Source organism: Pipistrellus hanaki (genome assembly GCF_964339955.1).
Source record: "Pipistrellus hanaki genome assembly, chromosome: 2".
In the NCBI taxonomy this organism is placed as follows: Eukaryota; Metazoa; Chordata; class Mammalia; order Chiroptera; family Vespertilionidae; genus Pipistrellus; species Pipistrellus hanaki.
The window spans coordinates 119958386-120019333 of NC_140504.1; the positions used below are offsets into that span (position 1 = coordinate 119958386).

Below are 60948 nucleotides of genomic sequence, written 5' to 3' on the forward strand. Positions count from 1 at the left end.
AAGAAGGAAAGAATTCTAGGTCTTTGATGGTCTTGTGCAGCTGCTGAATTAACTGACCCTGTGGCTGTTCTGCCTCAGGACTTAATATGTGAATAAAAGACATTTAACTTAGTTGGAACCAAATCATTCTAGCCGATACACTGATAATTCTAACAAAGCACACATTTTAAATTGGGTTCCTCAAACTACGTTCATAGGAACTCTAGAATCCCATGGGGTTTTGCTAGTATTCTCTAGGGACATGTGATAAGTAGGATTTTGAATAGATGTGTACATATTTACATAGTAAAATGTGTGAAGATATAACTCTATAATATTTTGTCATTTCTGTCTTACAAAGTAAAGCAGCTCATTCATTTGCAAATATGAAACAAGAACTGGAGCAGAGATAACTAGAAGGGAAAATGTCTTATTTGACCTGGATAAGATTAAATCTACAAAGAAAACCTTACAATTCATATTAATTTAATCCCTACACTGTCATAATATGTACAACTGTTATTTTTTACTACCATTATCTTTTGTGTCATTATTAGTGATATAAACTTTACTGCCACTTGCCTTGAATATGTAAATCATTAAAATTTTTACCATCAGATAAGATTTTTGATTGTTTAACAGTTGTTTAGCTGTGGAGATTGTGACTAAAATGTTTGAAAACCCCTGGACTCAAAATATATTATTCTTTTGCCCTGGCTGGTGTGGCTCAGTTGGGTGAGTATCCTCCCATGCACCAAAAGGTCTCTGGTTCAATTCCTGATCAGAGCACAAGCCCAGGTGCATACTCAATCACCAGTAGGGGGCGTGCAGGAATCAACTGATTGATGGCTCTCTCCCTGTTTCTTCCTCCCTCTCGAAAATAAATAAAAACACATATTAAAAATATTTTTAAAGAGGTGTTTTTGAGGTTCTCCTTTTTTACTTTTAGCTTTTGTTATCATTTTCATCATTAATGTACACTTCACCACTTGAGGTACTGTAAAACCCTTGAACTCTTTTCCTTTGTGTCTCATTTGTTGCACACCTAAGACATTAACACAATAGTTATGCACCTAATGCACAGGATTCTAAGTCATACTCAGATTTATGAATCCTACTTTGGATATCATGTCTTAGTGTTAGAACTTTCATATGCTAGCATATTATGCTTGATAAGTGAATGTGCTATCTGTTGCTTGGATGAACTGGATTCTAGTCTGGCATTCTTGTATGTAATTCTACTAAATATACCAGTGTGCTAGTACGTGCATCTTGTTATGTGAATTGTATGCATGTGTACCCTAAAACGTGTGCATAGGTATAAGAGAGGTATTACTTTTAGCTTGATCACCCTCTATTACAACATCATAAAATTTAAAAACTCAAAGCCCCAAAGGCAGGAAATGCAACATTTCAGATTAATTTGGGTGAGTTTTCAAACGATTTTCTCAATTACCAGATGGCCTACTCTATAACTGAATAGAAAACAGGCTTATGGTGTAAAACATTTATGCATCCTTATTTAAATGAGGATTCTGTTATTCAACTTCTTTCTCTGTACAAGAGACCAATGAAATGCATGGGCATTATTACCAGCTATAATTAGAGTAGCCACAGATGTGATATGTGTCCTCAGAGCCAGGTGCAGAGCGTCAGAGCTGCAGTTCGGTTTGGCGCCGGGGAGAATGGCAGTCCACTCCTCATTACTAGGGTTTTATCATTGCCACAGTGATTCCCAAACACCAGTCCCCATGCACAGGCTGTTCCCCTCCTCTCCTAAAGCCCTGCAGTCTGCTCTGATACAATACATACCCTTCCGAAAACTGCCGCCATCACAGGCAGGGCAAAGCTCAATTTGCAGTGTTTTGGGAGATTCACAGGTTTTCTGAGCATGGGAAAAAAGAACGAGACCGGCTGGAATCAGAAAAACCGGATTCTAGTGTCGGTCTGGCCACAAGCTACTCTATGTCACTGGGCAAGTTGCTTCATGTCTCCAGGGCGCATTTGCTGGTGTCCCTGAGGCCCCTTCCAGTTCTAAAAACCCCTGGAGTCAGATTCATACATCTGTCAGTTGAGTTCTGAAACCACATTGTTTTCAGAAAATGATTCTAGAAATGAAACCCACAACTAAAAACACCTCAAGCCACAAGATACCATCAAATGTATTTTGTCACCTTCAGATGGAACTTACATACAATATTTGGTACATATGATAATCAATCTAATTTTAGGTGTATTGTTATTAGGCAAAGTATTTTCACATATTTGTATTTCGCTCTATACCCTAACTTATAAAATCCAGATAAGTTGTGTTGCCTGATGTGGAAATAACATGCTACTAAATCACATTATTGACTTCTTTGAAGAGAGCTATATAAACACGGGTTAATAATATTCAGGGATATCATAAAAATTGTGACATTTCCTGAAGGGGAGGGATTCAGACAAGCCTATGAATGGATTATATACAATAATCTTTATAGGCAAGTCTGCTGTTTGTTTTTTTTAAAAAATTACAAACAACAGGATTAGCTTTACAATGCTCTTTGTTGTCTACAAAATCCTCTAAGCATGGAACAATGCTACATTTGGATATTTAAATGCACAAAAATTAGATAAAAAATACGCTTATTTCAGCTGTAGATTCCGGGGCCTGGAAGACCACTTGAAGCCATCCAATCCCTTTGTCTTCACACACAATGAAGGCAAATAGCATCAACATATTTAGAAACTGTCCTATTTTCCAATGTGTCCAGAGATTTGCTAGTTTTCCTTCATAAGCTTATTGCAATACTTAAGAATCCTCAATGTCTGATAATTTTTTTATTCTATCTAATCTTTCATATATTGATTTATATGTAATTTTGTTTTGTTTTGTTTTCTCTGTGTGAGATGTAGGGAGCTTTGGGAATTCTTCTTTGCACAATAATCCTTCATATATATTGTGTATATATATATATATATATATATATATATATATATATATATATATTTAAAATATATTTTATTGATTTTTTACAGAGAGGAAGGGAGAGAGATAGAGAGCTAGAAACGTCGATGAGAGAGAAACATCGATCAGCTGCCTCCAGCACACTCCCCACCGGGAATGTGTCTGCAACCAATGTACATGCCCCTCACCAGAATCAAACCTGGGACCTTTCAGTCCGCAGACCGACTCTCTACCACTGAGCCAAACCGGTTTCGGCCTTCTTATATTTTTTTAAACATATTTTTATTTTTGTTTTTATTGATTTCAAAGAGGAAGGCAGAGGGAGAGAGATAGAAACATCAATGATGAGCTAGAATCATTGTTTGGCTGCCTTCTGCATTCCCCACACTGGGAATCAAGCCCTCAACCCAGGCATGTGCCCTTGACTGGAATCAAACTCAGGACCCTTCAGTCTGCAGGCCGGCGCTCTATCCACTGAGCCAAACCAGCTAGGCCCTAGGGCAATGCTTCTTATTCTTAATCATTATCTCTAGGTTCTTTCAGTTATTGACTATCTTCCATGTGCCATGCACTGCTCTAGATTAGGAGACTAGAACAGTGGAAAACAAACAAACAAGGACAACCATCCCTGCCCCTGGGGAATTTATAATCTAGAGGGGAGGAAGCAGGCAATAAACAAGGTAAGTAAAGTCTTTAGTGTGTTAGGTAACTGTAAGAGGAGGGAAAGGGAAACAAAAATGAAGAAGGGGGGTAAGAAGTACTGGGAGTGTGAGATTTGCAATTTAGACAGGCGTGCCCCAAGGACACGATGCCATCTGCATCACCAGGGAAATATTCCAGGCAGAAACATCAGCAAGTGCAAAGGCCCTGAGGCACAAACATGGCTGGTTTAGGTGGTTGGAGTGAGTGAGCAGAGGAAAGAGTAGTAATGGATCAGGCCGGAGAGAAATTTAGAAATAGCAGGGGTCTGGGGGCTAGCGGTGCTCACGGTGCAAGTCCCCGAGCCATTTCCTTTTTCTCTGAGACAGAGGAGAGCCTTTGCAGGGATTTGAGCCAAAAAACGATATGATCTAACGTGATTTTAACAGGGACACTGAAACAGGAATTTTAGGGGTAAAATAGAACAGGTTTAGGAAATTTTGGAAATTAAGGGGACCATGGAGGAAGCTCAGGACTGCAGAGCAGCAGAAGGTATATTTCCATAGATTAGGCAAGCTGAAAAGCTGCAACAGGTACCTTTCCATAGAATGAGGGAGCTGGGAACAGCAAAAAGTCTATGTTTACAACATAAAGGGAAGGAAGCCCTCCATCCAGAAGGAGAGGAAGAAAGCCTAAAGGGAATGGAAAACAGTAAGGAAGGAGGGGGTCCCATGTGAGGTTTGACCTCTGAGACCAGGAGTTACTACAGTAACCAGTCTAAGGGAATAGTGACTATTAGAGGGCATATCAAGGCACCAGGATCTGCAGTCTTTATAAGCCATAGGGGAAAGGAACTCAGTTGGACCCTCTACCCCCTCCCTACATGGGAGTCCATTCTGTGGGACTCTTGCCTCTCCCCATGTGGGAGTCTGTACTTGTTCTTCAATAAATCTCCATTTTTGTTATGCCATCCTACTGTCCATGGAATCATCCCTTCATTCTGGTGGACAAAGAATCCAGGCTCCAGTCCAAAAATTCCGTTTCAACACCTAGGCTGCTGTCACTGTAGGGGGACAAGTATGGAAGCAGGAAAACCAGTTTGGAGGCTGTAGCAATTACCATGAGACTCGTTCAGATCATGGGGGAATGCTAAACAAGAAGCCCAGGCCAGGTTTAGAATCAAGGACATGCAGGGACACCAACAAAGCTCACCTGAGAAGAATGACCAAAGAAGTAGGAAGAACACCAGTGAGCATGGGCTCTGGAAGCCAAGTTTCCAGAGAGGGAGTAAAAACCTGTGTGGAACAGTGCTGATAGGCTGAGCTCAATGAAGACAGAAAGTAGACCCCTGGCTGTAGCCACATAGAGGTCGTTGTCTGTGGTGGAACCAGCCAGAGATACCACAATCAGGGAACCTACAGGGAATGGTTTAGACAAAGTCACTACATATCCCCCTCAGTGTTCTCAGTACAACAGATACAGTAATTTCCACCTCAGGGTGGTGAGAACTTAAATATATAATGTTAGGAAAGTCTGTTACTGGCCTCGGACAGCCATACAGAATACCGCAGACTGGATGGTTTAATAACATGAACTTATTTTCTCACGTTTCTGGAAGCTAGAAGTCCAAGGTCAAGATGTCATCATTATTGTTTTCTAGGGAGGACTGTCCTCCTGGCTTGTAGACTTCTGCCTTCTTGCTGTGTCCTCGTGTGGCCTTTCCTCTTCGTGTCCACAGAGAGAAGGGTGTCTGGGTCGCTTCCTCTTCTCACAGGGACACCAGTCTTAGTGGATTACAGCCCCACCTTTATGACCTTATTTAAACTTAATTATCTCCTGAAGACCCTGTATACAGAGGCAGAGTGTGGGTAAGGGCTTCAACATGAATGTTGAGAGCTCCATAATAAAGTCCTTAGCACTTGTTAGCACTCAATGTTAGTTTAATCACTTAATTACTCTATTGTTGTTGTTTCACATTGCCACTTGAAGATTTTCCTTATTTTTTACCATTCAGAGTGCAATATATAATTTAAAAACACATTCAATTCTTATTTAGAAGTTTAAAAAACACATTTAACTTACCCAACATTTAGTTAGCATCTTGAACTTTATTTTTTTTTTAAGGAAAAAGTTAGCTAATACTGCCATCTACTGGAGTTTTGTTAAAAGTTTATTTGTTGGGCAACATTCTTTATCAATACCATGCTTTATATGCTGACAGGCTTAATTTTCCCTTTCTAATGGGTGTATATGGACTTGAATGGTTTTTTAAAAATTGAATCCCTCTAAGAAATTCACGAACAAAGAGGGTAGTTTCGGCAGCCTGCTAGCGGACAATGAGGTTTCATACCTTAAGCTGATAATTGTTCACCTGCTGATTCTGAGGACCAAGTTTGATCATGCATAGGTGGTTTAAGAGGCCGTGTGGGAGCCCTGGCAAGGTAGCTCTGTTGGTTAGTGCATTCCCCCAAAATTTCAAGGTTGCACATACAAGAATCAACCAATGAATACATAAATAAGTGTAACAATAAGTGGATGTTTCTCAAAATCAATAAATTATTATGATTGTTTTTTTGTTTTGTTTTGTTTTGTTTTTAAAAACGGCTGTGTGGGAGGATACTAGAAGATGGCTGCTAAGTAGCTAGATGTTACACTCACCACCTCCCAGGGCCAAACTGGAATTACAGCTAAAATGTAGAGCACTCTACCTGAGTAACCAACAGGGACCAGCTGATGAAGTCTTAGAGCCAGGGATTTATAGGAGCCACACTGAGACAGGTAGAAAGGAGGAGAGGTGAACAGGACTGGCCCTGCTCCCACTGGTGGCCGCTGAGGTTCCTGAGGAATATCTCAGCTGCCAAGGCTCCCCCTGAGGAGTGTGGAGTTTCAGCCCCACACAGGGATCCCCGGCTCAGAGCACCAGAGCCTGGAAGAAGAACTCACATAACATCTGGCTGTGAAAATCAGCAGGTACTCTGCCCACCAGGGAGAGACATGGGCTGCTTCTTAAAGTGCCAACACACAAAATCTCGTTCACAGCCACTCACCCTGGGCTCTGGCGGAGGGAGAGAGTCACATGAGAAGAGGCTCTGGGGAGAGAGCTGAAGGGACAGCCACCAGTATTCCTGGCTGAGTCCTTCTCCCACACCACAGGTACCATCTTTCTTGGGTGGTACATGCCCATCCCAAGGGCATCAGCCTGGAGGAATGCAATAGCCCCACCCTCTGTACTCCCTCTCACGCCACCCTGCAGAGCTGGCATCTAGCTGAGGAGTCAGCTGCTGGGCCGGGGTGTAGATGTCCGAGCAGATTCAGGCAGTGTCAGCAACTGAGTTGTGTGGTTTGGGGTGGGGGCCATTCCCCCCACTTTCTCGTGAAGCTGACTGGTACCCCCCCCCCTTATAGGCGATCCTCTAGCTCCACTCACTGGGGTCCCAGAAGCCCCCACCCTCCACACTCTGGGTGGCTCCTCCTTGCCGATGTCTAAGAAGATTCTGGGACAGAATGAGTGGTGTGGCTCTGTAGCATCCATCTTATATAAAAACTGCTGTCTAAAAATTTTAACCCTGCTATTTTGGTTTCTGTAAATGCTTGCTTGCTTAAAGGATAAGGAAAATAAGACTACTCCCATTTCAGAGAAGCCATTAAGCCTTCCGCAGATGAAGTTATCAGTGCTGGCACCAGGCCAAGCCTTTGGTTGAGGTCTCAAAGCCCCAGCACATGGGGGCTCTTTAAGAACTTGCAAAGGGGACTGGAAAACCCCATGTTTGGGGGACAAAGAGGGTAAAAAGGTATAAATACAGGAAACTGCTGTCCCCTCCTAACTCCTCCCAGCAGCCCTGCCCTGCGGAGATGGGGCTCCCAGCAGAAGGTGGGACAGAATGAGTTGTGTGGCTCGAGGATGCGAGACATTTTCCCCTTGCACGCCCAGCGGATAGAGGCCTCCTTTCACACAACCAGATCGTGGTCTACTTGGGCCTGATCAACTCTGCTGGTCTATCCTGATGACTCCCTGAGATCCTGCCCCACACAAAGGTGTGCAAGCACCCAGCGGGTGGCAGCTGGGTTTGGTCTACCCTGGGGCATTTGCTGAGTGGCCTCAGATCCAGCACTGGCACTGTGTGATCTGGCGAACACCACTCACCCCTACCTGATGACTCACTGAGAACCTACCTCATGTCACTCAAGTACCACTGGAGGCTCTTTCAGTGACTGACCTAGCAGATAGCTGGCAGGAAGAGGCAGATCTTGGGGGGCCGTAGACTTTTTGTGGACCCGCCCCCAGGCCTGGCGCTGGTAAAAGCCAGCTTTGGGGCACTACTTCCCACACACATCCAGGCCAAGCAGAAGCAGGCACAAACTGTGATTTGCTCTGTATCTCCAAACACATTGCTCTAGGCCAGTCACAGGCAGCACCTAAACAGCGATGAGCAGCCCCTAAAAGTTTGGGGTGATGTTTTAGGAAGAGTGGGAGGATGGCTGCTGGCGGTCTCCACCATGGTCTGCTCATATGTACGTGGTGGCGAGAGGGCATCACTAATATATATGTCTTATAACAATATTGTCTTTGCAAAGACCTGGATGGCTGAGAGAAAAGCGAGGAACAGAGACCCGCTGCTGGCGTCTGGCACTGGTCCCAATCGCTCAGTGCTGGCAGTGGGTGCAAGAGTAGCTGCCAGCCCCAATTGCCCCTGAAGGCTTCTCCACCTCCCGCTGTTCCTGAGGGGCAATTGGGGCAGCAGCTGCCACTCACACCCACTGAGGGTACTGGCCCCACTTGTACCTGCTGCAGGCACCAGCCCCAATCTCTCCACACCTTTAGTGGGTGTGGGCGGGGCTGGCACTGTCAGCCTGTGGGAGCGGTGGCTGCAGGAGAGGGGCTGCTGGCAGACAGAGACCAGGGCTGCAGTGGGAGGGGCTTGGTGGGGGCATGGAGGATGGCCCAAGACCTGCCCCTATGCCCACCACAGCCTCATGGCCCACAGTTCCTTTCAAGGTGCACAAATTCATGCACTGAGCCCCTAGTGTGTATATATTATAAAAATTGATTATCTGTCTTCTTTTTAGCAAACCAAGATCAGTCTTTCAGTTGACCTGTCTTCCTGGTGGGTGGGGGCAGGCCTGGGATGGGGAAGCTCCTTTTCTTTCTGCCCCCTCTGGGGGTGGCCCCAAGATCTTTGTGGGTGATGGTGATGTCCCAACACCTCCCTGAGGTTGTCTGGCAGCCTCTCCCCCTGGTACTCAAAATCTGGCGTGCCCCTTGATTCCAGAACCCCTTCTTGGGCCTCAGGTCCATTGGGCACACAGCCCCCAGTGCTTCGAATCCTAAAGCGCCTGTGGTTCTAGAATTCCTCCCTCAGCTGCTGGGGTGATGGCCCCCTCCTTTCCACCCCACCCCCCCCACTACCAAGGAGGGAGGGAAGAGAGAAAGAGGGAGGACTGGGTCTCCCCTCCGAATCTCAAGGAGGGAAGGAATGGGAGGCAGGAGCCAAGAGGGGCTCAGACCATGGTGAGGCCAAAGCCACACGGAGACTTGTTCTTTCGTGATTCAGAAAGGCCCGGAGGGCCAGCCTCCGCGGCAGGGGCGGGAGCGTCTTCTCCAGCGGGGCACCCACGATCCAGTTGCTGTCCTCGGAGCCTTTGAAGAGGAGGTTGGCCCTGGGCAAGTCCAGCTGGTACCCGAAGGAGACACTTGTGTCTTGCATCCTTGTGCTGGCCTCAGACTCCTCGCCTACCTGCAGCTGGTCACCGGCTTTGTGGTAGTTTGTCGTGTGCATGCCCACCTAGCCCAACGTTACTGTTGCCAACCAGTTGTTCAATGTGTGTTTCCAGCTAGAGACAGGACAGTACCCTCCTCCCCAGGCCGCCGGGGGGGACCAGTGCCAGACATGGCGTGATGCTCTGGAGGAAGTGGGCCTCGAGGATTCCTGAACCCACCAGGACGATTGGGTTCCCGAGCGGGACAGCTGCTAAGTCAGAACCCGGGTCCTCCCGTCCACCTGCCAGTTCACAAACTTGGACTGCGGGGTCTGGATGGCCATCTTGGACCTGAGGCCGGGGCCCAGCTGGGGAGTGGCCTGAGCACTGAGGCCGCCACTATGGTCCATGTCACCCACCCACACGGGGGATGCCTCTGTGGGACTCAGCTGCTTTGTCCCCACGTGCGTGACCCCGAAGTGGTAGCTGGACGCCCCGATTGTGCTGAGGGCTGCTGTGTGGTTCTCCTGGAAATGGCTCCGCAACCCTTTGTTGACTGTGAGCTTGGCACCTTCCACCTGGAGAGGAAACAGCTCCTGGCACTTGCGGTGGCGCTCGGCAGGCGGCCCAGGGTGGGAAGCTGCCACAGGCCCCATCGTCCCTGGTCCCTGCTGCGCTGGTGCCTACAGTCCCGGTCCGTTCTGAACCTCGACCCTCCCCGGCCCAGGCGATCAGGCTGCAGCAAAGTGAAGCTGGAGGAGAAGGTGGAGACAGCAGCGGTCCCAGGAGGGCAGGCGGTGGCAGCGGTGCCCTGCGGGCGGGGAGCTAGCGGCCCACACTTCCCAATGGTCGCTGGCTGCACCGCCTGTTCCCGCCCCGCTGCGTGCCCAGCCCGGGCCCCACACGCAACAGAACGCACAGCTGCCCCTGCTGCCTTTCTGACAAACAAAGGAACACAGGCCCTGACCGGTTTGGCTCAGTGGATAGAGTATCAGCCTGCGGACTCAAGGTCCCGGGTTCAATTCCGGTCAAGGGCATGTACTTTGGTTGCGGGCACATCCCCTGTGGGGGGTGTGGAGGAGGCAGCTGATCGATGTTTCTAACTCTATCCCTTTCCCTTCCTCTCTGTAAAAAAAATCAATAAAATATGTATTTTGAAAAAGAAACATAAGTTTAAAAGTTATTTGCTAGGACGGATGTGTGTCGGGCACTTGTGATATATCAGAAAACAAGACAGACACCCTTTCTTCTCTGTCCTCACACCCAATCAAGACCATGTCTTTCCCTCCTAACTTTTATTTTTATTTATTTATTTTCAATGAGGATTTTTATTTATTTGTTTATATTTTTTTTGTTAATCCTCACTCGAGGATATCTTTCCATTGACTTTTAGGGGGAGTGGAAGAGAGAGGGAAAGACAGAGAGAAACATTGATGTGAGAGAAACCCATCGATTGGTTGCCTCCTGCAGGAGCCCTGACCAGGGTCCAGGCCGGGAGGAGCCTGCAACCAATCTATGTGCCCTTAACTGGAATTGAATCTGGGACCCTTTGGTCTGCAGGCCGCCGCTTTATCCACTGAGCCAAACCAGGTAGGGGGCCCCTAACTTTTAAAAGAAGTAAACCAAAGCAACCAGAAAATCTAGAAGAATAGTATACAAACACACTGATATCCTCCACCTAGATTTAACAATTGTTATTATTTTGACACTTTTGTTTGTATCTTGACAGATAGATGATATAGAATAGATATAGATGATAGATGATATGATATGATGAGAGAGAAATAGAAAAAGAAAGAAAGACAGAGGATGAGGAAGAGGAGGAGGAAAAGAAGGAAGAGAAGGAGAAAAAGAGTGGGGAACATTTTCTTCTAAGCCATTTATTTATTTATTTTAAATATATATTTTTATTGATTTCAGAGAGGAAGGAGGCAGGGGTTAGTGGGGGAGAGAAATATCAATGATGAGAGAAGATCATTGATCAGCTGCCTTCTGCACACTACACACTAGGGATTGAGCCTGCAGGTACCATTATGATAAATTTTAATTTATAAATTAGGCACAGTAAGAGATTAACAACAATCACCAATAATAAATAGAACAATTATAACAATATACTGCAATAAAAGTTATGTGAGTGTGATCTCTTGTACTGTACTCACTTTTTCATTTAAGGGGAGGACTGTATGGCTTCTCTTTGGCATATCGGAATTGCCAGCATCACGAGTCTTGTTCTTTGGGGCCAGTATTAAGTAAAATAAGTGTGGCTGGAACACCAGCACTGATACCGAGACAGTGGACCTGGTAGTTGAGATAGATGGTTACTGAGTGACTAGCAGGTGGAGAGAGAATACAGCGTGGAGGTGCTGGACAAAGGGTGACTCACATTCCAGATAGGGTGGTGCAAAAGTTCACCACATCATTCAGAACATAACACAATTTAAAACTTATGCACTGCTTATTTCTGCAATTTTCCATTTAATATTTCAGACCATGGTTGACCACAGATAACTGAAACTGCATAAAGTGAAACTGCTGATAAGGGGGGATTACTATACTTCAGAATGCATCTCCTCAAGATAATATATCAGGGCTGGAAGAGAAAAAGTAATGCATTTTTTTTTTAAGCTATTCTGGGTCATTAAGGGAGACTCTGTGTTCTGGCCACAGAATTGCAAGGACAAGATAGATTGGAAGTCAGGTAGTCATGGAATCGGCAGTTTTAACCTGGACCTGATTTTATAACTTGCCCAACAAAATGCCACCCACATTCCTAAGGCCCAGAAGTATCGTTCAGCTCATTTCTGACTAAAGCATGTTAGGCTTGAGAGTTTCTTATCAAGCTAGATTTGGTGGATAAAAAAAAAAATGTCCAACTAGCTACATCTATGTAGCTTGTACTCCCTGCCCCTTTAAATTCTTATCCTGGATTAAGAATAATTTTTCACACCAGGCAACTGGCTGATCATGTGCTACATATATCTGATCCCTTTGAGTATCTAAAGCACCATATTATTGTCACAATAGGAAGAAAACATCCTTGCTCTCCCCCTCTGCCGCCATCATGTCTCTGGGTAGCAGGAGAAATTAGCAATATATTTACGATCACTCTGTGGATGTAGGCTCATTTCAGGGCATTGATTTGATACAAATTCTACATCTGTCCTCAATTCAATTGGTTTCCAGTGTAGCTTTTCTATAATTACATCACGGATTTTGTCAAATATTGCCTATATTTGTATTTAGTGTACAGTATTGTGTTTTCAAAATTGATTCTAGATTTAGCCCAACATTTTGGAATATATTTTTCTGTATAAAAATTGGTTCAGAAAAAATAACATTTTGAGATTTAAAAAAACATCTTATAGTTATTCTAATATAGATTTTAGTCACATTTATATTCTGTAGTGTTCAATGATTCCCCTACATTACAAACTCAAGGAACAGGTAAAATTGCTTTGCCCACTGCCACCTAAGCAATGTGGAACATTACAAATAATAGGTATTCACAAACAAGAGTCTGGTGGTATGGCTCCAAAATTAGGAAGGACATTACGACCAGCCTGTATAGGAAGAGCCTGACTGATTTTTTCCAAGCAATGCATTTTCATCAAAGCTCATACATATTCAGTGAAATAAATAGAAGGCCAATGAATTCAATGAACTGCCACTGAAACCTAAACATAGCTTTCCTAGCATCTGTTTGTGGGAATTATGCAAAATACTTAGCGAAATGTGTTTTCACTGCAATCCTATGTTTGTTTCCCAACCAGTGAATTTTCACTTAAACCAATATGTTTACCTCAGACCCATGTGCGTGCATTTATTGGAACTGAAATACAGTTACAGACACAGGCAATGTGTCGACAGAGGCCAAACCAATGCATTTTGATTCAACTCAGCCAATTTCCCACCACATGTATTCTGATTCTCTGGGGACATGAAGCCCCTCTAATGATAAATGCATGAGGCCGAGAGCGAAGGCAGGAGAAATGATGTCCTGGATTGCAGGGAAATGGCACGGAGCAGCAGCTCTCTTAAAACCTTGTTGCCCAAGTGTTCCCTGTGGACCAGGGAGCTGGTGAGAAAGGCAGGCTCTCAGGCCCACCCGAGACCCACTGTTTCAGTAACTGCTCTTAAGATCTCCACGTAACTCATTTGAACACTATCATTTGAGAAGCTCTGTGTTACAACAAACTCTTAAATGTCCTTAGGTTGATACTCAAATTTTTCTGAGACAAGCAATTTTTCCAGTGGATGGACAATCTGGTAAAACAGAGTTTAAAACCAGCTTGCTTGCTTTTTATTGCACACCATACATGAATACATGTTCTTCTTTAAGACTCAAACAATTAAAAGTCTGTAGAGCAGTGTCTCAAGTGAGAAACAAAGGGCCAAGACGAAACTCTGTTTAAGAATGCAAATTCAGCCCTAGCCACGAACTGAAGGGTCCTGGGCACATACCTTAGTTGCAGATTCCCTTCCCTGGTCAGGGTGTATGTAGGAGGCAATCAACCAATGTGACTCTCTCACATCGATGTTTCTCTTTGTCTCTTCCTCTCCCTTCTACTCTCTAAAAATAAAAGAGAAAAAAAAGAGAAAAATACAGCACATACAATAATGCACAATATATAATACTTGGTCATAATAAATGCATATGTTACAGTTTGTTAAAAAAACACACAAATTCACAAGTTAAGATATTTCAGGTTGCATAAATGAGTCTCCAATCTTCTTTGGGTGGTAGTCTATATTGCAGAATGTACAAAAAGTAGAGTCAAGAACAGCTGAATACAGTGCAGGTCTATGGAGGACAACTTTTTTGCCTCCTCACAACATGCTCCCCAGGTGGTGACCCAAGCAGGCTTTCTGCTTCCGGGTCGAGTTATTTTAGTCATCCACCTTCAGTCTGGCAGACTTAACTTTTAAACTCAGCCACAAAGGTTACCTTATGAATGTTGAAATGATTCAGAACAGAAGTTCTTTTCTGGATCTTAAAACCCATTACATAAACTTTCATTTGACCTTTTAATGATAACCAATGCAATAAATTATTAAATGTCATTAAGCTTGGAAATGATAAATTAAAATCAATTTACTGAGGATTCTGAGTCAATATTCCAGCAAGAAGTCTTGGTCTCCTACTTTCCAATTCTGTTGTGCACATTGCCACAGAGATATTTTGAATTTCAGCAAAGAGAAAGGACGCTTTTGAAAAGGTGACATACCAGAGTTATCTTGAATTCTTGTGGTTCTCAATAATTGCTACTTTGTTGTTTAAATTTTGTTCAAAATTGTTTATTAAAAGGATCTTGCTGGGGAGGAGCCTGCAACCAAACAAAATTATTTATTAAAGGAACACAGTTTGGTATCTGTTGGTTTGTGCTAGTTGATCAGGCTGATGTCTTTAGCATGATATGATACACATCCACATGTAAATTTTTAAAAATATCTTTTTAGAGATAGAAGAAGGGAGAGAGAAGGAGTGATAGAAATATTGATGAGAGAGGAACATAATCAATCTGCTGCCTCCTGCACATCCCCCACTGGGGATCAAGCCCACAAGCTGGACATGTGCCCTGACCGGGAATGGAACTGTGACCCCCTGGTTCATCATACACCTGTAATTTTTAAAAACTAAGTGAGGTAAAAGCCTAGCATTAGCACTTTTTTTAGGTTAAGAAATACAGTTTATTCCTGAAACGAATGTATCTTCAAATGGAAGGGTTTTTTTTTTTAATGTGAGTTTTAAATAATTTTCAGTGCCCAAGAATGTTCTCTATAAAACATAACAAAATGCATAACAATAATGGTTCAATTGAAAATAGTTATCTTGAGATAGGATTTGATTTGCAATTCTAAATACCCTATGACTTGGGTAACAAAATTTACTGAGATTTGGTCAACTATAACTTGTCATGTGGCTTGAATATAGTATAATTTAGAAAGTGTTTATACTCACTACATGTTTCACTTATTACATCTTCCCATATCTATATTATTTAAAATAAACACTCTTAATTTTATTAAAAGTGACACTCACAGGAAATGGAAATTATGTCATATAACTATAATTGACAGGAAGGTTAAAGGTGATATTAAAGGTGATGTTATGTTTTTAAAGGAGTTCTTAGTAAAACAATAACTAAATAACCTGTTCATATTGTTTATGCTAGTATTTCTTTTAAATATATTTTATTGATTTTTTACATAGAGGAAGAGAGAGGGATAGAGAGCTAGAAACATCGATGAGAGAGAAACATCGACCAGCTGCCTCCTGCACACCTCCTACCGGGGATGTGCCCGCAACTGAGGTACATGCCCTTGACTGGAATCAAACCTGGGACCCTTCAGTCCGCAAGCCGACACTCTATCCACTGAGCCAAACCGGTTTCGGCTATGCTAGTATTTCCAGAATTTATTTTTCCATGTAACTTTCCCCCCCGCCCCCCCCTCCCCCCCACAAAAAAATTCTCACTAATGCTCCAAGAATGGCTGAATTAGGGACTGTGTGGTCAAAGAACACACCGCCTTAGGGAAAGACAGTCCAGGACAACAATGGGTCATGGTTAAATATTTGATGTGAGCCTGAGGCACATACTGTTCTTGTGATGTGGGCTAACCATGTGAATAAATCACATGGGATATTATAGCCACTCCATGTTCTGTGTAAGGACTGAAGAGCAAGGCGTCAGATTTCTATGTTCATAGCAGCAGTTTAGAAGAACTAAAAGAGCCTGGATCTTGAAGTTCAACTCCTGACCTTGAGGTTGTTTGAGATGAACTTAATTAAATTTTCTGAGCCTGGTTCCTCCCTCATGTCCTGGGGATAATTTTATCCTTCCTTTAAGCATTGTTGTGAGAACACGGTGAAATAAGGCATTCAGTAGATGGTAGCTGTTATTAATATTACAATAATGTTTCATAATAGGTAGGCTATAAGGTATTTTGCAAATATATCTCAAATCTAAATTAGAACCAATTAATTCTCTTTGCCTTGTTTTTTATTCCTTGTAGCATTTACTACTATCTAGCATGCTACATATTTATTGTTTATTATTCATCATCTGTCTCCCTAACTAGAATGTAGGCTTCTTGAAGGTGGCAGTATTGCACATAGTAAGCACTCAATATATATTTGCTGAATTAAATGATCACTACTAAAAGCCCTCATGTATTGAGTGTTATTATGTGCCATGCTTTTTACTAGGTATTTAGCATATACATTTATATTGTATCATTTAATATTTATATTAACCCTAAAAGATGGCTATTATCCCCATTTTAAAAAGTGAGAACTGAAAGTGAAATTAAATAACTTGCCTCAAATTACACTCTAGAAAGTGACAGAATCAAAATCTCAATTTACATTTTAAGTATTCACTTACTGTATTAGTTTCCTAGCACTGCTGTAACAAATCACCACACTCTTGGTGGCTTAAATTAGCAATTTCTTATCTCACAGTTCTGGAGACCAGAAGTCTGACATAAGTATCCCTGGGCTGAGATCATGGTGTTGGCAGAGCAAAGCCTCCGCCTGAGGCTCCGGGTCCTTCCAGCTTCTGGTGACTGCCAGCATTCCTTGGCTTGTGGCTGCACCATCTAATCTCTACCCTGGTGATCACATTGCCACTTTCTTTTATATGTAAAATCTCCGTCTTACAAGGGCATTTTGATTATATTTTAAGGTCCATATGGATAATCCAGGATAATCTTTCCACTGAAAAATTTTTAATCACATCTGCAAACTCCTTTTGTGCATGTAAGGTCACATTCACAGGTTTCAGAGGTTGGGATGTGGTTGTCTTTTTAAGAGCCATCAGTCTACCATTCTTGTATCCTTAAAAAATGACTTTGCATTAAAGTCCCAGTCCCAGGTCCAAGACAAAGACTGCTCACTAGGACAGGAATGCCAGTTACAACACTCAGGCCCAAGAGGTGAGGGGAAACTTTACAAGATGCAATCATTTCCCCTCTGGGTCTAGGGGAATATAGTCTAGGCCTAAGTACAGGAAAAACTGGACAGGTCAGATGCCAGGAAGGTACAAAAATAAATGCTCATTTGTCACAGAGACAGCGATTTGTCTCTGTGATCCCCTGAAAACAGAAAAAAGAGAGAAGGAGACAGCCTGAGAATTTGCTTTCATTAAGTAATCAAGCCTAGAATCACCAATAATAGGAAAACCTATGCAGTATCCTTAACAAAAAAAATATTAGTAAATCATGTAGAAACCATCAGAGAAATCCAGATTATGGGACTTCATATCTTGGACTCTTCAAAATATTTCAGTGCCATGAAAAAAAAAAAAAAATCTGACACTGTTCTAGATTAAAAGACACAGCAGCTAAGTGTATTATTTGATCCTTAACTGGGCCCTGGATTGTGCTATTTTGTTTTTTTAAAAAGATATTACAGTCTGGCCAGTGTGGCTCAGTGGTTGAGCATCAAACTGTGAAGCAGGAGGCCACAGTTCAATTCCTGATCAGGGCATATGCCCACGTTTTGTGAGATGTGCGGGAGGCAGCCAATCCCCAGTGTGAGATGTGCGGGAGGCAGCCAATCAGTCATTCTCTCTCACCATTGATGCTTCTATCTCTATCCCTCACCTTTCCTCTCTGAAATCAATAAAAATATATTTTTAAAAATTAAAAAGCTATCAAAGTACTTAGGGGTGGAGCATCCAGGTGCTCACCAGTAAATTTAAATGAAGGGCATGTGGATGTTAAGTGTACTATTCTCCAACTTTTCTGTAGGTTCTGAAGTTTCTTCCAAATTGAAATGAAAGAGAGAGAGAGAGAGAGAGAGAGAGAGAGAGAGAGAGAGAGAGAGAGAGAGAGAGAAACACAAAATTGCTTTATGGTGACCTTGTGCCTTGGTGGTGCTGATCATGCCTGGGGGGTGAGGAGACTACTGCACAGACTTGCACAAAAGGTGACAAGAACGTGTATTGCTGCGTTCTGTCTTCGGACTGCCCTCGTTTCAGTGATAATCAGGAAACAAACAGCGTGCGAGACTCACTGGGTCTCCAGGGCTGCCATTCTTATTATACCAGTCTCCAAAACGTAGCCATGATGTGGACCAATATAAATAATTTGTGGTTCTCTATTATCTGTGGTTGTTCTCCTCTATTGAGGTGGATAATAAAGCACTAATTATCGGTTTAACTGCTTTTGTGAGCATTTATTCATTTAATACATTTGCAGTGAGCGCCTACAAATGGCCTGTTATAGACACAGGGGTTATAGACACAGACAAGATATCGTACTTACCATCATGGAGATAATGTTCTAGGTAATCTAGATAACATTAAAACACTTGAAAATTCTAGAAAGAGTGAATCTACTTACTCCTGCTCTTCAATTTACTCTCATCATGTCTAGCTGAACATGTTTAGAACACTATATCCACACTCTTGTTTAAATCCCTTTCACTAATAAGTTGCTCAGTAACTGTCAGTTTATTTGTGGAACTCTAAGTCATCTGAATGGACCAGATGGCCAATGGAATAAGTATAGCTAGAAGAGAGAAAACTTCTCAAATCCGAGTCTTGGGTACTCCAGGGATATAAGGAGGAATCAACAAAAGAAACTACACTGAGCCCCCATGCCGAAACCAGTTTGGCTCAGTGGATAGAGCGTCGGTCTTCGGACTGAATGGTCCTGGGTTCGATTCCGGTCAAGGGCATGTACCTTGGTTGGGGGCACATCCCTAGCGGGGTGTGTGCAGGGGGCAGCTGATCGATGTTTCTCTCTCATGGATGTTTCTAGCTCTCTATTCTTCTCTCTTCCTCTCTGTAAAAACTCAATAAAATATATTTAAAAAAAATTTTTTTAAAAGAGCCCCCAGAGCAGTAGGAGAAATTTCAGGTAAATGTGGTGTCCTGGAAACCAAGCAAAGTACATTTTTAAAGGAAGATAGATAGATCAATAGATAGAATGGATCAATGGTAGCCTTATCACAAATTTTCTCTGTTGCTCAAGCTGGTGGATGAGAGTTTATTAATTGCAAGCAAAAGAGTTGTGATTATAGAATGAAGTAGTTCTAGAACATAGCAGTTGATTAAGAAATAATAGCAGCCATTTCTAGCTCTGGGAAAGGTTTTGTTTTTGTGTGTGTTTGTTGTTGTTTTAGTTAATTGACCAGAATTGAATCATATGTCAGCTGGATGAAGAACAATGTCAGAAGGGGTATTATAGAGAGAGCAAATCTGGGCCGAGCTTTGAATTGGGTGGTCAGAGGCGCTTGAGGGCCCTGTCTGCTTTGGTTGTGTGTGTGTGTGTGTGTGTGTGTGTGTGTGTGTTTGTTGGTGGAAGGAAGTGCCAGAAGATTGCATTTACTTGCCTTTGGCTCCACCTGGTGGGACTCACCCTTGCAGGATCCAGGTACAAAACCAAGGAGAAAAGATTTAATACACAAAATACTGCAGGTAATACTTATTAGTATTTAAAGGAAAAACATTTTAGGACTGACCCTTTTTTGTAAACTGTCTTTAAACCAAGAAAAGGCCTGCCAACTCAAAAGCAGTTTTCAATGTAGTGTTGTTATTGTATTATTTGTCTTCTGAAAGTATGGGTTTACACCCCCTGCTCATTCTTACAGCAAGTTTTGCTGAATAAACTTCTCTTCAGACACTTCCTGAGTCCCCTTTGTTCCAGTCATGGATGCAGCATATTTGTGACCTCAGCACTGCTCATCTATCTGTCCAGTAACCTCTTTACCCACATCCTGCAACCCTCCACAAACACACACATACCTGACGTCTGACCTTTACCTGTCAGCCCCAAACCCACCTTCTCATTGCACTGTGATGCTGGGATTTGGAACTTCACAAGCTAGTTCTCCTTTGCCAGCTGGTTTTAGCTTACATTCTGAGCATAGAAGACCATGGGGGAAGACTGAAGGCAGGAGGAGGGTGGGGGAGAAAAGCCTTTTTGTTTGTTTGTTTGTGTGTTGTCCAAAAAGTGGTACTTCACCCATAGCAGCAGCATTCCATTTTCTTCAGCATTCCCAGACTGGCCTCCTCTAAAATGTACCCGCAGCCAGGCAGGGCTATGCTCCCTCTGAAGGCTCTAGGGGAGAATCCTTCCCCGCCTCTTCCCAGCTTCTGGTGTCAGCAAATCCTTGGCATTCCTTGGCTTGTGGAAGCATCACTCCTATTTCTGCCTGTGTCTTCACATGGCATTCATGTGTCTTGTGTCTTCACCTGGCCTTCTCATCTGGACAGCAGTCATTGTAATTAAGGGCCCACTCTAATTCACTTAGACTTCATCTTAACTTGATGACATCTGCAAAGATCCTATTCCCAAATAAGGTCACATTCACAGATTCTAGGTGGATATGAATTTTGGGAGGAACACTATTCTTCCACCAAGCTTCTTGTGTTTATTTTCTGGTTTTGGGTAAACTTGTTTCCTTTCTTCCTTCCTTCCTTCCTTCCTTCCTTCCTTCCTTCCTTCCTTCCTTCCTTCCTTCCTTCCTTCCTTCCTTCCTCTTTCAGTCCTCCAATGCCTGTGGTATCATTTCCCTTTCTTGAATTCTTTCTGTTGAAATATATTACGTATTATGTTGTTTCTTCTTTCCTGATTTGACCCTGAATGATAGAGTACTTACTACCAGGAGTGGTTCCAGAAAACACAATAAAAAATGAGGTTCTTGGCTCTATCTGGTTTGGCTCAGTGGATAGAGTGCTGGTCTGCAGGCTGAAGGGTTCCAGGTTCAATTCTGGTTAAGGGCATATGCTTTGGTTATAGGCTTTCAATCCCCAGTAGGTGGTGTGCAGGAGGTAGCCAGTCAATGATTCTCTTTCACCATTGATGTTTCTCTCTCTCTATCCCTCTCTCTTCCTCTCTGAAGTCAATCCTATATAATTAAGATGTAATATGGAAATGGTCATTACACCATGAAGTGTAAAGACCGACAGTGTAATGACTGGATCACAGATCAGCAGGAAGGTGGGGCAGTGAGCTACAAATGGACAGTGGAGAGCTACAGGAGGGGGAAGGGCAGCAAGCTAGGAGGTGGTGGGACAAGGGATGGCGGGGGGAGTTACAGGAGGGCAGGGGAGCATGTGAAGAGCTACTGGAGGTTGGCAGTGAGCTACTGGCAAGCTACTGATGCATGGATTCATGAGCAGGGCTACTAGTATATATATATATAAACTAGAGGCCTGTTGCACGATATTCGTGCAGGAATAGTCCTTCCTTCCCCTGGCTTCACTCCTGGCCTCCAGGGAGCCTGCAAATATTCTCTCCTGGTGGAGCACTGCTCCTGTATCTCCCTCTCCTACCCTCTCCCCCTCATAGCAGGCATCCCACCCCTCCTGGCTGCTCCATGTCTGCATATGCAAATTAACCGGCCAACTTTATTGGGTTGATTTACATACTCACACCTGATTGGCTGTGGGTATAGTGGAGGTACAGTCAATTTTCATGTTTGTTTATTATTAGGTAAGATGAGATTCTCGGATTAGCTTGGAAACCTCCCTTGCCTTGAACACAGTGCTAAGTTCCTTGCAAATCAGAATGCCAGTAATCCACGCTATGCTATGGCTTCATAATTAGTTATATTATCACCTCTTGTGATTGTGATACAATGCCTAATGAAACAAGTGTGGGAGACCAAGTAGCTGCTGCACTGGATAGATTATTAGCCATGATCTCTAAAAGGACTATATGCTGGCCAAAACCAGTTTGGCTCAGTGGATAGAGCGTCTGCCTGCGGACTGAAAGGTCCCAGGTTCAATTCCAGACAAGGGCATGTACCTTGGTTGTGGGCACATCCCCAGTGAAGGGTGCAGGAGACAGCTGATTGATGTTTCTCTCTCATTGATGTTTTTAACTCTCTATCCCTCTCCCTTCCTCTGTAAAAATCAATAAAAATATATATTAAAAAAAAGACTATATGCTGATGTCTTAGTTTTCTTCTGCTAAATAACAAAGAACCACATACTTAGCAGTTTAAAACAAGACTCATTTATTTGCTCCGGATTCTGTAGGTCAGAAGTTCTGACATGGCATAGTTGGAATCTCTGATCACAAGATTAAAAATAAAGATGTAAACTAGGAGCCATCTTCAGCTCTTGTAGTCCACCCACATTCCTTACCACATGGCCCCTTCTGGCTTTAAACCAGGAATTGAGAATCTCCTTTACATCGAATTCTTCTCATGCTTCAAATCTCTGGCTCCCTCTTTCTCTGACTTCTAGACCCAGATTTAGAAGGCTGATACAATTAGGCCAGGCCCACTTAGATGATGTTCTTTTGGATAAGCTGAGTGTTAACTGATTAGTATCCTTAATTACATCTGTAACATTCTTTTGGCATCAGGATACTGATATCCCATCATATTCTCAGGTTCCACCCACATTCAAGGGGAGGAAATTACATAAAGAACATACAAAAAGGGGTGGGGATCTTAGGGGCTATGTTAGAATTTTGCCAACCACAGATGGAGTGACTATTTCTGACATCCCTAAAGAGCTTTCAGGGGTTAAAAAAGACAGCCTCAGACCACTGACCACTGACCACTCAGCTCAAGTCAGAATGAGAGAACCAGAGTATATCTAAGGCAACTCCTCCAAAAATATCTCCTCTCTCTTTGCAGCTATAAGTAGACATCAATGAAAATAAGATTAATTGTGTGAATGGTGGAATTACAATGTAAATTGACTTCAGAGATTGCCAGATCTCTTGTATAAAAGAGCATTGATTGACAGCTGAGCACTTTGAATCCTCAAGTCTTTTTGCCAGCAGAAGCAACACTTCCTCGTATGTGTGGAGATAAGTTATTACAAGGTTCCCTGGCTTGGAAACCTTGTAATAACTTTACCCGAGGCCGTTACTTTTTGCAAGAAGATGCTCATTCTCTCCAGTATCCACTTCTTCACTCCTTTGTGCATTTAGACCTCTAATTGGAGTTAGAGCTCAGCATGTTTTATGGAGGAAAGCCCAAAGTGCACCCTGGAAAGAAATGGCTTAAACTTCCACCAAATCCAAGGCTTCACTATGTACATTGGTAGAAACATGGGAAATATGTTTGGAACTGGATTCTAAGAATGTTAGAGTAAACTATGGCATGCCCTTAGTCAACTTATGAAATGGGCGCACTTAGTGGGGTTTCTGGATTCAGCATGTTAGCTTGAGCATCTGAGAGTGGTTTTAACAATTTAATTGATTAGTTGTGTAAATTTTGGATTTAATGGTAGTCTATATTCAATAAATCAAGATGCCAAAATATTCCTATGTATTACAGAAGAAAGAATTTAAACAAAGGCTAAGAGAGAAAGAAATGTTGGAATGATCAGGAGGTTGATCATGTGCCACCACATCCCCTTCCCTAAGCACACACCCCGGAGGGCCCAGAGAACACTCCCTTCACTGTGTGCTTTACTACAGACTGTGGAAGGTCTCAGTGTCACTTCACCTACACAGTTACCTACTTTACTTATGTGACTACGCAGGAACATGTGGCTCCTGAACCAGGAAAAACAGCCCTTTGTTGATAAATAGTCAGGGCAACATTACAGCATCAGTGCCCACTCCTCCGTCCTGCAATGAGAGCTGATGGAAACGTCCTGTGTGCTCACAGGTTATACCCTCCTTACAAAGATTGGAGGTCAACAGAGTTTCTCTTTGTAGAGAGAGGAGAGTCAGTCTTCTCCCCTCCCCAAAGGAGAGAAAAAACCTTTTACTCCTTTGAGACTCGACAAAAAGAGCCTGGAGTTCTCACCCTCACCTTTTGGAATGGAATATGTTTTTCCAAGGACCTTATCTATCATCTATCTATCATCTATCTATCTATCTATCTATCTATCTATCTATCTATCTATCATATATCTATCTATCTACCTATCATCTATCATCTATCGATCATCTATTTATTTGGGTGAATCTTGTTGTAATTACCCAGAAATGGGTCCAAATTTTAGGCTTCACCCCTTTTGACATACAAATCCCTAAGGAAGTAGTGTTTCAGTTTTGCTATCATCTTGGGGCTTAGCCAAGGGCAGAGTCTGGGCTGTAAACACATGGCCCTCTAGGGGAGATAAGAATTTTACAATCCTTTCAGATCTGGACAGTTAACTGGATAAATGGCTTATGGAATGTGAAGAGTAAAATATTTCTGAAGGAGGTGAAAAAATTTTATCTTTAGCCATACAGGTTTCAGTGTTTCAATAGGGTAGGGTTTTTGCAGAAGCAACAATAAATTCAAGGACATTTTATTTCTCAAATTATGGCATTAAGAAATGTGAGTGGAAATGTCAGCATTATTGAAAAGCAGAATGAAAAGATGAATGTTCTCCACAAAGAAATGACAGTGGAAGATGTTGCCATTGAGATGTGCTTTCACTGGAATATGGGATTTGAGAGCCAACTTTACTTCCAGAGTCAAAGCAGGTACAAATGTCATAATAGACAATGGGGATGAAATTTTAATCAGAATGTTTTGACCTAATAGGGATCTTTGGTGATGGCTAAATGTTCACATTGTCTCTAGGAATTAAAAAAAAAGAGATGATGGCTTACTTAAATATAATTTAATCTATATTACAAGAAAAACTTCAGATCTGGTGACCAGAAACCTGGTTTGGGTTGCCGCAATGGAGTTGACACGGTCTGTCATCCAGTTTCTAGAACCAGTTATTAGACCTGGAGAAGGAGCCAGACACACTGTCATAGTAGGTGTATTTCTTCCTTCAAACCTGCCCCAGGAATAGATCTGTGATCACTACGAGGGCTATTGTGTATGTAGAAAGAGAAATACCCAGCTGCATTACCTGGATCTTTTGTAGATTACTAGGTAGATACTAATTCTGGCCTGCTGCTAAGTCTGGGAGATAGAATATACCACTCCACTCCACAGTTCAAATTGGGGCTTAGTAGTAAATGGGGTTTGTAGCCAGCTCCATCTCACTGGGGGTACAGAGGGTCTATGGACCACCTCATCTATAAACTATAGTTTTTGAATGTATAATTCGGGGGTTGGAAAGCCTTCTATAAATGCTTAGAGAGAAAATATTTTAGGCTTTCCAGGCCATATGGTCTCTGTGACAATTATTCAGCTTGTGATTTTATGATGAAAGCAGCCACAGACAGTATGTACATGAATGAACATGTCTACGTGTTAATAAAACTACATCTACAGACGCATCTAGGAGGGCCAGATTTGAATCACAATCATAATTTGCCCACCCCTAGTAAACTTGATATAGCAGTATCTGGAAGAATCTGCACTATAGCTGTGATCCATTAAATGAGAGCTGCTACAATAAGAACCAAAAGGAAGACCCTGGATTTTTTCTTTCCTGCTAGAATGATAAATTTTAAAAATTGTAAACAGTTGCTGCATTCATGGCAGAATAGCAGAGATTAATGACAACATCAAAGATTCAAAAAATGCAAAACTGATGCTTCCTAACACAATTCCATTTAACTTGTTTAACTGGCCTACACGGAGGCAGATAGCCCTGGGAGAATGATTGCTGTTCATTAGAAATGTGACCAGATGACAACTCCTGTGGCAGCTGCTATTCTAGACGTGGCATCTTTACTGGACAGCTCAGCATGTGACACTGAGTAGGCAGCAATTGATCTAGAAAATGCTATTTTCTGATTCCCGAATTGCAAGGCCCTCCAGAAGCAGTCTGCTTTCACCTAGCAGGCACAATAGTGTGTTTTCTCATTTTGTGGTACCAAGGTAATGTTAATTCCCTTACCTGACATAATCTAATTTGCAGAGAGCTTGACTGTCTTTATATCTCAAAACATCACACTGTTCCGACTACATGGCTGGAACATGCTAACTGAACCTGATGAGCACATACATGACAGGATCTTGGATGTCTTAAAGACCTGAGTACCACAAGGTGGGATGTAAACACTATAAAATTCAAAGCCCAACAACTTGAAGTTTCTGGAGACACGGTATTTTTGTCATGTTAATATTTTCCTCCACATTGGCAGAGACCTACCACTTAAAAAAAAAAAAAAAAAAAAAAGATATCACTTGGTGACATCACTAGGGTAAATATTATGGAGGCTGCAGGGATTTCTCCTCATGAGAAGAGATATCCAGTTGGGATACAAATTTGCCTTTCCTATATGCAGTGCTTCTTATAACGTTGCTATCCTTGGACTTAAAGAATGCTTTACGTGTCATCATGGTATTCTTTACAGTTTTGCCTCTGATCAAGAAATTAATTTAATGGCAAAAAAGCAGCAATAGGTTTATGCAATATGGAATTCATTGGCTTTACCATCAGATAACTGATAAAATGGTAGAATTACCTACTGAAGACCCAGCTATGATGTCCATCAGGAGGCCACACAAAAAAACACCACATGAAAAAACCCCACAATGACACACACAAAATAGAGTAATGGAACATACACATGAAATTTACTGCTTTCATCTTACTCAGAAGACAAACCCAATAAAATGATGGAATGGCCTACTGCATACCCAATTGTGATGCCAATTGGGAGACAACACACCAAAAAGATAGATTCTCTCTTACAAGATATAGTTTATACTTTAACAGTCAATTTACATACTGTGTCTCCCATAATCAGTATATACAAGCTCAGGTATCAAGAGGTGTAAGAGAAAGATACTTTCTCTATGTCTATGGTACATCATAGCCCACTCACAGAATTTCTGCTTTCAACCTCCCCCGCCCCCGCCACTTTAGATTCTGCTTATTTGGAGGTCTTAGCTCCCAGAGAAGAAATTTTCCCACCATGGGACATATAAAGCTCCATTTAATTGGAAACTGAGACTGTCATCAGCCATTTGGGACTCCTTGTGCCACTAAACATTAGAGAAAGTAAAAGTTATTGTACTGACTGGGGAGATTTATCCTGGACACCAAAAAGAATTGGGCATCCATTATAATAAAACCCTAATATACAAATTGACCAAACTGCAGAATGGCTGGCAGAATGACTGGTTGCTATGACATGCACTGACCACCAGGGGGCAGACACAGAAGCTGCCCCCAGCCTGCAGGCCCCAACCAGCAGTAGCAGTAGGGGGAGGGAGGCAGGGCAGGAGAGTGAGCAGCACCAGGCTAGCCAAGGCACCCGCAGGTGCCAGAAGGACTCCTCCCTCCCCCGGTCGCCCTGCAGATCAGCCCTTGTTGTCACAATGGAGTGACATGTCTATGTGGAGATAGTAAATTGACCAGAATTGAATCATGAGTACTGGGCCTCTAGTTCTCACATGATAAAAGCAGACAGAATATTCTGGTTATTTCCAACTATACTCAAACTGCCTCAAACAGAGTGGTATAAGGTAACCACTTATTATGCTCACAGATTCTGTGGATTAGGAAGTCAGAGGAGGAAGAATATAGATGCTTTGTCTCCGTTTCACGAAGTCTGGGGCCTCCACTGGGAAGTCTTGAATGACTAAGGATGAGTTGAATGACTGGGCTTGGAATCATCTGTGAGCTTCTTTACTCAGTGCCTGGTAACTGGACTGGAATGACTCAAAGACTGAACTCAGCTGGGATGGTCAACCAGAGCATGTATATGTGTCTTCAGTGTGGCTGGGGCTTCTCACAGAATGGTGGCAAGTTTTGAAAGGGAGCATCTGAGAAACTAAGGCAGAAGCTATAAAACTACTTCTATCTTAAGCACAGAAGTCACACAGCGTTACTTCTGCCTATGCTATTGATTATAAGTGAGTCACTAAGGCCAACCCAGATTCAGTGAGAGGGAAATTAGACTTCACCTCTTGATGGAAGAGCGACAAGGTCACACTGAGGAAGAGCATGTGAGATAAGTGATATTGTTGTAAGCATATTTGGAAAATACAGACAACTATGTCTAGTATCTAAGAGATTCTCTGGGATGCTTCTTAATAATTCCTGTCCAGTAGAAAAAGTTAATGAAAAACTATAGCAATCATAAAAAGGCTAGACCATCAAAGGTTCAAGAATAAATGTTTGCGTTACCCCACTAGGTAAATAACTTCAACCAGCTGAGGTGCTGGCTGAAGACAAAGGAGACAGTGAATGCCAATGGAAAAAGGAGATTAAAACTATTAACTACAATCTCATTACCAGTTGCTAAGATGGGGGCTGCAACTATGTATTTTCTTTTTAACCCTGATCCTCATCCTTGTGGAGTTTGAACTCTGGTCACTATGCCCTTTTCAAAAGGATTGCTGCACTTGTTCATTTATTATCACAACTGAGCAAGAAAGTCCCACGAGTTGCCCAAGTGGATCACAGGTGTCACCTATCTCCTTTCCTGTCCACGGTATAACTGCAGTCTTCCTTCCTCCTGATGATCAGGGCCACAATTACCCCTGCAAGATGATAACTCCTCTTTTATTGCTGGTTCCTGGTTACAGGAAACCCCAAGCACCCAGGCAGTTGGCATAGCTTGTAATCAGTGGGACTCTTGCTGTGTCTCCAGTTTGGCTCAGTGGCTAGAGCATTGGCCTGCAGACTGAAGGGTTTCAGATTCTGGTCAAGGGCACATACCTCGGTTGCAGGCTCTTGGTCTTAGTCTAGGGGCATGCGGGAGGCAACCAATCAATATGTCTCTTTCACATCAGTGTTTCTCTCTGTTTCTCATTCCACTCTAAAAATCAATGGAACTTCTCATGTTCATGGATTGGAATATAGTTAAGATGTTGATACTATCCAAAGCCATCTACAGATTTGGTGCAGTTTTTATTTAAATCTCAATAGTATATTTTTTGCAGAAATAGGAAAAAATTTATCCTACAGTTTATATGGACACTCTCAAGGAACCCCAAAGTAGCCAAAACAAGCTTGAAAAAAGACAAAGTTAGAGGTATCACACTTCCTGATTCCAAAATTTTTTTACAAAGCTACTATAGTCAAAACAGGATTGTACTGACATAAAGATGGACATAAAAAAAAAAATGGACATCAAAGCAGTTGGAATAACATAGAGGGCCAAGAAATCAATCCTGAGTATATAGTCAAATGTGTCTATCATCAACAAATCAACAAAAGACAAGTGCTGGTGAGGATGTGGAAAAAATGGAACCCTAGTGCACTGCTAGTGGGAATGCAGACTGGTGCACCAATATGGAAAACAGTATGAAGTTTCCTCAACAAATTAAATATAGAACTATATTTGACCCAGTGATCCCACTTCTAGATATATATCCTAAGAAACTTGAAATACCAATGAGAAAGAATTAATGCAATCCTATGCTCATAGCATCACAATTTACAATAGCGCAGTGACCATTACAGAAGATGAGTGAATAAAAAAGCTGTGGTACATTCACACCATGGAATACTGTGCGGCAGTACAAAAAGAAGAATCTCACCCTTTGAGGCGGCATGGAGGGACCTGGAGAGTATCATGCTAAGTGAAATAAGTCAGTTAGAGAAAGACAAGTATCACATGATCTCACTCATATGTGGAATCTAAGTAACAAAATAAGCTGATGAATGGAGTGGATCCAGAGACTTGGAAGAATGGAACAGAGTGCAGAATCTCGGAGGGAAGGGGGGAGAGGGTGAGTGGGTGGGAGGTAATCAACCAAGGAACTTGTATGCATATGTTCATAATCCCTGGACACAGACAATAGGGTGGTGAAGGCCTGGGGCAGGCTGGAGGGGAGCAATGGTGGGGGGAAAAAACAACAACAACAAAAAATAGAGCCATATGCAATACTTTCAATAATAAAATTATTTTTAAAAAAGTGGTTAAGATAATAAGTTTTATGTAATGTGTGTTTTATCACAATTAAAAAAAAAAAGCCTGGGGGAAATTGGATGGAATGGCTATAATTAAGTTCCCTTTTCTCTGGAAAATGATAAAATGGTAACAAAAGACTGAAAACAATTGCCAGACAATTGCAGTCTAAGTGTGGTAGCCAGCAAGCCTTACGGAGACCATCTCATCTGCATTGGGAAGCTGGAGAAAGCTGAGGGCCAGGCCCAGCAATTAAGCAGCTGAGCCCATGAAGACTAAACTCCCAACCAAGACAGAATGACTGTGCCAAGGTCAGAGCCTTGGCTGGGACAGCGTGGGACACATAGGATGGGATATCTGTGTGTTGATACCCCTCCCTCATAATGGATGTCTAGCTTCCTCTGAACCATCCAAGCCCACAAATATGGACTATTCCTCCATATTGAGAGCTAACACTCGCCCTCCTTGCTTGAAGATAATGCAGAGCCTCTTCCCTTTGAGATCTGTTGTGTTCTGCATCCTAGGATGTGTCCCACTCCCCCTTCTTGCCCCCAGGTGTAGGACTGGATGTAAGCTGAATGGTAACGCAGCCAAAGCTGTGCTGGGCCTTAGAGGAAAAGAAAGGGCTTCACGCCCCAAAGCTGTCCACTGGCCAGCCGGATCAGCAGTGCCCGGGAGTAGGTGCCGGGCTGGATCCTGAGGGTGCTTGATCCAGGGGCCAAAACATAAATGTGGAAAAGGGAGAGTTTATTGACTTGAAAACTCTGCTCAGAGATACAAGATTTAACCACTTGGTAAAGCCTCCGGGAGATGCATTCATCTCCCACATTGCATTCATTTCACTTACTCGTCTTATGCGCTGGCCCACCATTTCTCCCCACTAATACTACCAGCAACTGTTTTAGCAGCTGATTGCCACGTCATTAGTCTTGAACTGAGTTGTTTGGTGTGAGCCACAGGAAATAATTCGCTTTCGGAGAACAAGAAAAATAGGTTTATTTGCGTTCTGCTTATTAATTTGTGCAGTTATTCAGTGTCTGGTGAGTTAATGTTCAAGAAAAAATATTAATTTTTATTAAAATGTTCTATTATTTTATGTTAATGATTACTCATTTATTTCAGCCCTTTGTATTTAGCATGTCTCTGGCAAAATAAACCTATGTTTCTATGAAAAATGAAGCTTTTTTTTTTTAGGTCCACATACACTTAAACCTTGTTTATTTGGCCCGTGTTAGCCTTTGAGTTTGCTTGGTGTAAATTCATGACTAGAATGGTGCAGTGGGTTAAATGGTTCTCCCCTGCCCTCCTAAAACAGACACCTACCTCCAAATCCCCAGGACTTGTTAATGTGACCGTATTTGTAGAAGTAATTTAGTTAAAGACCTCAAAATGAGATCATCCTGGGTTATCTGGGTGGGCCATAAATCTAATAACAACTGTCTTTGTAAGAGACACAGAGCAGGATCGCCTAGCCTCAGATACTTGGGATGTAGCCATTGGTCAGCAACCATACCCTTTGCTACCCCTGTCAGGGGAGATCAGAAACAGCTTGCATTTGCATTACACATTTCTTTGCAGTTCACAGCACACGTTCACATTTTGCCCCAGGGCTGTGTTAACTATACCTGACAGACATCATGCAAAGTATCCCATTGGCCCACTACATCAGTAACCAACCTTTCCCAGGGGTCACTGTTCGAGTGACTGTTTGGGGATCCAGAGTGACAGTGCCCGGGACCAAAGGGATTACTCAGTAATGAACGAGGTGAGCACAGCCCCAGGATCTGCTGGTCCATATGCCCACCCCAGATCTCCTGCCCTGGCAGAGGCTGAGATAGATTCCTGGGGCACAGCTGGGACTCCAGCTTAGGGTGACAACCTGCAGGGGCTAAACACTGTCCTTCAAACACACTTCAGTCTCTGTGGTTACAAAGTGTTTCAAGCATATTGACACAGAAACAAGGGTTTAGGGTTTTCCTCTAATATCTCCAATTTGTTAGCTTTTGCTGTGATCTGAAATGACTGCAACAGAAAACAAAAGTAGAGAGTAACTTCATTAAATTTAAAACAAATTATTGTAATGCAGAGATTAACCTGCAGATGGTGCCCTATTACTGTCAGAATGCCATCATCTTTGTGAGGACCGCCTTGTCCACCCTTTTAAAACTAGCCTGCTTCTTCTGCCAGGGCCTCTTGCAGTAAGCTTTCCCCTGCTCCCCCTCTCATTCCCCCCCCCCCTAGTGTTTAGCATCTTCTAATATAATAATATTTACTGTGTGTGCTGCTTGTTTTGTCTCCCTTCTCCCCACAAGTAAACTCCATGAGGACAAGGACCTATGTGTCTGACACATAGGAAGTATTTTAATACATATTTGCTGCATGAATCAGGGGACGCATGATATAAAAACAAGAGGAAGATGAGGAGGACCCTGGTTTGGGAAATGGCAGTGGTAAGGGACAACAGGAGATGAATGTGAGGTGGCTGTGAAAGAAGTGTGCCTAGAACTTGGTGACTAACTCGAAGGGGGAGCAGGTGGATTATGGATGACTTCAAGAACTAAGGCTTGACAGCTGGTGGAAGATGCCATGGCTGAGAGCACTAGACAAGTCTGGTGAGAGGGCTGGCCCTGCGGGGGGCTGACCGGCAGACCCTGAACAAGCGATGGGTGAACAGATTACTCTGACACACGTTTCTGTGAAAGAGAGGGCTAAGGCACTACTTGACTATTGTCGCCAAGTATCCCTGTTTGCCTGCCTCTTTTGGCTTTTATTGTTATAACAACTTGAACTAAAGTTAACCTCTAGATACAACCAGCAGGGTACATATCCTTGAGAAGTATATGCTTCTACAGGTCGGGTCTAAAAAACCAGAGATTTTTGTAAAACAGCCCGTGGGATCAGACTTATTTGGAAAAGTCAAGGCAGGGGCTGCCACCTTCAGCAAGGTCCCCTCAGAGACCCCTGACCTTTCAGAAAATCCTCCCCACAGACATTCCAGCCAAGTCCTGTGCTTCCCCACAAACCCGAGGCAGATTGCAGTTTTACTCCTACGAAGTTTGAAATGGTAGCCAGAAGCTCCAGAGAAGATACCCTGTGCTGGGAACAATTAATTAAAAAGAATATCTCCTTGTCCTGGCCAGGCAGCTCAGCTGGTTGGAGCATCATCCTGTATATCAGAAGGTTGCAGGCTCAATTCCTGGTCAGGACACATTCCCAGGCAGGGAGAGTACGGGAGGCAACCGATCAATGTTTCTTTCCCACATCAATGTTTGCTTGTTTGTGTGTGTGTTTTTCTCTCTCTCTCTTTCTCTCCCCCTCCCTCTCTCTAAAATCAATAAACATATCCTAACATATCCAAAAAAATAAAAACTCCTCCAATCCAGAAAAGCTCTCCACAATGGTATTGGGGAAAGAAAACACCTTTATTACTGATTAAAAATTATGTACGTGTGATATGCATCACTGGCAATCCAATAAGAGATTATATAGCTAAGCAGACACAACCCATGTTCTTAAGATAAATAATAACTCATCTTCCAGTGAGAGGACAGGATGGCACCATTTGTTACACAAGGTTTATCCTAAATTCGCCTGATAGTTATGATACCATTGTAATAACTTGGTTATTATTTAATAGGGAAGGAGCCAAGGAAAGACTAGATAATGTAGGCATGCCATTTATATAGCTATGCTAATTTAACACTATCCAAGTCTGTTCCCTATTGATGTATGGGGGGAGAGACTGGACAAAGGCAGTTTGGATGCATGTCCAGGAAGGTCTGAATGATGTGGGAAAGTGCCTACCTGTTTGTCAGTCACACCTGGGAGCAAGTCAGCGGACAGAATAGGCCTGTCCACGACAAGGGCCAGAAACCTGAATATTTAAACTTCTGAACAAAGGGAGTTCCTCCCTTTTGCCTCCCTTGGCCTTGGGCCCTCTGGCCTTTTGGGGCTCCTGTTGCAAGGGGTGCACTCCCAGCGCCCGTGTGGCCCACGGCCATGTGGGACCCACACACCGGACTAATGGGCTTTAATTAGGCTCAGTGCTGAGCTGGTCCCGGCAGCAGCATGGAGCAGGAGCTCTGGACACTAGTCCTCCTGTTGGTCTCCTGGAACCCCAGCTGCACCTTCTCCAGGACTGGGCTAAGGGGCATGAGTCTTTGCTCCCTGAGGAATGTAACTCCACACAGACAAAGCCTTTTACCACATCTCATTCTCCCATGGTGGCTTCTGAAAATGCTTACTTCAGCAGAACCCTAAGAACCTCACACCTACTCGTGTCTGGGAAATCTGGCTCACTAATTTCTCTGGCATCTGTGTTAGTTAATTAGCATTATACAAAGGAAAAACAAACTTCTCTTATTTTTATGATACGAGGTAGTATTGCAACTTGGAGCCAGACTCCTGCTAAAGTAGGTTCTTACTCTCTCCCAGAAACTAGGAGGTACAGTAAATTTAAATAAATAGATTAAATAAATAAATAAATAAATAAATAAATAAATAAAGGGGCAAGGGAGACACGGGCCAGCACCTCTCTGCTTAGTCATGCTTCATGACTGTGTTAGCCATGACCTGACCACTTGGTAGAAATTGGAGACCACAAACTCAAAATTTTCAATTAAGTCTATGCTACCTACTGATAATCTGCATGGGGAGAGGGACAATAATTGGGAGAAACACATACATGACTGGGGTTCAACTCCGCAACCCTCATAGCATCTCGATGTTACAAATATTCACGAGTTTAGCTTAATGAGAACTAGCTCAGTCACTTGAGCAGGATCTTATGATAACTGCCTTTCTCGGATCAGCTATCTGTGTTTCCAAGAGCCTCCTTCTCTGCTTCAGTCAGTGGTCATGAATTCCTTGTGACGCCGGAAAGCTGTGCTGTGTGTTGAGGTGGAAGGGTGTTTAGGAGAGGAGTGCCTTTGTGACATGAGTGCTGCTGGAGAGTACCCGGTGACACAGGGAAGATCTGGTTGGGTATATCTTGTGGCCCCAGCCCCCTCGCACCCCCAGATCCCCATTCACCATTGGGCAATTGGAGCCTGCCAGCCGGGGAAAGGGACCTAGAGGTGGTCAGTGCACCTCATAGTGACTGATCCAGTGGTTGTTCTGGTCATTCTGCCATTAGAGTCAATTTGCATATTACCCTTTTAGTATATAGGATAGAGACCTGGTGCATGGATGGGGGTCGGCCAGCCTGCCCTGATGGAGCCCTAGATCGAGGTGATGGTCCCCACTGGGGGACAGGGCCGGCAAGGGTTAAAGACCCTGGGTGTTTGCAGGCTGGCCACACCCCAATTGGGGTGGGGGTCCCACTGAAGGGCTGACCAGGGTGAGGGATTATGGGCTGTTTGCAGGCTGGCCCTGCCCCCATTCAGGGTGGGGGTGCCTGCTGGGAGCTGGGGCCAACCAGGGGGAGGTGCCATGGTGGTTTGCAGGCTGACCACGCCCCACCACCCTGATGCGGGTGAGGGTCCCTGCTGGGGGGTGGGACCAGTTGGGCCATGGTTATTCTGGTCTCTGGTTGTTCTACCATTTCAGTCACTGGGTTTTATTATATAGGATATGATTATTTATTTATTTAGTTAGTATTAACAAATAATATTAATTATTTGCTATTTTAAATATTTATTGTTGAAAGTATTACATAAGTCCCCCATTTCCCCTATTGACCTCTTCCATCCTGCTCCTGTTCCCACCCCCAACACAGACAGGCCCTTACTACCCCATTGTCTGTGTCCACAGGTTATGCATACATGCATACAAGTTCATTGGTTGATCTCTTCCCACCCACCCTCCCCTGCCTTCCCTCTGAGGTTCAACAGTTTATTCCATGCTTCTGTGTCTCTGGGTCTATTTTGTTTATCAGTTTATTTTTTTTTCCATTAGATTCCACATATGAGTGAGATCATGTGATACTTGTCTTTCTCTGACTGGCTTATTTCACTTAGCATAATACTCTCCAGTTCCATCCATACTGTTGCAAATGGTAAGAATTCTTTCTTTTTTATAGCTGAGTAGTATTCCATTGTGTAGATGTACCACAGTTGCTGTTTTTTATACATTCATCTGCTGATGGGCACTTAGGCTGTTTCCAACTCTTAGCTATAGTGAATTGTGCTGCTATGAACATAGGGGTGCATATATCCTTTCTAATTGGTGTTTCTGATTTCTTGAGATATATTCCTAGAAGTAGGATTTTGGGTCAAATGGGAGCTTCATTTTTAATTTTTTGAGGAAACTCTCTATTGTTTTCCATAGTGGCTGCACCAGTCTGCATTCCCACCAGCAATGCATGAGAGTTCCCTTTTCTCCACATCCCTACCAGCAAATCATTTGGTTTTGCTGATGATAGCCATTCTGACAGGTGAAATGACATCTCATTGTCGTTTCCTAGAGTCCAAATGGGATCAGGGGCAAGAGCACCTCGGGCCCTTGGCTACCGCTACTTACTGAATGAGTCATGCTATCTAATGTACCTCTCACCCCCAGGCCCAAGGCCAGAGAAGGGAAGTCTGGGATCCCTGCCCATCTGATTTTCCCACCTCTTCTCACCTCTATTTCCCATTGTTCTGGAGCCAGAGGACAGGCTGCTGCCTGCACAAGTCTTCCTCTTTCCTAACTCCAATTCATAGCTATTTTATTTTATTTTTTCAGCCTGGAACTTGACTTTAAAAAAAATATTTTTTTTATTGGTGTTGTAAAGAGAGGAAGACAGAGGGATAGAGAGTTAGAATCATCAATCAGCTGTCTCCTGTACAACCCCCACTGGGGATGTGACTGCAACCAAGTACATGCCCTTGACCAGATTCGAACCCGGGACCCTTCAGTCCACAGGCCGACGCTCTATCTGCTGAGCCAAACTGGTTAGGGCTGGAACTTGACTTTTAATCATAAAATACAGGGGGGAGGGCAGAGGGAATTCAGGGGGTGGGTGGTGAGCTGCCACACCAGGGTCAGGGCTGGCTACACAAACTGCTGCTGCTGCTGCTGCTGCTTGGTGGCTGCCTTGCTGGCAAGGTCCTTGGCTTCTCTGTAGCTGCCAGTGCAGGCTCCTTTGCCTTCTCCTTGGCTTCCTTGGGTTTTGAAAGGGACCTCACCTTGCCGCTTGGCCAAGATGTATTCAAAACTCTTCATTGACTTGGTCACATTGTTTTTGAACCGGGTGAGACCAAATTCCTGAACAGCTCTGGAGAGATCAAATAAGCTACAGGAGGCCCAAGCTTCCAGGTGGATTTTGGTGCAGCCGCTGTTATCAGAGTGTACACAGTAACACACTGTTTCTCCACCTCCGTCAGCCGGGCATGATTGGTGTTCCAGGTGAAGGGGGCATGGAATGGTTCTGTGGGTCCACAATAGAACCTCCCAGGATGTACACTGAGTGAGCAACATTGGCAGGAAATAGCGGCTCAGCCCCGCGGGGCATCCTGTTGGTCTTGCTCAGGAGTCTCCAGGACAGGAGCTTCTGGTCAGGGGTCACCTCCTGGTGCACTGCCTTCTGTCAGGACACGTTTGCTACAGGGATTCGGATACCGCTGCCAGAAGGCAGCAGACACTTGGTCGCAGGAACTCCGGAGCACTCTGTGGCTCAGGAAATACTTCACCATTGTCCCTGCCTGGTGGGGTCAGCACCCGAGCAGCATCAGGGGTGCAGAGCCCGGGCTGGAGTGGGGGTGTGTGATGCCGAGGCCAGGCCGGGGCTCAGCACTCACCCACCAGGCACCAGCTCAGTCACCGCCCCGCTGCACACAACTAACAGCCGCCTCCATGAGGATTGTCTGGCCATAGCTATTTTCTCTACACGTTGAGAGTCTGTTTTACTAAAATAAGAACTAAAGGGATTTGGAAAAAATCTCTCTCATATAAAATCTGCCTTTCAAGTCTATTGTTTTGCTGCAAAACCCCGTTTTGCATGTTAGAAGCTGAGAAGATGCCTTATTATTTATTTTTCTAATAAATATCTAATGGTAGTGTAATTCCAGGAAATGGGGGCCTTTGGCTGACAAAAGGAAATCATCTACATGGGAAGACAAAAGAGTGGTGAAGGCCTGGGAGGGGTGAGTGCTGGGTGGAAGGGGTCAATGGGGAAAACAACGAAGTGGACATTTGTAATACTTTCAACAATAAATATAAATTTTAAAAAGAAAGTACACTAATAATTTTCTAAAGAATGTAAAATTCCTTGTTGGAAGGATATGAGAATTATTAAATCAGTATTTTTTTCAGTGACTTGTTCTTAGAGGAATTAGCACTAGGCCCTGTTCATCGCCTGTCCACGGCCATCATGGGTGGCATGCATGTTGCTGGGAAGGGCCTGTCCCGGTCGGCTCCGCCCTGCCTCTGCAGAGTCCCCACCTGGCTGAAACTGACGTCAGATGACCTGAAGGAGCAGATCTACAAACTGGCCACGAAGGGCCTGACTCCCTCACAAATCAGTGTGATCCTCATGACTCACATTGTGTAACACAAGTAGGTTTTGTGACAGGCAATAAAATCTTGAGAATTCTTAAGTCCAAAGGACTTGCTCATGATCTTTCTGAAGGTCTCTACCATTAAATTATGAAAGCTGTTGCTGTTCCAAAGGATATTAGAGCAACAGAAAGGATAAGGATGCTAAACTCTGATTCTGAGCAAGAGCTGTATTTACCGATTGGCTTCGTATTATAAAACCAAATGAGTCCTCCCCCAATTAGAAATAGGAGTCATCCACAGTCTTTGCCCTGGCTGCATAAAATGTCTATGTACTCAAGTAATAAAATCGATGTTTAACGAAAAAAAAAAAAAAAGAATTAACTTTAGGAGTATTGACCTAAGTCCATTCTGTTTTCCTTGCCTTTAATCTGTCATCTTTTTGCTGTGTATGTGTGTTTATGTGTGTCTGTGCATGTATATGTGTTGTTACTTTTAGTAACACTTTTTAGCTTCACTTTTAAAAATGAGTGGGTAACCGCCCTGGCAGGTGTGGCTCAGTTGGTTGAGCCTGGATCCATGCACCAAAAGGCCAGTTCAATTCCCATTCCCAGTCAGGGCACATGCCTAGGTTGTAGGCTCATAGGCTTGATCTCCAGTTCATCAGTAGGGGCATGAAGGAGGCAATGGATCAATGTTTCTCTCTCACATCAATGTTTCTCTCTCCCTCTCCTTTCTTCTCTCACTATTAATATATATATTTGTATTTTGTGGGGATATTCCTATAAGGGGAAATACCTTGAACTTTCTTACAAAAGAGAAAACTCCTTTGTGCTTTTTCTCTCATTGTCTTCTCAGAAGTTGAGGGAAGAAGGGTCAGGGGTATTTATTGAGTCTTGGATGCACCAGGATCTGTTCCTCAGGTGTAATTCCTGCAACACCCTCTCAGATAGCCAGCTCTATTTGCCAATGTGGAACTTTCCCCGTTAGTTGTTTTTATTTATTTATGTTAATAAATCATTTTCAGGGGAGGGTAAGATCCATTCTTTCCCATCCTCCAACACACAGTCATACTAAGTAATTAATATTAATAATTAAGTAAGTCATATTAATAATTGTCACCTGCTCCCCTATCAAGAAGAGAAACTCTCATTTCACAGTCTTTGTTAAACTTACCTCCAACCCCCTGCTTTTTTATTTATTTATTTTTTTGAGAGAGAAGTGGGGGGGAGAGGAAGACAGAGAGAGAAACATCAATTTGTTGTTCCACTTACTTATGCATTCATTGGTTGCTCCTTGTATGTGCCCTGACTGGGGGGATCAACCCGAAACCTTGGAGTATCAGAATGACACTCCAATCAAGCTGTTAAGCCAGGACAAACTTTGCCCTTTTTCTTTTTCTTCTTTTTTGTTAATCCTCACCTGAGGATATTTTTTCTATTACTTTTCAGAGAGAGTGAAGGGAAGGAGGATGCGAGGGAGGTAGAGAGGAGAAAAAGAGAAAAAGAAAGAGATTGAGAGAAACATTGATGTGAGAGAGACACATCAACTGGTTGCCTCCTACGCATGCCCCATTGGGGGAGGAGGCGCAAACCCACAACCCAGGCACATGCCCTTGCCCAGGAATCGATTCCTCAACCCTGGTATCTAGTGGGTAGACACCAAGGACGCTGCTAGGCATCCTACAGTGCACAGGACAGCCCCACAACCAAGAATTACCCAATCCAAAATGCCAATAGTGCAGAGATGGATAAACCTTGCTTTAAATGATAAAGAAATAATAGATGTGAAACCACTCTACAAATCCAAACTGCTATTTCTATTGTTTTACATATAGATTTCCTGCAATGTTAGCAATAGGAGGCTCTCAGCTCACTTTTTTTTTTTGGCGGCCGTCTGTTTATTTGAGGCATCAAAGCAGCAGCTCCAGCGTGAGGGGCACGGTGGGGGCGCAGCTGGACGTGGGGGTGGGAGCCCATTCCTGGGCCCGTGGCTGCTGGAGTGAATGGGGTGTGCCCCCCACCCCCCCAGGCCTCACAGACTCTCATACGTACAGGTGGGCGCCCACACCCAGCACCCCCTTCCACGCCACTGCCCTGGCGGCCTGGCCAACAGACAGGGCCGGGGCGTGGCCTCCCGGGTGGGTCCCCGTGACCCAGGGACAGGTGCTGACCCCCCAGGCCCGGGGACCTCCGAGCTCACATCACGGACCTGGAGTGAGGGCAGCGGCCGCGGGGGCAGGGGTAGGTGCGGGGCCGAGGCCCAGGGGACCGGGGCGGAGGTGGGGGTGTCACGCAGTGTGAGTGAGGGGAGGGGCGGGGCAGGGCTTTCCTTCCTGAGCGGTGGGGCTGGGGCCGGGGGTCAGGGGTCAGGGGTCAGGGGTCAGGGGCCGGGCCGCAGCAGGGCCAGCAGGCTGAGCAGCAGCGGGAGGCCCAGCAGGGCGGAGCAGGCCCGCAGCCCGCAGCGTTGCTGAAGTTGCACAGGGAGCTCTGGCGGCAGCGCGTGCCCGCGGAGGCCACGCCGATGTTGATGCAGGCGGCGCGGGGCGGACCGGGGAGCAGCCCTTGTTCAGGCTGTAGCCGAAGCCCACCGCGTTCCCGATGCCGGCGGCCGCGGACACCGTCATGCAGTAGCTGTCGGTGTCCGCGCACACGGTGGGCCTCGGGCAGTAGAAGTTGCTCTGCTGGTTGGTGCAGGAGAAGCACACCAGCGAGTGGGCTTGCTCCGCGCCCAGGAGGCGGCCAGCAGCACGGGCAGGAAGACCTTCATGCTGGGAGGACGGCTTTGGTCGGCCTCACGCGCAGAGCGCCGCCGTGCTGTGTCTGCCCGCTCCTCTGCCCGGACTCTCAGCTCACATTTATTAGATAGACCAGTGCATGTAAAAAATGCTTCAGCACACATTGTGCTAAAGTGAAATGTCAGTCACAAAAGACTTCACTTAGCCCTGGCAGGGGTGCACAGTGGTTAGAGTATTGACCAGTGCATCAAAAGGCCTTGGGTTCAATTCCTGGTCAAGAGCAGGTACCTGGGTGGCAGGCATAATCCCCTATGATCTCCTACTCTGGTTGGGGCCCATGTGGGAGGCAACCAGTTGATGTGTCTCTCTCACATTGATATTTCTATCTCTCTCCCTCCCTCCCTTCCTTCCACTCTCTCTAAAGAGCAATGGAAAAAATGTCCTTGGGTAGGATTAAAAAAAAAAAAAAGCTTCACTTATTTGAGGTATCTACAGTAGTCAAATTCATAGAAAAGTAGACTGTGGTTACCAGGAATAGCGTGGGTGGAGGAGGGGATGTGGGTGCTGTTCAGTGAGTATGCAGTTTTAGTTATGCAAGGGGATACATGTGTAGTTAGTACTATACACTTGTACATTTAAAAATGGTTAGAATGGCAAATTTTAAGTTGTGTGCTTTTTACCACAATGAAATAAATGCTTTTGCAAGTCCTAATGCCAGTGATTAGGAGTAGGATTTGAACTCTGCCAAGTTTCAGATTTCAGTGGTAAGGACTAGAAAAGGATTCTGTGTCAAATTTTCCTGTGGCAGTGTGTGCACCTGAGTAAAAGCTATTCTTCCATTCTAGCTAATTTTACAAAATGCAAGAATATGTCAAATATGGAAGGCCAGGGGCAGGGGTGATGGCAGGGAAAAGGGATGAAGAGTCTGCAATAGGACCCCATGCTAGAGGCATTGAGTATGTGCTTGGAAATTAGCTGATGTGTTGAATTAACTCTTGTTTTCGTGAGAAATAACCTATTGTAGAAAATAACTAAGAATTTAGAGAACATTCATAGAAATCAATGTTATTAGAATTGGGTGCCTTTAACAGGGGTCTGAATATACCTGTTGACTTTGGCCACAAAGGTTCGAAAACCATGTTTGTTTTACTTTGGATCTATTTACCTAATTTTGATAAGGCTAACCCAAATTAGTGTTATCATGCTGTGCTTCAAAATGCAAATATTTTACTAGCCTCTTTTAAAAGCACAAATATTGTCTTTAGCTTAGGTTTCTGAGGGTAGAAACTGATTAGAGGAACAAATCTCACGAAGTTAGGATAATCTCAGCCTTTGTTTAATTTGTCCTTCAGTTGACTAGTGAGGTGGGCCTAGCGAAGGGCTGGTAAGCTTTTGTTTCCTGAAGTCCTCTCTTCAGACGAAGGTAGGAAAGCTTTCGGGAATCAGCTTATTGCACTGCGCCAGTGGGGACCAGGTCTGGTGCCCGATAGCTGTGTGACTGTAGGCAAGGCACTTCCATTGTGCTTTCTTCTGTAAAATGACAGCATGGGTGGGGCAGGATGACCTTTCAGCTCTTTCCAGTTCTATTTGTGGACTATTCTCTTATATAGCCATTTGCTTTTCCATAGAAAAATAGTGAGAATTTAAAATTTGATACTCAATCAAAGTACATGAAATGCATTAAAATTAAACTGTAATTTTCATTTGAGTTTTGCCTAGGATATTGGGAAATTTTTTATTTTGAAGACTTCTCTAATTCTGAAATGAATAATGTAAGTGATGGTTCATTACAGCCTTCACGTCCTCTCCTGGTGGCCCTCCACGCGGCACCTTCCAAAGGATCCGCAACAGCACCCATACGCCAGCCCTTGCTTGCTTTTCTTATATCTAATCTAACTTGTACTTGCCCCATTTCCCCCCCAGAAACTCTACTGAGTGTTACTGGCTGCTAATGGCTTAATAAGACACTGTTATCTTTCTTGAATGACTCAAACAATTACCTCCTTATGAGACTTGTTTAATGTCATTGTGGAAACCTTGGCTGGTGGTGGGGTTGAGACCTTGAGAGATGTGACTTTTCCAGTGCCCCTCAAATGCCCTGTTGAGCCCTCCTATGTCTTCAAATACTTGTTTTCCCCTTAAAGTTGTTCCCAGTCTAGTGAGAAATAAAATAATGTAATTCAAAAAAATTCTCCCTACTTCTCATCCACAAGATTTCAACCAGGAAAGATATGCCAAGCTACACCATATACGGCCACTATGTGGCAGCACCACATCTTTCCACAGTGAAGTCAGAAAAAATGCAGTGCTGAATTTCCAATTCATTAATTACATGCAGGGAAATTCAAAAGTGACCGTGTGCAGGAAACAATAACTAGCATTGGCTCTGGCCACGTGGCTCAGCTGGTCATCCCAATGCATCAAGGTTGTGGGTTCGATCTCTAGCCAGGGGGCATACAACAAGCAACCAACGAATGCATACATAAATGGGAAGAACAACAAATTTGTCTCCCTCTTTCTCTCTTTCCCTCTCTCTCTAAAAATCAATATTTTTTTTTTAATAATAGCTAGCATTTATATTGATATTATCTTTATTTTACAGACAATGAAACTGAAACAGAAGGATAGAGCAACTTGGCCAAGGTCACACAGCTAGGAACCAGCAGAACCAGGAACCAAACCCATGCAAGTATCTCTTTAAAGCCCATGCCATACTACTAAATATGATGTCACTTATGAGAAAAACCTAGAAAATAAAGGGAAAGTTGTAAAATTATGCCAAGGTCAAAACAGTCATCTTTTTTTTTTTTTTTAAATATATTTTATTGATTTTGTACAGAGAGGAAAGGAGAGAAATAGAGTTAGAAACATCGATGAGAGAAGAGTCATCGATCAGCTGCCTCATGCACACCCCCTAGTGGGGATATGCCCGCAACCAAGGTACATGCCCTTGTCCGGAATCGAACCCGGGACCTTTCAGTCCCCAAGCTGACGCTCTATCCATTGAGCCAAATCGGTTTTGGCAAAATAGTCATCTCGATATAGCAAAAACATATGGTTAGCCGAGGCATCAATAATTAGAGCAAAGCTCTTCTGTCAAGGGTCAGGTGGTAAATATTTTAGGGTTTGGTGGCCAGATGGTTTCTGTTGCAACTAACAACTCTGCCCTTGCAATGTGAGAGCAGCCACAGATAATTCGTAAACAGATAAGTGTGACTGCATTTCAAGAACACTGAATTTGAATTTCATGTAATTTTTACATGTCACAAAATATTTTTCTTCTTTGGATATTTCCCCCCAGCCATTTGGTAGTACAAAAACATGTGGCAGCTGGATTGGTTATTCTACACCCACTTCCCCACTCCCTGCCATAGTATTGCTGACCCTGGTATAGAGGGAGGAAGAGTAACTGGAGTTATCCAATGGTGATTGTTTAGCCTTAGCTAGGTGATAAAAATACAGTGATCGGTAGACAGATGAGCTAATGATAATGAAGCAAGCAAACAAGCCATTACAAGGGTATGAGGTCCTCTTAGGGTAAGTGGGAGGTCTCCTAACCTAGACTTGGGAGGGAAGGGAAGGGATTCCAGGAAAGCAGTGCCACGTGGGGACTTGATGGCTCTGGATGGGAGAAACTCATCAAGAAAAGGTGTGGAGACAGGATATTCCAGATAGAAGGCCCGAGAAATCAGAAGAGTTAGGTTCCAGTCCTGATGCTACCTTTAACTCATTATTGGCTCTCAGGCAAGTCAGCCTACATAAGGACTTCAATTTCATGTACAAAATGTATATATCAATATAATGTCAATTCTTATCTCACATGCTATCGGTGACACAACAGAGAAAAGAGTGAGATAACATATTAGTTATAGTTCATTTTCAGTGTTCCCCATTTGTAAATTGAATGAGTTGGTCTAAATCAGTGTTTCCCAACCTTCTCTCATGATGAGAATCACCTGGTGGAGTTGTTAAAACACAGATTCCTGAATCCCAACTAAGAAGTGCTAAACTAGAATTTTTGAGAACATATAGGTAAAATTGCATACCTAACTTAGTGCTCTGTATATAAAATCTGTCTTAGAGCACTAGTTAAGTATACAATTTTACCTATATGTTCCCAAAAATTCTAGTTTAGCACTTCTTAGTTGGGATTCAGGAATCTGTGTTTTAACAACTCCACCAGGTGATTCTCATCATGAGAGAAGGTTGGGAAACACTGGTCTAAATAATCTGCAAGATTCCTTCCAGCTATGAAGGTCTATGAATTTTTATTTTTTAGGTAAAGAGAAAGTACTATTGAACAATTCTGGGTGCTGTACTTGTCAATGGTGACCTGCCTTGTGACAACTGAGAGTGCCCAAAGTGGAAGAAATACTCTGAGTGGCCAGATTATTATGATCTCTGAATGCATAATAATCTGGCCACTCAGTGTATATCCTATATAATAAAGGCTAATATGCAATTTGTTCCCTCAACCAGGAGTTCGACCAGCAGGCAGACTGCCCAACTGCCCATGTCCCTTCCCCCTGGCTAGGCTGGCTGGACCCCACCCATGCACAAATTCATGTACCGGGCTATACACACACACACACACACACACACACACACACACACGCACGCACGCACGCACTCTGAGTGGCCAGATTATTATGCGTTCAGCAATCATAATAATCTGGCCACTCAGTGTATATTATTCTTTGTATTCAAAGATGACATCAGTGATTATTTCTGGGGAAAGGGGGCTGCAAGACAGACACACACTATATCCTCAGTTCACATGGGAAGAGTACCCTTAATTGGCAGCTGTCCTCTGGCTCAAACTCTAATAAACTCACAAAATTTTTCTACAGATTTGGACGGTCTTACCTTGACACTCTGTTAAAAGATTGGGCTCCTTTTAATCTTACCAGTAGTAAGCAATTTTAAGAATTGTTGATTTGCTGCTCTTTCAGCTTCTCTTAGCTCTACCCACAAAAAAAACGTAAACTCCATTGAATTTATAAGTTGCTTCAAACCATTTATGGGAAAGAGGAACCTGAATAAGTGTGTGGAAGAGAAATACACTTCCTCTGCACTCATGGTCCTTTTGACTTATTAATCAAATTGATATGAGACAGATTAGCAAGAGAAAATAACCAAATTTTATACATATATATGGATGGGAACCCCACATATCTGAGAGAGTCAGAGACCGACATGCATGAAATGTTCAGGGAAGAAAGGGAACATGGGTATGTAACAAATCCTGAGCTAGGGATGAGGTGAGGTACTCTGGGGGGTTCAAAAGGTCATTGAAGAATGATAAGGAAAGCAGGTGTTTAGTAAATAGAGGTTTGTCCCGCAATATAGGTGAGTCAAAAGGAGATTATCACTGATTAGATAGTTAGGCAGCTAGTTAGATAAGGAAAGCGAAGGACACAAAACTGGCTAAACCTAAACCTGATTAAGTCTGGAAGTTACAGCTTCAGACACCCCAGGGGATAGTTCAGTCTCCACTAAAGGGATTAACATACCTCCATGTTGGGAGAAAAGACCGGCTTTCCAATCTCCATAGGAAAAAACAGTCCACTGGCTCAGACTATGGGGGTGAGGAATGAGCAATAAAGGGGAAATTCCTCTGCTGGGTGCACGCCTAGTAAAAGCTAGAATGGCACAGAGGAAGGAAGGTATCATGTGCAGTAGAGACCAGACGGTGAAGAAACACTTTGGGGCATGAGCAGTAGGAGCCAAAATGGTGATATAAAATGGAGGAGTCTAGCCTGAAAAACTTGGGGAAAAGGCTGGTTTGGATAGAGGGATGAAAGCCTGCTCTCTCCCAAGCCCGAGGTAATATTCAATATAATCAAAGCTTAACAAAAGCCAGTCTTGGCAGGGAGTTTGCTAGTGCATTCAACCTGTTCCTTTTCATTCGTTTTCTCTCCATAGCAGCCCCAGGTCTCCAAGCACATCTCCAAACATAGCTCTCAGCGCAGGCCTGGGTGTAGCAATGGAGCAGAGACTGCTGGGCTACCGGAGCTTAGGGTAATGGCATTACATTCTGTCCTCAGCCTCCTGTGGGCAGTCCAAGCCCAGGACTTCTGCAGGAACACAGGGCTAAGCCACCTGGTCATGGATGAGACGTCGGTACATGGGAGCAGTTATTTATCTTCACTCCAACAAACCTTACCACCACACCCCCTTCTCCTATGTGAGGGTCCCCAAAGTGCTTTTCTTATGATTCCATGGAAGGACCCTTCTTCCACTAGCAACAGGATGACTAGCTCTGAACTCTCCCAAATGCATAATAGCATTTGCTTCTTCCTGAAGTATGAATCATAATTCATTCCTAGAAGAACATATGAAAAACACATGGGCCTCCTGTTTGCCTGGCCCGAGGAGGAGCCTGAGGTTCAGGGAGAAGTTTCTTGCTGAAGACACAGAACCTGCACAATGGAAAGCAGAATGTAATCTTCTAACTCCCAGTCCAGGGCATTGCCACCTGGGATTTCTCTCCCCGCACAGGCAGAGCTAAATGTGTTAGAGGTCACTCTGGACCTGGGGCTATAGGCTTTCCCAGCTGGAACTAAATTTAAGGGTGAACCTGGAGCACAACAGGTCTGTGAAAGGAATCCAAAAGTTCCTTCTCTGGGAAGAGTGGCCTCTGTGTGGGTAAACTGGAGGATAATGTCAGGAAACTACCAGAGAATAATGATCAGGAGCCCTGTATTAGAGTGTCCTAGTGAGTAATCTAGCTACTTCAACGGCAGTTATTTCCTTGTGCAATTATTTTTTTTATAACATTTCAGGATAAGCTGATATTGGTGGCACCTAGACTTTAGTCACTTGAGACGTCAAGATAAGGTTCTCAAAGACTCTAAAGGCCAAGCCTTTGGAGGTGGAACTAAAGGCCACAGAACTTTGTATTTCCACATTCCAGCTTTTGTTATTCTATTTCTAAACACTGCAGTTAACTTGGTTAACCTGCCTTTACCTTAAAGAGAAGGAAAGTGCTCCCTGTAGGACATGCTTCCTGGCAATTTTATCCTCCTGGGAACTGCCTGAGAGAGGAGGTAGGAGTCAGTCTACTGGAAAATTACAGGAGGGAGTAGGTCTTCCTGCAGCATTACCTCTATGCAATCCCCATAGCAGTGCAAGATCCTGTAGGCTTGTATTCATTTGGGCTAGATTACATTTTATATTTCCAGAACCCAGCCTGGTGTATAGTAAGTACACAAAAAATGTTTGTTGAATGAGTCATTTGATTGTGGTACACCAGATTTTTATTTTTTAAATAATTCTTCATTGTTGAAAGTATTACATAAGCCCCCCTTTTTCCCACATTAACTCCATCCAGCCTGCCCCCTGACCCAGGCCCTCACTGCCCCATATATGCATAGCCTCATCTGTGTCCATGGGCCATATATATATATTCCTTAATTGATTACCCCTCCTCCCAACCCTCCCCTACCTTCCTCTGAGATACTGCACCTGTTCCATGCTTCTACCCTGTTTCCCCGAAAATAAGACAGTGTCTTATATTAATTTTTGCTCCCAAAGATGCTCTAGGTCTTATTTTCAGGGGATGTCTTGTTTTTCCATGAAGAAGAATACGGTACACATTTATTGTTAAATGAAAATAAAGGAAATTTATTACCTGTATACGGTAGTACAGTAGTTGTCAACACAAACCAAACAAACTGTGAATCCTACAGTATCAAGAATTTACTCATTTATTCAATGACAATCATGTCATCATCTTCTGGAACATCATCATAACAATCCAATTCCTGAATTTCCTGGTGAATTTCTTGTGACTCCATTTCTTTCAGAATGAGTGGACCAAATCTCTCATGTTTAGCCTAGGGGGGCCTTATTTTCAGGGGATGCCTTATATTTCACTCAGAAGGAAACCTGTAAGTAGGTCTTATTTTCAGAGGATGTCTTATTTTCGGGGAAACATGGTATGTCTCTGGATCCACTCAGTTCATCAGCTTATTTTGTTACTTAGGTTTCACATATGAGAGAGATCATGTGATACTTGTCTTTCTCTGACTAACTTATTTCACTTAGCATGATACTCTCCAGTTCCTTCCATGTTGTCTCACGAGGTAAGAGAATCTTCTTTTAAAAAAAAAAAAGAGAGAGATTCTTCTTCTTTTTTTAAATTTTTTTTTTTTTTTTTTTTTTTTTTTTTTTTTTTTTTTTACTGCTGCATAGTATTCTATGATATATGTGGTACATAAGATTTTATTTCCAAAAGTTGTTTTTTTAATTGTGCATTTTAGTATAGTGTTTCAGTTTGTGATATACTTACTGGGGACTATGACTTTTTATTTGTCTTGTTGTATCATTAGTATCCATATAGATCTTAGCTCCAACTTTTAATTCTTTATTAAAGGACCATGTTCATTTCTAACTTATTGATTTGCATTATGTTCCTCTGTTTTCTTCAGGCAAGAGGAAAATGTTTCCAGAGTTTAACAAAGTACTTGACCCTACCTGGTGTTTAAAATATACTTTATTTAATTAGTCACTCCCCACAACATTCCTTTGATAATAGGTAGAGCTGAAAATAAAGTCCTGGACTACGTATCTACAGCCTTGGTTGTCAGGTAGCATTCTATGTACAAATGAAACCAGAATGTGTCTTCTGGGCACAGACTTTACCTAATCCTGAGGAGCTATTCATCTGTCAGTTCTTTGCTCTGTTTTGCATTGCCCCAATGGTCTTTAATTGATTGCTTGGAAAGAACAAGCTTTTTTTGTGCATTTTCCTGCTATCCTATTTCTTGTTATTTTATTTTAAACTATGGCAACTCTCCCCATTTACTCCTGGCATTCTTTTCTCCCCCATGGCTTTTCTGCAAGGTTTGAAATTATGTATATTGCTTCTGCAATCCTCCCAGCTCCACCAGGAGATTGATGTTGTCTTGGTTTTAGAATTGAAAAGCCAAGGCCCCAAGGTGTGGGTGTCCTGGCTAGGAAGGAAGCCACTCTGGGGGTTGGAAGTTTAGCCTTGTTTAATTTTTTGTTTCAGCTTCTCCATTCCACTTGCCCAGGAATTTCCCTAGCTTCTTACTATGCCGCCACAAAATAAAATTTAACATATATCCTGGAGTGAGAATTTGTAAGAATTCTCTTTATTATATATTATTTGAATATATTATATAGAGATAAGCAAATATAGATTGAACTTTGGTTCATAAATTTATTGAGTGACCAAGCCACAATCTATATTGATTCCCAATTTCTTCAGAACTTTAACCTACCTGGTCACTTCCATCAACTTAGTATTTAAGGTTTTATTTTTATTAGATGTTCAAGTTGGGATAGAGAATCATGCTGGTTTTGTTTGTTGGTTTGTTTTGGTCACTCATTACCATACCCTTCTATTATTTTGAAAAAATACAAGAGCATAGAGCCCAGAACTTACAAGAATGACTAGTGGTATATTGCAGAAGGGCCCGGAGAAAGCCAGGAGGGTCAGCAAAGCCAGTTTCCCACATTTCCTACATGACCACCGTGAGAGTAAGCATCAGATAGCATGGGTTGATGGAGGAAAATAATTATTTTGTAAATGTCTAACATTGTCAAAGATACGGTACAATTTTGAGTAATTGTGAATGTTTCTAGAACTCAAATCAAAGGACCCTTATGGCATTTCAGATGAGGTACAGTTAATGCCACTGTAGCAAAGTACTGGAATGTTGTATTGTAAACGTTCTTCACCCTGCAACTAAATTCAGAGACCTATAAATCCAGAGAAGAGCAGGCAAATTATTAGAGACTAGTGGTCTGGTGCACAAATTTGTGCACATTGAAAGGAAATTAATTAGAAGAAATATTTTATTTATTTATTTTTCCTTTTTTTAATTAAATTATTATCTGTGTACATATTTTAACATTGCCCCCAGAAGAAATATTTTAATATTGCTATTCACCCCTTCTCTATTATAGAAGAGTCGACCAAATTTACGATCAACAACAGATCGAAACACATGCATGCAACTGGTGCCAGTGAGAGATTTATATGTATCGCACATGTACAAGTCAACTTAGCCTTTTATAGATATAGAATAAATGTGCTTAATTATACCTGCTTTTTGACTTAGCTAAACTTTTTCCAGCCCAGTGAAGCACCCTAACTTCTCTTTCAGGTAATTGTCAGCAACACAGCAGTAAATATCAACACAAAGCAGATTGTTATTATAGATCATGCAGGGAGAACAAAGGGTAAAATATTTAACTGCAGCAGTGTTTGACTATATTCTGTGCAGTGAGAAAACCTGAAGTCATTTTTTTTTTTTTTTTAATATATTTTATTGATTTTTTACAGAGAGGAAGGGAGAGAGATAGAGAGTTAGAAACATCAATGAGAGAGAGTCATTGATCAGCTGCCTCTTGCACACCCCCCACTGGGGATATGCCCGCAACCAAGGTACATGCCCTTGACCGGAATCGAACCCGGGACCCTTCAGTCCCCAAGCCGACGCTCTATCCATTGAGCCAAACCGGTCCCGGCCTGAAGTCATTTTTAAGGTCCACCATTTCTTACTTCTTTTTAGTCGGGTCAAGTTTCTAAACTTTCTAAATCTCCATTTTCTGGCTAACAAAAAGAAAATGGGATTCCACTAAGTTTCCTATCTACCTACTCCAGGACTTCAGTGAGGATCAAATGAGATGAAGCACTTCACAGACATTTGGTTACAGTGTAAATGTTTCCACCTGGCTATAAAGCAAGTCATATTCCTGGGCTGAAGAAACTCCAAGGAGGCTAGTTGCTAGGGAGAGGAAGCCGGGTGATGTCATTTCCTGGATGGTCAGACACTTACTAGTAGCATATTAGCCTTTTGTATATACTAGTATATAGATGTTTTTATGCATAAAATGTGTGAAGGGATGAAACTGTAAATTATGGACAAAGGGGTCCATGGCTGGAGATAACTTGTGGCCAGAGACAGTACTCTGCACACTCAGTTCTTGTCTTGCTTGTAAGAATTAACTCAAATAAGAGACTAGAAATGTTAGCAAAAGCAGGCAAGAATTTATTTGTAGGAAAGTAATACATTCAGATAGGACCTGAGCAGGCAGCTAAGCTGGCTGATACTGAACCCAGTGCCCTGCTATTTGGGAGTTTAGAGGATTTATACCTCTAGGCTGGAACACCCCTAGGTAAGGAGCTAATCACCCCCTCCACCCCTCATGTCTCAAAAAAAATGTATATAAGCTATAACGCCCCTTCATCTAGGTGCTAGGCCACCAGTTAGACCACATCCTGGAGAGCTCTGGATCTTTCCTGTTCACAGAGGGGCCTACCACCTCCATGGTCTATTTTCAGTTTGTCACGTTTCACTCCATTTCCTCCAAGCTCAGCTGCCTCTCCCAGCCTCTTCCAGGTCAGATCTTTCTATCCACTTATTCTTACAAAAATTGTGTCAAGAATGAGGCAATAGTCAAAAGAAAGAAAGAGCTAATGAAAATATATTAAGAGAAAAGAGCTATAAAAATCATTTAACTAATGTAGACAATATAATTAGATATTGACACCTTTATCTATTCATCCCCAGTAAATTCCACTTGACTTGGGCAGTGACTACCTAAAAGGATATTAAAAATAAAATAAAAATTAGAGAAATTTTAATATTCATTTTTTAAAAACTAAAAAACTTTTCAATTACTATTGACATTCTGTACTATATTCGTTTCAGGTGTACAGCACAGTAGTTCGACATTTATATACTTTATGAGGAATCCCCCTGAAAAGTCCAGTCCCCATGAGGCACCATATGTAGTTATTAAAATATTATTAACTATATTCCCTATACTATACTTTACATCCCCATGACTATTTTGTAATTGCCAATTTGTTAATCCCTTCACCTTTTTCAGCCAATTTCCTCAACCCCTTCCCCACCCCCAATCTGGCAACCATCAGTTTTGTTCTCTATATCTATGAAGTTATCTGTTTTGTTTGTTCGTTTATTTTATTTTATTCTTTTAGATTCCACATATAATTGAAATCATGTGGTATTTGTCTCTCTGCATCTGACTTATTTCACTTAGCAGGATACTCTCTAGGTCCATCCATGTTGTTGAAAATGGTAAGATTTCACTCTTTTTTATGGCCGAGTAACATTCCATTGTATATATATACCTCACTTCTTCTTTATTCAATTGTCTATTAATGGACACTTAAGTTGCATATATTTTTTCAAATTAGTATTTTAATAGTCATCATTTCTGAAAAGATTGTCCTTATATGACTGCAGTATTGAAGAAATAATTTGTTCAAAATAATTCTACATTGATACATAAAAGATAGTAATGTAAAAAAAAAAGTGTTTGGGTCGACTGAATTACACTTTGGGTCATAGAAACAAGACTATGTACCTGAAGCAGGATGTGGATTATATTTCGTAAAACAAGTGAAGACTGATTCACCTATTATAGTTTGGGAGGACTTCCCTGGGTCCTTTCGTATCATTTCCTCGGCTCCGGAAGCTACTGAACTCAAGGGGTTTCAGGTTCAGGGTGTTCTATTAGAAAAAGAGAGGTGGTTATCACAAGGTAGTTTTATTTATATACTTACAACAAGCAAAGGAGATGGGATTCATATCCAAAGCTCTGCCTCCTCAAAGGAAGACTTAGCCATTGCTTATATACACTATTGGGTCCATTAAATGTTGATTTCTTCTTTGCAGTTGGCTACTTTTATTTGTTGAGTTCCTGTCAGGTGCTTCAGCAAAATACTGGGCTGTGTTTTAACATGTAGCAAGGAAGAACATTTCGAGATGCCCAGACCTTGAGACCCTTGTCTTATCTAACATTGATGGCTTATAAAACAAAGTTGGCAGCCATCTTTGCAATGGGGTGGGGAAAAACAACAAATAATAACTTCAGCCTTATGTTCTAAAGTAATGATTGTGAAAACAATTCCCAAAGAAGACTGAGTAACATTATGGAAAAGTTGTGCTATGATATGAATTGCAAAATGTGTGATGCAAATTTGCATGTCCCCTGGCATCTTGGAAAAATAAATATATATAAATGAGAGTACAGGCCATGAAAACATTGTGTTTATAAACTCTCTATAATATTATGTTGTCTTTATAATTAAGATGTATTGGGAAAAATAGGTAGTTAAATGCACACATACTCACAGATATAAATGTAGGTTGTAAATTGTTAATACTTGGAATCTCACACTAATGTGCTCAGGGAAACAGAAATGAAAACTTAAGCACTTGATCAATAAATATTAGATTGTCGCCCTGGCTGGTTTGGCTCAGTGAGTAGAGCATCGGCCTGCTGACCAAAAGGTCCCATGTTCAGTTCCGGAAAAGGGCACATGTCTGGGGTTGTGGGCTCGATCCCCAGTGGGGGATGTGCAGGAGGCAGCCAGTTGATGATTCTCTCTCATCATTGATGTTTCTGTCTATCCCTCTCCTTTCCTCTCTGAAATCAATAAAAATATTTTAATAAATAAATAATAAATATTTGATTGTCTAGTATGTGAAGTAAATTGTGGGAGCAAGACACAGATGAGGAATAGTGAGCTCAGAGCTAATGCGCCCCTTCTTTAGGCATGCACAGCATGCATTCACACCCCTTTGCAGCTGACTACCAAGTAAAACAGAACTTGTCAATGCTATTCTATTATAGATGAATGATCTCATTGACACAGGCTCACAGAGGAAGAAGGGAGGAGCGAGAATAATTCAGAGAAGTGCTAATTGTGTCATTTTCTCGACTTGTGTGAGGAGAGGCTCTTGTTTTCTCTTCTTTGGTTGTCCCGTCATTGCTGGGCTTGGCTATGAGCTCTATATTTGCAATCTCATTTTTATTCTCACAACTGACCTATGAAGGTGGTAAAATTACAAAGTCTCATGTGGTTTTTTTGAGCTAAGGAAACTCCTTTGAAAGAGTTTATAAATCTGAATCTAAGGACCTTCTCTTCTTAAATTTTGGGTGGTCCCATCCTGAGATGGCTCTTGTCTCCTACCTCTGCAGGCGGCTTCTCCTGTGTCCTATCTGGACTTGGGTGAAATAAACTTGGATCCAGCTTTATCCTCTACATAATTTTTGCATGATGATGAACTGTTGATTTTTTTTTTTTTTGGCTTAAAAAAAAAAAGAGCCTTTATTCATCTGAGTACCCCCCAGTCACTCTGTGGGATAAATTAGGTGGTGAGGCAAGCTTGCTAATGTGTGTTATAAAAGACCTTGTCTAACAGCAGAGAAAATTAAGTCCTGGAAAGGATTTGACTCAATAGCCAGTCATATGCCTTGCTTTATAGCATGCCCAGCCAATATGGAGATGGGGGGTGTGTGTGGAAAAAGACAGAGTTAAACATTTTAGTTTTAAGCACTAAATATTTATTGACAGAATATCTCTCCAGGCGGTGTTCACATGCTTAGAACTGACGCTTTTAACTTGGCAGTGCCGTTTAAGCAAACAAAGTCAGTTGAGCGCAATGATTAACAGGAAGCTGGGGAGCTGACACAGATGACAACCTTTGGCCACGAAAAGACGCTGGCTTTGAGGTCTTGTGGTGATGACTAGCAGGGTGGCCACCTTGCCCTTTAGTGATTTTGTTATGGGTCCAGGAGGGCACATTGGCATCACAACCTTCTTGAAGCAGCTTGTTTGTGTGTAGGAACGTGTTGCTGATTAGTGGGAGACTGAGCCAAGCCAAGCCAAGCCAAGCCAAAGGAATTACTTCAGAAATGCGTCAAAGAAAGGTGGAAAGGCACCACAGCTGTAAATGGAAGAAAGCAAAAGTACCAGAACGGTCCTCCGGACAGGCATGAAACAGCCCATCAGAACTGCACCGAAAGGATGCCGATGGATTCTGGAGAAAATGTAAGTTAACTATACTTCCACTCTCATCAGATCTCAAGAGACGTTCTACTCATTTCCTGGTTTTGAATAATGGGCTCTTGGAAGCACTGTCTTTTCAGTGTGTCTCTCATCACCGCCCTGGTTTTCGTGTTTGTTTACAATAACCAGTTATGGGAGAAGAAAAGTCTTCTGAGGGCGTCTCTTTTCAATGCTTCGCTCTTAGCAGAAAGCTGTCATCAGATTGTTAAGGGGAAGGTTTTTTACTTAACAGAGAATGCGTTGAAAACTACCCTGCGTGGATCTTCCTGTTCTGAATACATGGCTCAGAGTCACTACATAACAGAAACGCTCTCCGAAGAGGAGGCTGGGTTCCCCTTGGCTTACTCAATGACCATCCACAAAGACTTCGGTACTTTTGAGAGGCTCTTCAGAGCGATCTACATGCCCCAAAACGTCTACTGCGTCCATGTGGATGAGAAGGCCACAGCTGCCTTTAAAGATGCTGTGGAGCAGCTGCTGAGCTGCTTCCCCAACGCCTTTCTGGCCTCCAGGAGGGAGCCGGTCGTCTATGGCGGGATCTCCAGGCTGCAGGCGGACCTGAACTGCCTGAGGGACCTGGTGGCCTCCGCGGTCCCGTGGAAGTACGCCATCAACACCTGCGGGCAAGACTTCCCCCTGAAAACCAACAAGGAAATAATCCAGTATCTGAAAGGATTCAAAGGGAAAAACATCACCCCGGGGGTGCTGCCTCCGGACCATGCTATTGGACGGACTAAGTACGTCCACCGAGAAATATTACGCGCAAAAAATTCCTTTGTGCTTAAGACAGCAAAACTGAAAACGCCCCCCCCTCACAATATGACCATTTACTTTGGCACCGCCTATGTGGCCCTCACGAGGGAATTCGCTAACTTCATCCTCCAAGACCAGCAGTCACTCGACCTGCTGTCCTGGTCCAAGGACACCTACAGCCCTGACGAACACTTCTGGGTGACCCTCAACAGGATTCCTGGTAAGCTTGCCTCTTACCTTTTGTTTTTGTGAGTACACATTGCAAGGTCAATAGTGAATGAAGTGCTTAAAATATTGTAAAAAAAAAAAAAATAATAATGTTTCAAAGGTTTTTCCAGTTTCAAATGTTAACTTCAAATGTCTTAAAACAGCTGTGCTCACAGAGCAGGTTGCTGTAACTCGCCTCCATTCTGCAGATAGGGAAACAAGGCGTAGTGGTTGGCAGGGCAGTGGCAGAGCTCTACCGTCTGGCTGGATTTTGTTGATATGCCAGGGTCCTTTCTGGGCCCAGAGACCCACTCTGAACATGTGCTGCAGCCTGGACACAGGGCAGGGCACTGAGGGAACACTGGCTATGCAAATGAGATTAAACCTAGTTCTCCTTTAAGTGTGATACACTTATAATCAGGAATAGATATTATAAATTAAATTTGAATGACAATCTGAACATTTTAATCCTATTTTTTGGCCCTGTTGAAGCCCCTATGGCTAAATCCACATCCTTTCAAAATAGAGCAGGGTACAACTTTAAAATTTTCATTTGCAAGTTCTGTCCTGAAATTGTGCCAGAATTTAGAGCACCTTAAAGATTTCTAGACTAGTGCCTTCATTTTATAGACAAAGAAACTTTAGTGTGGTTACGTGATGTGCTCATTACCCAGCTAGTAAGTGACCGTGCCAATTATACACCAGGTCTCCTAAGCCTGATGTTCTTTTTAACTTGATTTTCAATTAGGTCCCAGCTGTTACTAAATTAACTCCTTTTTCCCTGTGACCCAAGCTCCAAATGATTTGAATGATCTCAAGTTGTTTACAGTGAACCGATTCAATTCTGCTAATTCGATTCAAAATAAAAAATTCGGAGTCACGGGTTAAGGGAAAGGTCGCTTGCATCAATAGGAGGACAGGCTCGTGGTTTCTTGAGAAGAAGAGTGGTTCCACCCTGGATGCGTGCTGTAATCACCTGGAGCTTTTAGCTCTGTGAGGCCAGGCCCATTCCCAGAGGGCCTGACTTCCTGAGTGCATTAGCCGATTTATGTGTTCAGTCTCCAGGAGATCTTCAGGAATAGCCAGCTGCCTATTAACTATTCATTATAGCCATTAGTTTTAGATATTAGTATGCAAAGCTTCATAGACGTACAAAGCTTTTTATTTTTCCTCCCAAACACTAAAAACGTCTTTCTTTCTTTCTTTCTTTCTTTCTTTCTTTCTTTCTTTCTTTCTTTCTTTCTTTCTTTCTTTCTTTCTTTCTCTCTCTCTCTCTCTCTCTCTCTCTCTCTCTCTCTCTCTCTCTCTTTCTTTCTTCCCTCTCTCTCTCTTTCCTTCCTCCTTAATTGAGACATAATTGACATAACATTATATAAGTTTCAGGTATACAACACAATGATTCAATATTTGTACATATTACAAAATGATCACCACAATAAACTAGTTAACATCTACCACCACACAGGATAGAATTTTTTTTTTTCTTGTGATAAGAGCTTATTGATGCTGAAACCGGTTTGGCTCAATGGATAGAGAGTCGGCCTGCGAACTGAAAGGTCCCAGGTTTGATTCCTGTCAAGACCATGTACCTTGGTTGCGGGCACATCCCCAGTAGGGGGTGTGCAAGAGGCAACTGATGGATGATTCCCTCTCATCAATGTTTCTAACTCTCTATCCCTCTCTCTTCCTCTTTGTAAAAAAAAAATCAATAAGATATATATATGTATATTTTTTTAAAAAAGAGCTTATTGATTTCAGAAAGAAATGGAGAGGGAGAGATAGAAACATTAATGATGAGAGAGAATAATTTATCAACTTCGTCCTCTGTACTCCTAATTGGGAATCACGCCTGCAACCCAGGCATGTACCCTGACCTGGAATTGAGCCATGACTTCCTGGTTCATAGGTTGACACCCAGCCACTGAGCCATACCAGTTGGGCCTTGTGATAAGAACTTTTAAGAATTATTATTTTAGCAGGTTTTAAACTTTCAATATAGTATTATTCTCTAGAGTCATCATGCTATACCTTACATCCCCAAATTTTATTTATTTCCAGTTTGAAAATAAATAAGTCCTGGAGATGTAAGGTACAGTATGGTGATTCTAAGTAATAATAGTATATTGTTTCTTTCGTTTTCTAATGTCTTTTTAATTTATTTCATATATTTATTTCATTGATTTGTTGATTTCAGAGAGGAAGAGAGAAGGGGAGAGAGATAGAAACATCAATAATGAGGGAGAATCATTGATTGGTTGCCTCCTGCACACCCCCGTACTAGGGATTGAGCCTGAAACCCAGGCATGTGCTCTTGACCTTTAGTCCACAGGCCAACACTCTATCCACTGAGCCAAACCAGCTAGAGTATAATATTATATTATTTCTTTTTGCCATCTTCACTCATTTCTCCCACCCTATCCTCATTGTCTAATGCCCCCTCTCCCTGATTCTGGCAACCACCAGTACCTTCTCTGTGTCTGTGAGTTCAATTGGCTTCTTTTTTCTAGATTCCACATATCAGTACGATCATATGGTATTTGTCTTTCTCTGATTTATGTCAAATAGCATAATGCCCGTAAGGTCCATCCATGTTATTATAAATGGCAAGCTTTCTTCTTCCCCTCCTCCTGCTCCTCCTGCTCCTCCTGCTCCTCCTCCTCCTCCTCCTCCTCCTCCTCCTCCTCCTCCTCCTCCTCCTCCTCCTCCTCCTCCTTCTTCTTCTTCTTCTTCTTCTTCTTCTTCTTCTTCTTCTTCTTCTTTAAATCAATGATATTTGATATATTAGTTTGGGCTGCTATAACAAAGTACTTCGGGTGGGTGACTTAAATATTAGAAATTTGTTTTCTCACAGTTCTGGAGTCTGGAAGTCAGAGACAAAGACGCTGGCAGGTTAGTTTCTTCTGAGGCCTCTTTCCTTGGTTTGTAGATCTGCCTTCTTGCTATATCCTCACATGGTCTTCTCTCTCAAGATTTCTTTTTTATGGCTGAATAATATTCCACATTTTCTTTCTTTTTTAAAGTGTTTACTTATTGATTTGAGAGAGAGAGAGAGAGTGAAGAAGGGAAGGGAGGGAGGGAGAAAAACATTGATTTGTTGTTCCACTTATTTATGCATTCATTGGTTGCTTCTTGTTTGTGCCCTGACCAGAGATGGAATCTGAAACCTTGGCATATCAAGATGATGCTCTGATCAACTGAGCTACTTGGCCAGGGCTACACCACATTTCTTTATCTATTCATGCATCAATGGACATGTAGGTGGTTACTGTATCTTGGCTATTGTAAATAATGCTGCAGTGAACATAGGGGTGCATACATCTTTTTTGAGTCAGTGTTTTGATTACCTTTTAAGTAGAGATAGAAGAAATCAGGGATCAAGAAAGTGAGGTGGGGGAGGTTTGACCATATAGCTTTTTATATGGAATTATAATGTCCAGAATAGGGGAAGTAAAAGCCCCACTTCTCTCTTATGTGTTTCTTGGACCAAATATGATGAATAGTATTTGGGTCTGGGCACCATATCTTAAGGGAAGTCGTGAGCAATACAAAGAGAGTAGCCAAGAAGTATAAAAGCCAAACTCTACTTTTTTGTGTGTGTGTGTGTTTTTTTTTTAAGAAATTATCAATGACAAATAAAAAATATGTTTAACCTGGACAAGGCTTAAAGAGGTATCACTGTCTTTACATAAAGATTTTTTTGTGAGAGAGAAATTGAACCAACTCTAGTTTTGAAAGAAGAATCCAGGATTAGTGGTAGGAGCTAAAAGAACGCATTAACCTGAGGTTAGAATGGATAGCTTCTCAGTGCTGAATAAGCCCAAGGAATGTGTGGAAGCAGAAGCTGGAGAATGGCTGTGGAAGAAACTCATCTACCCAGAGTTGGACAAATCCAAATGAGAGTTCATGATCCTAAATCTCATTAGGTTATTGAACAGAAAAAGTAACACCCTCACTTCTCAGCAATATTTATCTATTGGAACTGGATTTTTACACTTCTGCTTGGCAGTTACAGGTTAGCAATGCAAT

The 60948-nt window shown here is 42.7% G+C and overlaps 1 protein-coding gene and 3 pseudogenes across 4 annotated transcripts; 1 reads left to right on the forward strand and 3 right to left on the reverse strand.

The window, feature by feature from the left end:
- Nucleotides 1-9067: 9067 nt before the first annotated feature.
- LOC311617431 (mitochondrial import receptor subunit TOM40 homolog) lies at nucleotides 9068-11469 on the reverse strand (annotated as a pseudogene). Its single transcript has 2 exons — nucleotides 11428-11469; nucleotides 9068-10203 (listed from the first exon to the last, which is right to left on the reverse strand). The product of its transcript is annotated as a mitochondrial import receptor subunit TOM40 homolog (transcript).
- A 25453-nt stretch (nucleotides 11470-36922) lies between these two features.
- Nucleotides 36923-37570, reverse strand: LOC311616592 (PRELI domain-containing protein 1, mitochondrial-like; annotated as a pseudogene). Its single transcript has one exon. The product of its transcript is annotated as a PRELI domain-containing protein 1, mitochondrial-like (transcript).
- Nucleotides 37571-40729: 3159 nt separating this feature from the next.
- LOC311616443 (lymphocyte antigen 6E-like) lies at nucleotides 40730-41134 on the reverse strand (annotated as a pseudogene). The gene has a single exon. The product of its transcript is annotated as a lymphocyte antigen 6E-like (transcript).
- A 14294-nt stretch (nucleotides 41135-55428) lies between these two features.
- On the forward strand, nucleotides 55429-57007 carry LOC311616632 (N-acetyllactosaminide beta-1,6-N-acetylglucosaminyl-transferase-like). The gene has a single exon (XM_084872247.1). It carries the CDS (start codon nucleotides 56014-56016, stop codon nucleotides 56965-56967), a length of 954 nt encoding a protein of 317 aa, XP_084728373.1. The 5' UTR covers nucleotides 55429-56013; the 3' UTR covers nucleotides 56968-57007.
- The last annotated feature ends 3941 nt before the right edge of the window (nucleotides 57008-60948 follow it).

Excerpts from the sequence above, each read along its gene's own strand:
- LOC311616632 (XM_084872247.1), top strand. The coding sequence starts at position 56,014 with ATGGGCTCTTGGAAGCACTGTCTTTTCAGTGTGTCTCTCATCACCGCC.